This window comes from Dipteris shenzhenensis, chromosome 19 (assembly GCF_047967505.1).
Source record: "Dipteris shenzhenensis isolate YYH24624 ecotype China chromosome 19, Dip_SZ_1.0, whole genome shotgun sequence".
In the NCBI taxonomy this organism is placed as follows: domain Eukaryota; kingdom Viridiplantae; phylum Streptophyta; class Polypodiopsida; order Gleicheniales; family Dipteridaceae; genus Dipteris; species Dipteris shenzhenensis.
In genome coordinates, this window is record NC_141614.1 from 22,679,609 (window position 1) to 22,751,409 (window position 71,801).

Consider the following 71,801-nt stretch of genomic DNA (forward strand, 5'->3'; position numbering starts at 1 on the left):
CCCTTGAGCAACTCCAAGAAATGGCCACCCAAGTTGAGAATGCATGTCTTGTGTTTGAGCGAGAGTCATTGTCATGGAGTGCAACCGCTGTGGCAAGCACCTCTAGGGATGAGCTCACTCAAGTCAAGAAAGAAATGAAAAAGCTTCGCCAACAAAGAGAAAAAGGTGAAGAAGTGGCTCAACCCAAGAAGGAAATGGAAGAACTCTGCCAAAGGTCCAAAGGTGACGAAGTAGCATAGCTTAAGAGAGACCTAGAAGAACTCAAGAAGGCCCATAATGTTGCAACTAGGTGCTCATCTTGCACCTCATCGGGTCATTTGGATCCAAAATCCCCAACAAGAAGTATTGCTCTTTTTGTGAACACCATGGACACGATATCAATGATTGTTTCTACCTCAAGGGAATGCAAAAGATGCCAAGGGGGCTAGCAAATGGGAGTGTGCCCTTTGTGGAGGACTACATGGTAAATGCATCACTCTTCTATGACTTCTTCATTTCTTCCATCATCCGCCCCTCTCTAAACTTCAAATTCAGTCCTTGCTACACCAACATACCTACACAATGCATTCCCCTATTGTCAACAAACTGTGCCACCAATCTATGCTACTTGACTAGCACCATAATCGCTCTATACTTCCCCCCAACCCCCTCATTTCCCCCGTGCATGTGTTCCACTTCCTAATTATGTCCCCACTCTTACCCCGAAATGTATGCTACTACAACTTCTACCCCTCCTCGTAAGCCTTTCAACAATAGACCTATTAATATCTGTTTTTGATATGGTGAGTATGGAAACTAGCAGAGTAGATGCCCAATTCCTAAAGGATCTCCACCATGTAGAAATTGCCTCGACTCAAAGGATAACTACACAAAAGATTGCCCAAAGCTATGGAACTAATCAGCCACCCAGTCCCTCCTTGGCAATCAAAGAACATCCAACCCCTCTTCCAATTTTATAAGAGTGATAGAAGGTGTCCCTAAATCCCCTTTAGTGGCAGCAGTCACTAGGAGCAAAGCTAGAGTGCAAGCTAGAGTGCATAAAGAATCTAGCCCTTCATCTCCTACATCCTCAACCCTCCAAGAGACTGTCCAACAGCCAATGGTGGAGCATACTTTCTTGCAAGGAGCCAAATATTTGGGATCCCAAGAGTTTGGGGAATTTCTTTGCTTCCGAATCTTTCTTCCTCCCTCCCACATGTCACCCCCCGCATGGTGGCCCCAATTTTGAGGGCTTTGGCAAGGAACCATATCAAGGGCACCAATATTGATAGCTTAAGCTTCCCTTCCTAGGGTTTAAGTGTATGTCTTTTCTTCGTTATAAAACTCTTATTCACATGTAAAAAAAGAGAACAAAGAATCAAGTTTGTAACCAGACTCTTGTAGTCTTGTCCCAGATGGATCTTTCCTCTCCTTCCATCAGCTTTTATGTACACTCCATCTTCACCTTCTTGCACACAACCAATTACTCCATCCACCTACACTACGTCTAGTCTTGCATGCAGTCAAAGCTTTCCATCAACTCTTGCAAATGTTCCAGCAAATACTATAGTTTTTGTCCAGAAGCTCTCTTCTATCAACACTCCCAGGTTGGAGGTCTACTCTTACTATGCAAGACGTCGTGCACTACTTCAATGTAGACAATGCTAGGTTAACTCTTGATATGCTCAATGGACTAGTCTTATTTAGTAAAATTCATGTAGTGCGCTACTTCAATGTGGACAATGCTGGATTCACTCTTGATATGCTCGATGGACAAGTCTTGATATGCTCGATGGACTAGTCTTGTCTAGTAAAGATTCTAGGGTTAGGCCTTATGTCCTGGAAGAGGTTGTGTGTATGCATCATGTACTAAAAAAATCTTTGCCTAATGCGAGGTTATGTTTGAACACCCACAATTCTTTGATCATCCTTCCAACATTTCTTTGGTTCTTTGTGATAAGTAGACATGATTTGATATCTCTTCTCCCTGATTTGGATGCTTGGCCTTGTAAAAAGATTTACTTATTTGTGTTGGTGATTGAAACCCAATTGTGTAGGTCCTTGAATTACAGGGATTAAATGATGGCACATCTTAGTCACTTTTGACATTTTCAGGACCAGATAGCTCAAAATCTGAAAGCAAATTTACCTAAAATCCACTACCAGAAGGTTTTGTTGACCAGTTGAGCTAAAAAACCATTTGGGCAATCAATGCTTCTCCTCATCACTTGTTCGTAAGCAAGAATTTTTCCAGCAATGTAGTTCATCAAGTGGGTTTTGGGGGGTTTTGTGTAGACACATAAAATCAGCAAGCAGTTTGTATGTTTCAGACACAAATGAGAATTGATAAAATGCTTTTTTGGGTGTAGATGAACAATCTGGTGTGCTAGCTTGGATACAAAAATACTCATAAGGATCATGCTCATGATAGAAATACATACATTAAATCTACAAATTCCCATCTCAGACACTATTGGTTGCCAATGTTTGAAGTCGCAAGTTTGAGGCTTGTTCAAAAATGATAGCTTGATAGGAGTAGTGCAAGGCATTGGGCTTAGGATTGAGCAGATGTATGGCAGTTTAGTGAAGATATTCTTATCCTTCAATTACTAGGGAAGACAAACTTGTCGAGTAGTAAGGGTGTGGAATATCAAGGGCATAAAAAAATACATTTCTTCCAAGTGTGAGCTTTTGTTCAATGTGTGTGAATTGATTAACAAATCTTGTCTAAATCTTGCCACTTATGGAATTTACCTTGCACCTTTTGAAGATTCCAGTCAAGACGTTGCTTCATAGTACTTCGAACTCCCATGGGATAGCCAAGATACCGAAAGACACTGCCAAATGGAATGCAATGGAAATCATACAAAGCAAGCCAATCAGGTACACTGTCCCAATGCAAATATAGAACTGTGGGCTTGCTCGTATTAATTCGAGAATCCGACACATAAGAAAACTATGAACATCCAGCTAGCAGGGCATCCAAATTCTCCCTTTCAGCCACCAAAATGTGTGTATTATCATCAGCGAACAACTGTGAAGAGAAACAAGTACCCTACAGAAGAGGAAGTCCTCTGATAGATCCCTGTGACAGGTGATAATCCAGCATCCTAAGCAGCAGATCTGTTATAATTGCAAAAAGAAGGGGGGCAAAGGGACACGCTTGGTGAACAAAGCATTTAAGAGGAAAGGAGTCATACAAATAACCATTGATAAAAACGGTAGTCGAAGTATTAGAGAAGAGGATTTCTGTTAACCTGTAAAAGCCGCCCCCAAACCCCATCCTTTGCATGACCTTGAGAATAAGTGCCCAATTAACCTGATCATAGGCCTTTTCAAGATCCAAATTCAGCAACATGAATCTTTGATTGTGAGTGAAGGCAAAATCAATTGAACTATTGTCTTGTTCACCACTCCCAATAGGCACAAAAATTATTTCTGTGAGGCTTTACAGAGTGGGGTTTCTTTGAATTGATAAGCTTGATCAAATTCCTCTGGATACGTCTTAATACTGGCTCTTTTAATTATTCCTAGAATGGGCTATGGCCTTTTTGTTGATATACACACACACATAGCTTTCATTTGTTTTGAGTTTGGGAGTCCAATCTTGAGAATCTATTTTGAATGACTCGAAGCCAAAGGTTGAATTCATAACTTGCTCCATCTATAGTCTAAAGCATATTTCTTTCAATAAAATTTTAAGAAAGTAAGAATCAATAGGTTCAATAATGCAACATCCATATATTGTATGCTTTCCCATAAAAATATATCCTAATCTTTGAATTCTCATTTCTAGTACATGTCAGCACTATCCTTTAGGTAGAATTTTCAAAAAACTAGAGGGTTTATGAGGCTGTTTGGCGGGAAAGGGGAGTCAGTTTTGGGTATGTAGATGTTTTGGAGGAAATAGTTTTTTGGGGCATAACCGATTCCCCCGTCTTCCACATCTTGGATATTCTTAGGATGAACTCTTGTGCAACTCAAGTTGGAAGACGGGGTGCCAAATGGGGCCTAAATGCAATTCCCCCCGTCTTCCACAGAATCAATTGATATCTTTCTGTGACACAATCGGTGGCCCTCCATGTCCCCTTTCTCCCCCTTAAGAATCGCATCGCGCTGGAGACTGCTCGTGCTCCAGCGTATTTGCACGAAGAATGCGAGGAAAGGATTTTGCATCTTGACATAAAGCCCGAGAACATCCTGTTGGACGATCAATTCCGAGCAAAGGTGTCAGATTTTGGGCTGTCACGAAGCATGGGAAGAGAACAGAGTCGGTTGGTGACAAACATGTGGGGAACACCTGGCTATCTAGCGCCGTAACTGCTGTCATCGGGAATAGACAGGAAAGCCGATGTCACGCCTCAACTCCACTACGACTCACTAGTCTAGACGGTTAGTATGTTCTTGACCAAGCACTGATGTTCATACGATGAAATATAGGACAATTTGTATGTCCCTTAATAACTCAACACAATTGCTAAGGGTGGACGGAATGCTAGTATCATGTTTCTGCTAGTACCCGTCACTGTCGTATAGGCAAATAATGGTATTTTGCGTCCTGTAAGTTCTCCCTCTGTTTCATAGCATCTCACTATTAAGCGATGATATTGGGACCATTAACTTGAATAAAATTTCTCATATTATGGTATTTAGAGTCTGTTCACGTTTGTCTAGTAGCGCAATGACAACTAGCAAGTAAATTGTGGTAGGTCTACAAATTTGACAATTACTCGTTTTGAGTCATCATTCACCAGAGTACCTTCACACACCTTTGGGAAAGTAAAACTGTGTTTAGAACGAGATAAGAGCCAAGTGTTATCTTTCTTTTCCCTTGTGCCTTTTTCTTTGGAATGTGAAAGGGTGCCTTTTTTTTGCTTTGTGGGTGCTGTAGAAATAACCAGATGATTCTAAGGGTTCTTTCATAGAAACTACTGTACAAATAATGTAGTTCCCTGTCCCTAGTGTGTTCTTTGAGTAGCAAGGGTTAATGGCCTCATAGCATTCTCTTCCCTCAACTTGCCTTATATTTTCATGGCGGTGCTTTAGTTCAAAGCCCAAGCTTTACAGTAATTCCCCAAAAGTAGCAGCCGAGGCTAAGTGTCACGATCTGTGACGTATTCCTTTCTCTATATCTAGACTTATGGATGGTTTGATGAATGGACACTTGTGGAAGGGTATGCCCTTTCGACGGGACACTTCCTTTGAGGCACAACCCTTCACAAGAGACATTCTATGGAAGAGACACTTCTATTGTAATGTACCCTCTCATCCACACCCTTCACAAGGGGTACACACCTCTTCATGCACATACACTTTGGAGTACACACCTTTTCATGTGTGACTCTTCACTCTCTATATAAGAGAGGCCCAGTTGTATGGATGACACACGACAGCTTCACTACAGACACCCAAGCAGTACAATTATTCCTTGTTCTCTGCTATTTCAGTCTCCTTTTTGTTCCTTAGCACGTTTCTAAATATAGTAAATCTAGGATTTCTTACAGTGGTATCAGAGCAAATTTCGCTCCTGCCTGTAGGAAATGCCCCCCCACCTTCTAGCGCCTATTTGATACATCTCTTTCCGCTAGAAGGATATCCGTGCACATTGTGCATGGAAGAGATGGAGAGAATGAGCGTAAAAATTTTTAGCGCCAATCTTGCTTAAAGTCATCAATGGCCTCTCCATCTCCCACACATCATGAGTTGATGTGAATGGACACGATAAAAATCGTGTCTTTTCATATGCTTGGGTTGTCCCAAAACCAAGGGACGCACCTTTTCCACCATCGGACACACCTTTTGATGAAGAGTTTTGACTCCTCACCCAAGGGACACACCCCATCATGGAAAAAAGGACACACCTCTTCATGTGGGGACACCCTTTTTAAAAACAAGGACACACCCCTTCATGAAAAGGTACACCTATTCCAAGGGTCACACCCCTTTGAATAGGCACACCTTTTGGCACTAAGCACCTCATAAAAAGGGTACCTAGAGGGGCTAAAAAGGAAAACCTAGCCCCATACCTTAGGTCTTACCTTAGACTACCACGGGTTAATTAAACCCATACTTTAATTTTTGGCAACCACCCAACCTAGGCAGCCACAAACGAAAAAGGACGATCCATTTGACGCCCGTACGGATTGCTGTCACGCAGGCTCGCCTCCCTTGACCGTACGGATTTTGGTCACGCAAGATCCGCCATGTCTCCACGCCATATGCAGCCCCCCCCGCCCCCCCCCCCCTCGGGGGGGTTTGCTGCCCTGGTTTCCTGCCAGCCCTGCAGCGCTAGATCAGCGCCAGATTCCCTGCCCAGGCTGCCGCGAATCAGCCCTTGGTAGCCAGCAGCCTGTTTCGCCATACGCAGCCTGACCCCCCTTTTTCGTCACCTTACTTGCCTTTGACCAGCAGCGGTTCAGCCCCTCTATCACGATGCAGACAGCCTGTGACAAGCGCCGAGTTGCTGCCTTCCAATCCTGTCCAGCCAGGCCGAGCTCTGCTCCTCGCACCCCACAGGCATTGTTTCTCTGAAATCAACGCAGGAAATCTGCCTTTTCTGCACCTAGCCTCTGCCAACACCCCTGCCTATTTCGAAAGTCTACCCGGCACCTATTTTTGGTTCACAAATCCACGTGGATTTGCAAGGACAGCAGTATGAAACTCCGGCAGCGACCTGCAGGCCTTTTCTACGCAGCAACTTGGCAGATTAAATCAATGCCAAGTGGATTCTTTCCATTCTACTTCTAAGGATTCTCTTTCATATTGTCATTTGACGCTTATTATCAAATTACAGCAAATGAAAGACGCTTCCTTAAAGCATGGAAACCCCTGGTAATTCACCCGTCATGGAAACCCCTGGTAATTCACCCGTCCCTTCAAGGATACCTCAGGCATCATCTACCACACAATATCATGTTCAGATTGCACAACCAGCCCATTTCGGAGCTTTGGCATCGTGGGTCTTCTGTGTCACATGCCCTCCTAGTGATTTGGACCACATCCTATACCTTCTGCGTGAGGCACCTCAGTTACGTTACTTCTCAGCACAGTCTAGGTTGTGTTCCATGAGACACGTAGATACCTAGAACCCGATATTCCTCACGAGTTTGCTGTCCATCTTTGGAGAGACTTTTACCCCTCAGCTTCAGCATCTCCAGGGTACTCTCCACCTCCTTCAGCTCCCAGATATCCTCCTATACAGGTTGTACCTTCCCCAAGACAGTATTTACACTCTGAAGGCACTCCTTCTCTTGGATATCCTCCACTTCCGACAGCAGCTTCTTATCCCTTCTTAGATCCGTGGACTTTGCAACCTACTCTTGTACTCTCACGAGCGGTAACACCCATTTCGGCATCACCAGTGTTACCTCAGACAAGACCTCCTTTACCAGATTTCCACGGGTGGTTCCATCTTGCCTCGCCTGCCCCCTCCGACATGAGCAACCTCAGGGAGCAGCCCGAATCTTCTTCAAGGAATGGTACAAACTAGAGCGCAGGTTCATGCTTTTCTCACAGGGACCTCAGATATGTTGCAACGCTCGCTTGCAGCCTCTCCGGAGATAAGCGACCCAAGTCCAAAAAAGACCCCTGAAGTCAACATACAAGGCGAAACACTACTGCAACTTCAAATTTCCCAGCTTCAGGACAGTATCTCCAACTTGGTCTAGAAAGTCCAACAACTCCAAGATTCTCGCAGTACCACACATACAGAGGATGACATGATGCAACCAGACGACTATGCGGATTCATTCCCACCAGAGGTAGAAAACACTGAACTCCGTGCCCTCTACCGTTTACTCCAAGCTTCCAAAACTAAAAGACTTGATGTTAAACTTCCGGAAGCCTACATTGGTCAACGCAATCGCCGAACAGTTGACCAATGGCTTGCAAAATTGCGCATGTACTTTGATACTGTTGACCTCAGTGAAGGCAAAAAGATTGCCTTGGCAGCCTCCCTCCTTAAGGGTATAGCTTTTCTATGGTGGCAAAGACGCTTAAAGGACGGTAAAAGTGTATTAACCTGGGAACGTTTTGAACACGTGCTCCGTAAGCAGTTCATACTTGCCAATGCGGACTTCCAAGCACGTTCAAAACTCCGACAGTTGGAGCAAACAGGCTCCCTGTCTTCCTACATTTCTCAGTTCACCACATTGGTGTTGGAGATTGATGATGATGGCCTTCATGCTTTCATATCAGGCCTAAATCCCTCGTTACGCATTGATGTCCTTAAAGCAAACATCACCACCACAGCTGTCGCTATTGCTTACGCAGAGCGCACAACAGATTTTCAAAACACAGGGAAGCAGAGTGCTAATCGAACACAGAACTCTACTATGGCTAAAGGTGCTTGCCCTTTAAGATAACCCCAGGTTTAGAAAAAACTCTACTATGGCTAAAGGTGCTTGCCCTTTAAGATAACCCCAGCGACAATCTCAAGATCCCCAAAAGTCTCAGAAATCGTATCCTGGATTCTAACAGAAGCACTCCTCTAAGGATTGCGCCTCTTCTTCTTCACAAAGTCATCACCGTCATCCCGAAAATAAAGGTGCGGCCACTGACAAGAAGAACAACTCTAGCACAAAAGGACTTTGTACCATTTGTACAGGCGACCATAGATGGTTCGATTGTCCCAAGCGACCAAAGCAAAATTCCAATATGGAACCTAGCACTTCCCAAACAGAAGATGCTACCCTAGCACAAGACAAGAAAGGCAAAGCTGTTCGAATGGCAAATACCATCCACCTGAGCCTTGCCAGCAACCCCGAACCTCTTCAGCCGCTTCCAGTTCCAACTGAAAGATTGTCCAAAATGGCTCACTTTGTTGCTTGCAAAAGCAGTGCATAGGCTCCGGACATCGCCAAACTCTTCATACAACACATCTTCCGACACCATGGATTGCCCAAGAATATCATATCCGATAGAGATCCTAAGTTTACCAGTCACTTTTGGATTTCACTGTTCGAATCTTTGGGAACAACTCTACTATTCAGTTCAGCCTACCACCCAGAATTAGATGGCCAGACTGAAAGAGTCAACCAAGTTCTGGAGTGATCCCTTCACGGTATGTGTGTGACCAAGTGAGCACAGGGGAAAAACACACTGGCCTCTCACTTTCATTAGACCAACTTATGTGAGTTCAAATGAAGCGTAAAGAGAGCCTCAAATACTACAATCCCTTTTGACACTCAATCCTACCCCCTTTGAATAGTTAACACTCCATTATGTTCCATTTGAATCTCACATTTGCAAGGCCTAATTGACTCTTTGAGCATTGAAAGGGTCTGATTAATTTAGGCTCCATTTGAATCTCAGATAAGATGGCCTATTAAAATGGAGTCTAAACTATTCGGATTCCTTTTGATACTTAAAGAGTCGCTGAGGTGCTTCACGCACTGCTATGGAGATGTTTCATGCATTTGATGTAACTGAGCTACTTAAAGAGTCGAGGAGGTGGCTCACGGATCGCTATGGAGATGCATTTCATGTTATAAACTACTTAAAGAGTTGAGGAGGTGCTTCACGTAATGCTATGGAGATGTGTCATGCATTTAGAATTTGGGGATTTGATGTAACAAGCTACTCATTGGTCCCTTCGATCTTTTTGGACTTCTGCACAGCCTAGCAGCTTGGGAAGAGTATCTACCACTCCTTGAGTTTGCTTATAATAACTCTTTCTATAGTGCCATCAGTATGACTCCATTCCAAGCAGCTTTATGGACACACTCCGATTGTACCAACGAATTTGTACTTCAACATCGAGTGGCCCTAGTTGATCAACTGGTTTAAGAAATGCAAGACATTCTACTCCAAGTCAGGAATCATATGCGAAAAGCACAAGAGCGGTATCAACGGTCTGCCAACAAACATAGATGTCACGTGGAATTTGACATTGGTGACATGGTGCTATTATTTGTAGCCCCACATCGCTATAAGACGGTTAAGTCTGTGTTTCCTAAGTTGCGACCAAGATACTATGGACCTTCCGGATCATCAAGAAAACTTCATCTTTAAGTTACAAATTGGAATTACCACCATCATGGGGTAAAATCCATCCGACATTTCATATTTCTTGGCTAAAGACGTACATTCCAGGTGATGAAGCAGTTCCTCCTGCAGGTGATTATGTCCCAGAAATCAAAGACGATTATGTTCTCCTTATTCCTGAGCGTATTCTGGACCATCGACAACGAGAGACTCGACATCGACTTATCACAGAATTCCTTGTTCTTTGGTGAGATTTGGACGACTCCGACGCTACTTGGCAATCTGATGAAGACTTACAGCAATACCTTGACATTTTACAGCAGTATTTTCAGAATTTACCGTGATATTTTCTACACCAGTTCATTATCTCCACCAGGGTCTTATTTTGAGTGGGAGGGGATGTCATGATCTGTGACGTATTCCTTTCTCTATATCTAGACTTATGGATGGTTTGATGAATGGACACTTGTGGAAGGGTATGCCCTTTCGACGGAACACTTCCTATGAGGCACAACCCTTCACAAGAGACATTCTATGGAAGAGACACTTCTATTGTAATGTACCCTCTCATCAAGGGTCACACCCTTCACAAGGGGTACACACCTCTTCATGCACACACTTTGGAGTACACACCTTTTCATGTGTGACTCTTCACTCTCTATATAAGAGAGGCCCAATTGTATGGATGACACACAACAACTACACTACAGACACCCAAGCAATACAAATTATTCCTTGTTCTTTGCTATTTTAGTCTCCTTTTTGTTCCTTAGCACATTTCTAAATATAGTAAATCTAGGATTTCTTACACTAAGTGTTATGCAAGAGCAACATGGCATAAAAGAATTTTTGATTGACATATTGGATGCTCATGTACAGCATCCCCTCAGCACTCTTCCAGATCAAGACAACTTGGAAATATTAAACGCTTAATAGTACCCTTTCGAAGTAGAGGGAGACTAGGTGTCTGCGACCAACTGTGCAGGTGGAGCAAGCTTCCCAAGACATAGGCTGGGTGGAAAAGGATCATAAAAAGGATTTGGGTCAGATTGTCCAAGCTTATCTAGATTGTCCAAGCTGTTTTAGGTCAGATTGTCCAAGCTTATCCACCTTGGAGATTTGAAGACTGTATTTATCTTTTGCTAAAGAAAGGGTGGGATTAGTCGCTGGTAGTTTGTCAGAGTCAAACAAAAATGATGTGATTGATATCATCGAAAGAGCTCCTGCGAGCCCTCTCCCTCCCTCCCGCAGCCTCTACCTCCCCTTGCTCACTCTCGCCTTGGCCGCCCTCACCCCCTCGCCTCTCCGCCCTCGACCCTCGCCGCCCCTCGTCTCACCCCCCCACCTCCCGTCTCACCCCCTCGCTGCGCCCTCCGCCCCCCCTACCTCGCCCCTCCGTCTCACCTCTCCCCCTCGCTACGCCCTCCCCCGCCCCTCGCTTCGCTCCCCACCCGCCCTCGGCCCTCGCTACGCCCATCCCCCTCGCCTCGTTCTCCACCCGCCCCCCCTCGCCCCTCGCCCCTCGCTGCGCTCTCCACCCACCCCCCCTCGCCCCTTGCCTCGCTCTCCACCTCCCTCTCGCCACGCTCCCCACCCGCCCGCCCGCCCCTCGCCCCTCTCGCCCTTCCGCCCCGTCCCCTCGCCCCTCCCGCCCTTCCGCCCCGCCCCCCTGCCATTCCGCCCCGCCCCGCCCCGCCCCACCTCAGCCGTCCCCCGCCCTCGCCTCTTCACCCCCTCCGCCCTCCATCCTCCGCCCCTACCCCGCTCTCCACCCCCGCCTCCTCCGCCTCCCGGCCTCCCGCCCTCGCTTCCACGGTCATCCCTCCCCCTCACCTTCGACCCCCGCCTCCACTCCCGCCTCCGCCCTCCGACTCCGCCCTCGCCTGCGTCTCCGCTTCCCCCACCCGACTCGCTTCGTCCCATTTCGCCTCACCCTTCTTCATCACACCCAGGTTCCACCCCCCTCATCTATCCTCCCCCCTTTTTTGGGTGGTAGCCTCTTCTTCATCGGAGGTCTCGCAGTTTGTCTTGGCGGTATGGCGGCTCCTTGCCCGGAACCGGAGGCCCAGTCGGACCCTCCCTCTCCAGATGCCTACCGCGTTATCTTGACAGAGCAACAATCGTCTCGGGTACAGGAGGTTGCCAATGACTTTGCCCTTACCTCTGTCTATGGCAGAGTCATTGGACATTCCCCCTCCAGATCAGCCATCAGGGACTGGCTCCAGTCCACTCTCATGCTAGAGGACAGCCACATTGAGGAGGTGGCCCTTATGGGAAGGGGCATCTTCTGGCTTAAACTCTCTACTGCGAAAGCTGCGAGCAACCTGATTGCTGGTTTCTCCACATCTATGGATGGAAAGATCATTATGATAGTCCCTTGGTACCGTGGATTCAGTGCAGCGGATTTTGATGCTCGTTTCCGCATACCTCGCCACCCAGTGACGCTAGTTTTTCCAGGCCTTGTTGTTGAGCTGCGGCCGATTGTCAGGGACTTGGGCTCCCACTTTGGTTGGGTTATGCATGACACTTTCGCCGACGCGGTTACTACGGCAGGAGCCCCTCGAGTCCGTGTGGCTGTGGCGGACCCTGCGTCTCTCCCTGCAGTGATTGAGATCGTGACAGATGCCGGCAGCATTACCCAGAGCATGGTAGTCACAGGACAGCCAGGCCAGTGCCTGAGGTGTCACGGCTTTGGGCACCTAGCTGCTATTTGTCCATGATTCTCCAGTTCCTCTCGGCCCCCCCCGCTCCCTCTCCCTCCGCCCCCTCCCTCCCCCTCCGGACAGCCACGTCAAGAGGAGCAGAGGCAGCCGGAGTCCGGTCCAGAGATAGCTGGTGGTTGGACTGAGGTCAGAAGGAAAAGAGGAAAGAATAAGAAGATTTCCGAAAAAGGCAAGGAGACAGAGGTCACCCAACCTGCAGCAGCGCTTCAGAGACCTGACAGGCAGCCGCCCCAGGGTCCTGGGAGAGCTTCTTCTTCGACGGTAGCCCGCCCTCCATAGCCTCAGGTCCCCCTCTCTTCCGCTCCCCAGTCCCCTTCCACTCAGTCCCAACCCCTTCCACAGGGGCACCCCCCTCTTCTCGACTCGTAGCATCAGCCCCCGCCTCTTTCTCTTCAGTCTCCTCCTCTTCCTTCTCAGCCCCAGTCCCAGGTGCAGCCCCATTTCCCCCCCCCCCCCCCCCCGCCTCTCTCAGCTCTCCTGCAATGTCAGCTGTACCGATGGTTCCTCAGCCGCGGGCAGCCCCCACTCCCCTCCTCCACCCCCCCGCTAGTCGCCTCCGTGGAGTCTGAGTTGCCTACCCCCCAACCACCTCCCCCTTCCCCTCCACAGGCAGGTCACCCTGAATCTACACCACCATTGGAGCAGTCTTCCCTGTCTGCTAGCCCCTCAGTTGCAGACTCTGGTGGGCCTCAGCTTTAGGAGAGAGAGCTTCCTCGCGACTTCTACAGATCTGGCCCCTGGGACTACTTGGATGTGGTCGACCTTGGGACCTTCCTTGCTTGTCTCGACATCAGTATCTTCCTGCTCCGTAAAGGGGCGGATGGGAAGATCGCAGCCTTGGCCCCGAGGGATGGCCCTAGCTTTGCTTTCACATTTCTCAGCGACGGCACCGAGACTTGGATAGACGACTTGGTCTGGGAGGCTCTCAGAGAGCAGACGCACGCTCAGATTTGCTCCTGGATAGGTCTGTCCGGTGGACAGCTTCTCGAGACTCAGTGGTCCGAGGGTGACGTGCGCCTGCGGTGGCGTTGCGCCGCCAAACGCTTCAGACTGATTGTGATCCTCAGGCCCCCTCTGTCGTGGCCCCTCCCCCAGGATGTCAGAGCCTGGACCCCTCAGAAACTCCGAGCCTTCTACGGGATGACTACTTCAGAGATCTCGAGTTGGCTCGAGAAAGCGTTTGTTCATGGCACTAAAGGCCTTACGCCTTTGCTAAAGGTTGAAGAACGGGCAGGATGACCCCGCCTCCCCCTCCAAACCCTCTCATAAGCGTCAGTGCCTCCATTCCGAAATGTCAGCTTCTTCATCGACATCTGCCGCGAGCAGATAGTTGTTCGCAGCCTACCAGTCCTCACCATGAGCCTACACCTTGCCTCCTGGAATGTGAACGGGTTTCATTCTTCTGGCACCCGTGGTCCTAGGAAGCTCATCTTGAGACAGGAACTTTAGCCAGCAGTAATTGGTCGCTTGGATATACTTCTGCTCCAGGAGCACAAGCTTTCTGTGGCTCATTCCCGTAGCTGCGGGAAGATTCTCCCTGGACGCTCTCACACTTATTGGGATCCCTCGATCGGCGCACAGGGGAGGAGTGGCGGTGTCTGTACTTCCATGTGCGAGCAGTTAGCCCAGGGAGTTTTTGGTCATGGTACGTTGATCCCAGGCCGTGCCCTTTGGGTAGGCCTAGAGTTGGAGGGTTCCAAAATAGGGATCCTCGACATCTATGCTCCCACAGACCTTCGATGCAGAGCCACCTTCTGGAGGACACTTACAAGGATTCTCCCAGACATGGATTCCTGGATTGTTGGAGGTGACTTCAACAATCTGGAGACCTTGGAGGACCAGCAGGGCAGAGGACCAGAGTTTACAGGTATGGCTCAGGCAGAGCAGTCCGCTTGGGACTCCTTTATCTTTGCGACAATAGGTAGGGACAGTTGGAGAGACCCGCCCTTCCGCCGTTGGCACGGGAGCTTGGACTTCTCGTGGGGCTTTTGCAGGGAAGGAGGCAGACTCCTGGAGAGACTGGATAGATTTTATGTCAGTGATTGGGCCATCAGCAGAGGCGGTCAGGCGGGTATAGTGCCATGGACGACACTTTCCGACCACGCGCCTATGCTCTTATCATTAGATTCGGCAGCTCAGTCCCTTCCTCCCCGTTCGTGCCGGATCCCCGACTCCATCTTCTTGAGGGAGGACGTGCGCAGTAGTATCGGTAGCCTTTGGGACAGAGATTGGGGCGAGTGCGTGGATCTGGTTGATTCGGTGGCGCAGGCTTTGCAGGAGTCTAGCCAGATTTGCCAGCTCGCAGCCCTTCAGGTTCGACAGGAGTGGTGGGGCAGAGAGAGAGCTCTTCGTAGGGACCTTGCTTCCATTCAGCGACTCCAACAGGCAGCCCCGGGCTCGGAGGAGCTTCGGATCCAGGCCCTTCGAGCCAGAGCCCTTCTTGAGGAGACTCTCCAGCGTCGTTCATAGTTTTCCTATCACGCCTCCCTCTCATTCTGGGCTCGGAAGGGCGATCGGATGTGCAGGGAGTTCTTCAGGATGCATGGCCAGAGAGCAGTAGGTGATCAGCTACGGAGTCTGAGGACAGCGGAGGGGCACATCGTTACTGATCCGGGTGAGGTCTTGGGGTTGTCTACTGACTTCTACAGGACCCTTTTTCAGCAGGAGCAGCTTGCCCCTCGCACTCGACGTTCCCGCGAGGAGGTGTGGAGGCATATTCCAGCCCTGGTTCAGCCCAGCATGCAGGCGTCGTTGTTGGCACCGTTCACTACTGACGAGATGTTGGAGGCCTTGATGGCCATCGATGGGCAGAAATGCCCTGGCGAGGATGGGCTATCTCGCGCTTTCTTCACCTCCTTCTGGGATCAGATCCATCAGCCTCTCCTAGCAGCCCTCCAGAGGATTTTCAGCAGCGGATATATGCCAGAGAGCCTCTCCTCAGGACTGATTTGCCTCATCCCGAAGGGAGGAGATCGACAGGAGATCCGTCAGTGGCACCCGATCACTCTTCTCTCCACTGCCTACAAAATCCTTGCCAAGATGATCAGCGCCAGAGTTCGGCCTCTACTTCCTGACCTCATTCATGACACTCAAACAGGCTTTGTCCAGGATCGCAGTATCCTGGATAATGTCTTCACTTTCTCAGAGGCGGCGGAGTGGGCTCAGCATAGCGGGTCACATTTAGCCATCCTACTTCTCGACTTTGAGAAGGCCTACGATCGAGTGGACTGGTCCTTCCTGGAGGGTACTCTGGAGCGACTAGGGTTCCCAACAGGATGGATACAGGGTATTTCAGCGTTATACAGGACGGCTTCCAGCAGGGTCATCATCGGCGGCAGGATGGGAGAGCGATTCCGTTTGGAGAGATCAGTGCGTCAGGGTTGCCCCCTTGCTCCTTACCTGTTTCTCTTCTTCGTCGAGGCCATGACATACTACCTTCGGGTGAGGTCGATCAGGATCCGGGGTGTTCGCCTTCCCATCAGGGAGGACACGGAGCTCCTGGATTCGGAGTATGCAGATGACACAGCACTGTATGTTCAGGATGATGAGATGATGCTGGAGAGGGTGAGGCTGGCCCTAGAGGTCTTCTGTTCGACAGCAGGTGCGAAAATCAACTGGAACAAATCAGTTGGTTTTCTCACAAATCCCGGGGCATGCTCACAATGGGGGAGGTTTTTGGGTTTCAGGTGGATCCCACGGGGACAGACAGCTAGATATCTGGGCTTTCAGGTCGGCCTGGATATCACACCAGCTCAGCAGTTTCTCCCGGTGCTAGATTCCATTCGACGAAAGCTGGCTTTCTGGAGCACTGCTAAGCTCTCTCTCGCAGGTCGTGCTCTTGTAGTCAACCAGGTTCTCCTAGCCACGGCATGGTATGTGGCTTCTTGTTGGTGTTTCTCGAGATCCAGCGTGGCACAGCTTAGGAGGTTGGTCCGGAACTTCCTGTGGTCTAGGGGGGATGGTCTCAGAGATACTAGAGCCAGGGTTGCCTGGCAGACAGTCATTCTTCCGCAGGCTGAGGGTGGCCTGGGGGTCATCGATCCTGAGCTTCAGAGTCAGGCCCTACTGGGCAAGTTAGTTATCCGCGGTTTGACCCCCGGGGGGCAAACGTGGAAGATGTTACTTCAGCAAGGGGTCGGTTCTTGTGTCTCGCGCCGAGGTGGAGAGTGGCTACCATCCCTCAGGTGGATCTTCACTTCTGCCCCGCTCACTTAGTCCCGCTCCCCACTCGTTCGTAGCCTTCTCGTGGTTTGGAGGCGGCTTCGCCTCAGTCTCATTCAGTCCCCTCCTAGCTGTCAGGAGGAGATCGATTGCCAGCCGCTCATCTGGAACGACCAGGTCAGAGATGCCGAGGGCCTTCAGCTGGGGGAGAGATCACACATCAGGTGGGACGGCTGGATGCGGGGGCCAGCCCGGTCCCTTCGAGTTTGGAGAGACACGTACAGACACTTGGATACCGCTGCTCTAGCAGTCGCAGCTGGAGGTGCCCGTGGAGCTCAGGTGAGACGCTCGGAGATAGAGGGAGCGATTCCAGCCGGTTGGTTGGTTCCACCCGAGATTCAAACCCTTATGCTTGGTGATGACCGTTGGTTGGGACAGTTCACCCCCCGTGGCATCCCATTGGTGGTTGCAGGTCGGATGGACGACACTTCGGTTTCCTTTTTCGCGGTTACGGGGGACGGCCGACTCAGGAGAGAGGATGTGCTCATCGACCCACTACTCCCATGGCAGAGGGTTCGGGTCGTAGGCCTCGTGGGGAAGGTTTGGCGGACCCCTAGTATAGAGCAGGATCAGATGCAGTTATGGCGACTCTGGCTCTAGGAGGGGCGGGCCTTGTCAGAGCTTGATTGGGACCCAGGAGAGTGGAGATGGCCAGAGATTGTGACAGGTCAGGGGCCGACCTCTTTCTTCGCCCACAGCACGACATTGGGCAGGAGAGTTCTCGGGAGGATGCAAAGCCGCCCGCCCGCCCACCCAACGGCCCAGTTGGTATGCTCAGGGTATCTCCAGGCTTTTTTTGCAGGCCTTCTGGGAGGCCTTGTGGGAGAGCTGGCGGCCGCGGAAGATCTCCTACTTCCTTTGGCTTCTCGCCCATAAAGGTCTTCCAGTGGGGAGCTGGTTGCGACAGGTGGGTCACGATGGACGCTGCCAGATCTGTCATGAGGACGAGGAGTCACCAAAACACTGCCTGTGGAGCTGCACTCGCGCCCAAGAAGTGTGGAGGTGGACCTTTGGGATCCTTACTCGTGCAGCACCGGAGCTAGGTATGATCACTTGGGACGCGTTCTGCTGGTGCAGCACCGCACCTGGCTTCCATCACTTGTTCGAGGCATGTTCGCAGGACCCCACATTCCTTATCACACAGGGGACGTGGGGGCCGCTCGAGAGCATTCCGCCACACCTGGCAGAGGCTGACACAGGTTCTCAAGAGAGGCAGCCAGTCTGGGAGATTATTAGCAGCATCACAGGATGGCACATGTGGACCTCGCGCTACGTGCAGATCCTCGGTGGCACCTCCCTTTCGACTGCCCAAGTCATGACTGACATCTGGAGTGAGATTATACACACCCTCAGAGGCCAATGGGACCAGATACAGGGTGACTCCCAGGCTGGCCGGGAGAAGCGGAGACGTTTCCTCCGTGATTGGGACACACAGGGCCTCTTCTTCGAGCATACTTCGCAGGGCCTTCAGTGGCGCTATTCACCACCTCTTTGGCTGTTCATTCACACTCGCCTGATCCCTCCGTGAGAGAGAGCTTTACTTTTTGTTTCCTTTTTGGGCTGCATCCGATTTGTGAACGCAGTCCCGTCAGTTGCAAAGCTGACCTCATGTATCTTGTTTTCGAAGTAATATAATCAGCACTGTTTTTTCGGCAAAAAAAAAAGAGTCAAACAAAATGGTAGCTTGTTGGTCGATCCTAGAAGCTAAGGAGAAATCGATGCAAAACTTGGGTACTTCGGAAATACAATTTGCACTCAATGCCAAGTATATGATAGCTGAGCTTGCCTTCTTCCCTAGTGGGGACTTAAATTTCAGCAATCCCATGAAGGAAAAGCAGGTTGAACCTAACACTGTAGTGTCCATCATGTACCCTTTTGATGATGGAAGACCACCCGTAAGTGTGATTCCTCTTTGTTGTGCACCTATTTCCCAAGAATATATTTTTTATGATTGGTTGTTATCACTATCATTATAGCTATTTTGTACTGTTGCAGTTGCTAACTGAGTTTGACTGGGAAGTGGATGAACTTGAGGTATATCTAAGATGTCAGAGTTTGTTTTCGAGAGAATTTTGGTTTAAAAGAATCTTCTCAAGAAAGAAAAAAATGAGAGTGCTTTTCTACTTCTGTGAAATCTTCATCAGGGTAGCTTAACTGAGAGGAAATCCAAAGCAGATGAAATGTATGCACCGTTGAGTCTTGATTTGGAGACTTGCAATGACTAATTGTTGCCCAGCCATTTGGTGATATGTCTTGATTGGCCTTCGCAGGAGTTCTCTGAATCTTTGGTGAAAGACGAAGCCCTTCCTTTAGAAGAGAATGACAAGTTTAAAGTATAGCTTCTATTGAATATTACATAGATGACTTTTCGTGTGAATGATGCACAATCTTTACTGATGCTCGTTATACATCATTGTTTAAGGTTGTTGGATTCTGATTTTTGATAACTGCTTTCTTTAAGGTGTTTTTTAAGCAGACCATCTCTGATGAAGAGAAGCAGCAAAGACAGGTTTGATAAACTGCCTGATACCAGAAAAACTCTTGCACATATTTGTACTTGTTACTGTTTTATTGAGGATGGAGGGTAGACCATGGGATGAGTAGATTTAGTACTTGGGTTATCTGTGACGTTTCCAGACCTAATTAACTTTGGATTGTATAATAGGATTTTCAAATTGGAACCCGTGATAGGATAAGTGGGTTTGTTTAATGCGATAAGTATATTCAACATATTTGGTGACTTGCAGGCAAAGGAAGACAGGCGGAAAGAGATTGAATAGATGAGTCCAGAGACAAAAGCTTCTTATGAAAACATGCGCTTCTACAAATTCTACCCTGTTCGTAGTCCAAGAACACCAGATATTTCCAATCTAAAGGTTTTACTTTCTCTCTCTCTCTCTCTCTCATTTTCAGAATTTCTCTGCTGTGTTGTATTCTTACGTTTGCTACAATATCTCATCTGTTTAAATGGAATTCACAGGTCCCATTTATCAATCGGTATTATGGTAAAGCATCAGAGGTGCTTTAGCAGGATATTTTATCATCCTGCATCTGAGGATTTTCTCTTCCTGTTTTGTCCATCTCCATAAATTCGTGGCGGCTTCAAGGTTACAAATCAACCATCTGGGGCAGTCTTACATAGGAGCAAAGCAAGCTTACATATGTATGTACAGCCATTCTTTTGATCAAGGGTAAAGCTTGAGGAAGTCTATTATGTTCTGACATGCTTGGACTCAAAAAATTAGGTCAATGTGATCATGGGTTTTAAATGTCATTTCTTTGTATTTGTAGTTTTCCATCATTGCCAATGGTTCTTCAGCTCAATGGTCCCAAGATGGAAGTATCATAATTGTTGTGAAGTAACATCTTAATAACAATTGAGCTTGTCGAGGCAGTTTTGATCTTTCAGGATGTACCTGATGAATTCCAACAGTCTTTCATGGGAATGCTTTTCTTTCATGGAGCTTAGAGCAACATCTGTGCTCCTCTCAGGCTCAAATGGAGATTAGATGGACGCTGTTTGGATGGAGCACACGGAGGTTCAGTGCCACTTGATCAGGGAGTGTAATAGGACAAGCAGGACGTGTGGGTGTACAGCTCGAGTGTTTTTTCCAAGGGAGCAGCTGTAGGATATCTTGGCCATGAGGGTGTGGGTCTACTGGTGGTCATTGACTGGGGGTGTCATGACAGAAGGGTCCATGCCCTAGGTGTGAGTCTGCAAAGGGGGAGCGCAACAAGGCTTGACACCCTTGGATGCTCCTTGGATTTATTTTGAAGACTGATGCAGATGCCACACGGGCATTGCATGCAGCCGCATGGTTGTCTACCTAAGGGCTACCTATGGTCTGTCATATGGGCAACAAGCATGACTGCCATATGTGGCAAATGAATGCCCAGCCATGGAAGGCTGATGGCTTGGCTCATGGAGGTTTATGGGCTGGAGAAGTCCTATCTGGAAGACTTGGACAAGGGCCAGATTTGACTCCCTAGGGGCTGGTTTACTGCAGGAAGAGGGTCAGCCAGCTTGTTGGCTCTGCAGCAGGTTTGCTTGGGTGAATAAGGGCTAGGTTAGTCCTAGATCTGGGTCAGCAAAGCCAACCTTAGTCATCTTTCTCTAGTGAATGGTCAGCAAAAAAGGTTTAGGAGAGGATAGACTACCCCTCCCTCACCTATAACTAGGAGCCACTTTGGCTCATTGCCTCACCCATCCATCAAAGCTTGCCTTAGGCAAACGAATGAGAGTGAGTTTGCAGCAATGATAGCAGCAGGTATTTTCACTCGGTTTGCTCAGTTTATGAAGCCATCTGGGGTTATAAGTAGGCCAAGACGGAGCTTGTGACAATGTTGTCCTTGACCAGTCCACACCTTTGTGGAGCATGGTCATGCATTTTGGTTTGCCTATCTTGCTTTGGATATTCTCTGGTCTATATTATGTACTTGTGTGCACAAGTCTGCGAAGTCAGCAAACTCCACATACCACTAGAAAGGGTGCCCACTGCCTGCCTTGCTGCGGAAGAAATTATCCCTAAAATTTGCAGTCCGAGTCAATGCAGCAGTAGACTGATCCAGTCAGTCCAGCAACCCTCCAGTCGGTCTATTAAGGGTGCAAGGGAGCCTATGAAAGGCCATCCCCTTGGCCATTTCTTCACATCCATCTTCTTGGGCCTTCAGTGGGTCGCCTAGATGAGTATCCAGGACTCCCAATAGTAGACCAGTAGGGTAGCCTTGGATCCATAGGGATCATCTAGTGAGGATTTCTCCATATAGTCTCTTTCCATTACAATTTTGTAGTGAGGGTTTCAGTCCTTCATACAGTTTTGTAGTAAGGGTTTCATATAGTTGTATTCAGCCCTTTGGGCATTCATTCATTTAGTTATATATTCCTCTTCACAAGCCTGCTGTATTCTCTTCCTCTAATTCTCTGACTCACATCCACAGCATCACTTGTGTATTGAGTGCATCATTCTCATAGTTCAGTTAGTAGTGAGCAGGAGAGAGAGTTAGTTTACCTGCCAATACACGAGTACCTCGAATTGTTGGTCTCTTGTACTTTGTCATTGAGTCGTCCACCAGGTGCAAATCTAATTTGAACATCCATCTTGAGTTCTATCTTGTGTGTTGATATCTTCTCAGTCGCTCTTTCACATAGCATCTTATAGATGCTTCATTCTTAGAGCATATCAATTTTGTTGGTTATTTCTGAAGGGTCTCAAATTCCCAATCAGCCCTCTGTTTCCTATCAAATTTTATGGGTCAAGGCCCCACATTTGAGCATCCCTATGAGAAGGACAAGGAGTTGACACCTTGGAATTTAGGGTATTCATATGATTTGCATGATATTCATATGATCTGCCATATGGCAGCAAGTATTGCTACCATATCAGCAGATGCATGCCAATTCATGGGGGAGAACACATGCCCTTGGTGGGATGTAAAGATCTTGAGGGAGCACATGCACATAAAGTATTAGAAGAGAGAACGGTAGCATCTACCATCAATATGTTGACTTAGAATGGAAGATTTTGTCTTCATCTTCTTTGTCTCTCTCAATTCCTCCTATACAACCTTCAACCTCTAGTACATAGCCTTCTTTTAACATAGATTCTTCTCCTAACCAACAAGGTCAAGAACATAAAATTATTTTTGCCCATTATTTTGGAAATTCTTTGAAAATGTGGACTACAGGGATTGGTACCTGGTGTTGATGCAACTGCGGGGACCACCAACAAGCTGCTATTGTACTCTTTTGCTAACAGGACGTTGTGATTTTGGTGATAAGAAAACTGGAGTGGGCCTTTGCATGGTACTAGGTTTTGGTGACACTTTTAAGCTTGTCTCTACTTCAATCACCATGGCAAAAGCAATATTTTTAACAATTGTCCTCAAATCAGTCCGGCATTTCTAGGATGTTAGTTGCTTGTAGAGTGCTAGTTGTTGGCCTCTACCAGGATTTTGCTCATAAAGTGCCTCAAACTTGTGCTTGTGATCCTTAATCGATTTTGGCCATGTGGGGAGCACACCTTAGATCATACCTGGCAGGTTAGAAACTCTTGGGAGGGTTGAAACAGTACGGAACAAATGTGATGACATAAATAGCAGAGAGTGAGTGAATTCGGTGCTGAAGTGAGGAGCTAGGTGAGAGAACACGAGGTGTAGCTTGGAGAGGGCGGAGAGGATTACAGGAGAGAAGCGATTGTAGGAGAGAAGCTAAGCGATGGGCTGAGGCAGAGCTTCAATTGAACCCAGGTACGGTCGGGCTGAGCAGAGGGGCTGAGCAGAGACCAGGAGGGCGCCATAGGCTGGAGCAGTTCACAGCCAAGGGGTGAGTCGTGGGGTGCGTCATGGGTTGGGGCTGGTCGCAATCAAGGCTGAGCTAATTCGAGGGGGGCTGGAAGCTATAAAAAGCACCACCCCTCCAACTTAGGAGGGTGGGCCTTTTAGAAAGCTGAGCTCTCTAGAAGCTTTGCCCACCCATTCTAAAGCATAGCGCAGCGGCAGCTCCTCCCCTTCTCGTGACTTGTGCACAAGTCTCTACCCCTCCACACCCCTCTTTTCGATTTCACTCTCTGGTACCACCTGCTGCAGATATCCATACGGCACAGCCAGGAGCTGGGTTCAGTGATCGATAGCTTCAGCCAGCCCCTTTTCCTTTCGTCCAGCCAGCCCTCTTTCTTTCGTCACCTCTATTTCGTCAACTTATCTCTCTGTTTCAGTCTCCCAGTTTTGAGACCACCTGTTACTTTTTTTCTCTCAGCCTACTTTCTTCATCAGATCTAATTTCAGTTATGGCTGATTCTGTAGACCTTGGGCTCGTTATGGGTGATCAAGATATGAACTACCATGATGAGGATGACCAAGGCCTCTACGATGATTTGATTACGAAGACTGCCTTCAGTGAATTCACCACTGCTCTGGATGAAAAGTTTGAGCAGGTTAACACGAATCAAACGGGGTTGACACAGCAACTCAAGGGATTCAGACTACACTCACACTTTTGACTAGCACTGTTCAAGCGCTCATGCATGTGGATGCTTCAGTTCCGGAATATCACTCCAGATCCTTTTCCTAGAGATCAGAAGTCTCGTGCCAACGAGGAGGTTGTTGACACTTGGTTGCACAAGTGGCAAGTACACTTCCAGTTTCACCCTTACCTAGATGATAAGAAAATACAGCTTGCAGTAGGGTATATGTTAGGAAAGGCTTTATTGTGGTGGAAGGAACTCTGACCCAAACCTGCAACATGGATAGAATTCGAAGGGGTCTTCAAGAAAGTTTCTGAAGGAGGAAGATTATGATATCGTAGGCAAGCTCAAAGCCCTTGATATGTCCAAGCTGAATCTGATTTTTGAGGTTTATCTTCAGAGGTTTCGAGATTTGCAGACCAGAGCTACAAAGATGGATCAACCAGAATTGCCGACAGGAGTGGGAAGAACAAGAGGAAGTTCTTCCAGTCTACCCTTGGTACCGGGGAGTCGAAGTCTATAGACAACGCCTCTAAGAAGAATTCGACTCAAACGAAGAATGGTTGTGCCCGTTTCCTTTGTACATTGAAGTTAAAGAAAGGACGTTTCATATGAGAGGAGTGGGGCCACACTAGGAATGATTGACCTAAAGAACCAGATGCAAGCGTCAAGACCGAAGCTCCATGCGAGTCTAGGTACAAAAGATAAGGGAGCTAATTAAGTTTCGATGACATGTATTTCTCTAAATGTCATTACTTATCCACTTTCTTGTAATTTCACCTTTAATAATTCGTTATTTGGTTCCCATGATCTTTTTTGCGATTATGGAGAAGTTAGGGACCAAAGAGTTCACATTCTCTTTGATCGGGGGAGCTCTCACAATTTTACTAACTACAAACTAGGCTTTTGAAACATTGAAGTTAACTATTAAGGAAGCACCCATTCTTGCATTACCCGATCTTACGCGGCCTTATGTTTTAGAGGTCGATGCGAGTGATTTTGTGATTGGGGTAACTTTATTCCAAGAGGGCAGACCTGTAGCTTTTGAGAGAAACAAGCTAGACGACACCCAATATCGTTGGTCCATACTAAAAAAAGAACTCTATGTTGTGTATTCTTTGAAGGTTTGGACACTACTTGTATGGTTCCAAGTTTCTTGTATTGATGGGTATGTACAAAGATTCTAAATTTAGGTAAGTTGTGACAACATCCTCGAGCAATATGCAAGTATTCTTTTTAATATATTATAATAATTTTCATTCAAATAATTAATTATATCAATTTAAGTAACTTCTAACTTTATGTCATTTTGCATGTCAGGTATACGAATTTAACCAAGAGGATCAAGAGACAATTTTGATGAAGTACTTTGGTACTCGAAGTGAGCTTGATGCATATAAGCTTCTCAAAGCAAACTTTAATACTTTGAGAAGAGATATAGGCAATAATGTCAGGAAAAATATGGAGTATAATTTGAAACTTATGAGAAGATCTAGTATCTTGGCTATTAAAGAAACAAAAAGTAGTTGTAAAGAAGATTGGACAGTAGGGATTATCTTTGAATGACATTCATCTAGGAGTTGAATAGCATTACTAATTTTTATTACGATTTACTTAACTTGGAATGCAATACAAATATTTCTTTTCGTACTCTTGTTTTTAGTTGTTGTTAGTATATAGTGAAATTTTATTACAACAAAAAAATTGTATTAATAAATATAAGAATTGTATTAATTGTGTGAAATTTTATTTAAAAGCAATGAATGACTTTACTACATAGTGAATCTTATTAATATAGTGAAAAATTTTGGCTAAATATCTATATAAAATAGTCATTCTATTGTTTTATTATATAGAGATTTTTTTTAAAATATGGTGAATTTCTATGGGAACCAATTCTCTACATAGAAAAAATTTTGCTTCTATATAGTGAAATTGTATCTATATAGTAAAATTCTCATAAGGATATTGTGATTGTTTTTTTCATATAGTGAAATTTTCTCCATATAGTAACATTCTCTTAAGAAATCCTTATGTAGAGAAAAAAATTCTTAGTATAGTGAAATATTCTCTAGGTAAACTATATAGAGACACTCTCACTTTCTCTTGTTTGGACTTTTACTAGATATGTGTTTCTTTCTAGTAAATCCTTTTTTTTTTGCTATATAGAGATTGGTCTAAAGTTCATTTTGTGTGTGTGTGTGAGAGAGAGAGAGAGAGAGAGAGAGAGAGATCCTTAATAAATAACTTAAATGAATAGATACTACAATCATGGATAATGTTGCTCGCCATTTGGCAAATGTTTGGGTTGAAAGGATATCAAAAATTTTAGGAAAATATTGTAAGAGAACTAGAAGAGGATCCAGATTTAATCAAGATAAAGACACTTTCTTCTTTGATAGCCCACTCATCATCATCATCAGGATATGAAAATAACCAATGACATACTATGGAAGGCTATCATTGTTAACATCAACTTAATAATTTGAAGAATAATGATATATCAAGTATTTAACATTCCATACTTTCTTTATTTGTATTATTATTTGGATTGATTTCAATATCTTGACATTATCTTTGTGTGACTTATTTTTCTTATATTTTATATTACTTTTTAAAAGAAAAATTTTCAAGTTCATGATGAAGAAGTTACATCACCGGTAACCAAAAAAGGAAGAATATTAAAGGATGATGCAATGATAGAAAGAGAAAGATATCTTAGAAGGGCATCTAGAGAGGCCAAGAAAGCAAAATTTATTGAGCTTGGACATCGTATTAAGGTGGATGTAAATGAGGAACAAGTTCCTAGTGCCATATAGTTTTGCCATTTCCACATCAAAATGGCAAAAATATATGGCACTTTTGGTTGCCATTTTGCATGTGGAAATGGCAATATTATATGGCACTTTTGGTTACCATTTCATACAAAAAAATGGCAAAATATATGGCGCTTTTGGTTGCCATTTAAGACATAAAATGTCAAAAATATATGGTACTTTTGGTTGCTATTTTGCATGTGGAAATGGCAAAACTATATGGCACTTTTAGTTGCTATTTAATACGTAAAAATGGCAAAATATATGGCACTTTCGATTGCCATTTTAGACACAAAAATGATAGAAATATATGGCACTCTTGGTTGCCATTTTGTATGTGGAAATGGCAAAACTATATGGCAGTTTTAGTTGCCATTTCATATGTAAAAATGGCAAAATATATGGCACTTTTGGTTGCCATTTTAGACACAAAAATGGCAGAAATATATGGCACTCTTGGTTGCCATTTTGTATGTGGAAATGGCAAAACTGTATGGCAGTTTTAGTTGCCATTTCATACATAAAAATGACAAAATATATGGCACTTTTGGTTGCCATTATGGACATAGAAATGGCAAAAATATATGGCACTTTTGGTTTCCATTTCCAAAAAATGGCACATGTGCAAATAGCGACAAGAAAGTGCCATTTAATAATGTAGAAATGTCACTTTTGGGCTACCATTTCTACCTAGTTTTGTAATGGTGAGGTAGCAATTGTAAATGGGTGAAGGAGCGTGACAAAATCTCTATAAAAGGAGCCCTCCTCTCCCTTGTTCATCATCTCTTCCATCATTAGGCCTCATGTTGCTGTAGCTCTAGTCTGCTCAAGCCTCTTCCATGAGCCTTCTCTCCCTCTTGGATATTCTCTTATGTAGACTCTTGAGTCCATCTCTCTCTAGTTTATTCTCTCTCTATGAGTAGTCTTGGAGCTTCCACTCCCTCTTAGTGTTTTGAGCTAATTGTAAGGGTATCTATGAAGGAGGTGCAATGTTTCCCCGGAACCTGCCCATCCGACCCAATCAGCCCCTTCAAACTCCTCGATATATATCAGTTCATGTCATGTTGAGCCGCAAGATCTTCTTTCAACAACGTATCGCTCTTCTCTTTGGCGCAGACTGGCTTGCTGAGATTATGGCCTCTGCTGATCCTTTCCTTCTCCCTATGCTTGAGTACAACATTACTTGGGATGTTACCATCTTCATTCTCATCTAAGGGAGGAAAGTATGGTGTGGTTTCTTGGTATAAAAGCTTCTTTTTAATGTCCCTTTCCCAATGATAAATATCTCAATCACTCAATTCGAAAGTAGTAGGAAGTGAAGAGGTGCGTGAAGTTTATTACCCCCAACTTCATGTCATAGTGACATCCCCCTTTTATTAAGGGTGAATCCCCTTAGGATGGATGAGGTCTAGGATTAATCCCAATTCATAAGGAGGTGCTAGGGAAAAGGGCTTTAGTGAAAGGGTCTTATAGGACACATGGCGCCAAATGAGCAAGCCAAGTGACAAGCACTAGACATGGGGGAGGTTTCTAGAGAGATCTCCGCTTGATAATAATCTAGATAGAGGGAAATCAAGGTAAGGACTTCACGGTGTTGAGGGGAGCGTTGAGGGGAGCACTAGAAACCGATGGCTAGGTGGGTAATTAATCAAGAGCTCTCTACTTCATTTGGTGTAACAAAAACCTTTTGAACATTTCATGGAGAGCATTGCTTCAAGTCATCCCACCACCATGATATGTGCTTTTAAAATATGCACGTCATGCTCCATAATGCAACTTTTCCATACCTTGTGTGCTCTAAAAATTCAAAGAACCATAATTTTTAATAAACCATGGAGTGTGAGTATAAGGAATGTGCTGCATTCAACATAAAAACACTTGAGCTTAAGATAAAACAAGAAAAATCACATACAATAAATTCAATCAATGGGATTGAGCAGACCATGGGTAATGTGTGTTTCATCCCATCCATCTACCAAGGCTTGAGTAAACTTGGTGACAGCATCCCTAAAAACTACACATCATTTTCAGCCATGGAAGATTGTCATAAAATTTTTGCTAGCTTGTATAGTGCTCTCCAAACACAGGACCTCATATTTTGGACATTAGGATTAGCTTCTAAATTTGTGGTGCACTCATACGCAATGGGAAGCAAGCCTAGGTCTTCTTCTGCAACTATGTATATGTATATATCTCTCTCTTTCTTTCCCACATGAAGAAGAAGGGGAGGGGTTTAAGGATGAGATGATGAACTTAGCAATACCTATGTTGATATTGCAACCAAGCAATCCTTAGTGTAACATATTTCTACCAAGTACCTGAGGGTGATTGCAACATAAAACCACCCACCCAAATTGCTATATTTTGGCTTGTGGCAGGTGGGGTTATGTGCACCCTGCCATGAGCATGGTGAACAATGCTTGCATTACATGGCAATGTCGCAAGTTCCAATCACATTAGCTTGTAGGTGCAATAAAATTTGCCCAAGCTCTTCAGGGGCAGCAAAAATCATGTGCCTAGTAAGGGTGCTCCATGTGGCTATACGCCATTACTTTAGTGTGTAACCAACCTCCAGCATTGGACTACATTTGCAGCTTGGGGCAGGCAAGGTTCCTGAATGGAGACAACAGAGGAGGAGGTAAAGCCAGAGGCCCCGCCATGACTATGCATGGACCTCAAGCTATGGCAATGTGGAAGCAAAAGCTCCCTAGCCTAGGTCTTCGTCTGCAAACCTCTCTCTTGACAGGTTCTTGTGTAGCTACCATGATGCTTGATGCCAAATTGCTTGTAGACGTCAAGAGGGGAAAGCATATATTGGTGCTAATGCTTGAATGTTGGTCCATTTGGTAGCATCTTGTATGGGTTGTCATCCCATCATCAAGCAACCCTTTGTAAGTGTCTTGGATCCAACTTTATCAAAAGAATTAAGGCTTTTGTTAAGGTACCTGCAAGAATTACAAAAAAATTGTGAGGCACAATGTGATTGTCTATGAAAACATTCATCATTAAAGAACCAACAACCTATAAAGGCACCTCCTATGCATTGAAGTTTAGAATCATAGACTTCAAGGCATACCTGGCCAATATCTTTTAATGTTTCCCAATAGATGAGGTTGGTGCTTGATCAACCATCTGCTAAGGCATGTATTTGGCACGTTGCACCTACTGATGGTAGATCTAACATAAGTTGAGATGGAGTTATGTGTGCCTCCTTAGTATCATTAAAAAATCAATGGTAGGTTCAATTTCATTAGGTAGTACCACTATTATGGCGTAAAAAGGGGTCATGGCTATCATTGTCCAAGTGCATAACCTGAGTTCCTTTAGCAGTTGGAGGATTTATTATGGCCAAAGTATGAATCGAAATTAGTGTCTTCTAACTCGGGTGAAGGAGCACACCAAGAGTCTTCAAGGCTCTTCCCATTGCCTTCTTCCTTATAAGGTTTGAACACATTTGCTGATGTTGACCTATTGGCGGTGCCAAATTCAGCTATGAATAGATTTCCAGACATAGGGTGAGCCTCCCAAGTTTGGAGATTGACCCTTGTATCACGCTTGTCCTTACATAAATATATTATGATCGAGCTCCAGTCATGGACCAATCCTACAATACACATGAAAGGTCTACTGAATATGATGTCATAACCATTCAGTTGGTTGGGGATGTCTATTACGACAAACCACACTTGGTAGGTTAGACCAAAGGTCTTAATCTTGATGTCCCGTAGAACTCCTATCGATTGGGATCTTGTTGGGATGTTGCTCCATTAGCCAATTTGGTGATGAGGTTTGTGCTATCAATCTTAGGTTGTTCCACGTGGCTCCTCCATCCCAGATTGCAGTCATGCTCTTACCTTGGTGGGAGATGGAAAGTACTGCAGTAGTGTCGTCACTTTCAAAGTATTGGGCCAATTTGTTGACAGGTACCTTGGGAAAGTATTGGGGGTCGTTTGGGGGTTGGGCAATCTCAGGGTTAGTAGTCGTAGTAGCAAGAAGAGCCTTTTAACTGTAACTAAAGATAGGATTCACACAAATGTTGAATGAGACCTCATACACTCTGGAAATAGCAACCCAAACCTCTTGTTCCTTATGAACAATACATCTGATACAACGACTTCATCAGACTCTCCGCAGGAAACAACTTCCCATTACGCTTCAATACCTGAAGAAAGAAGACCGTAGCATGCTATTCAACTCCCTCAGATCAAGTTTATTGATAGGAACACTACAATCCATGCCCTTACTTTGTCTGCTCAACTCAATCCAACTCCCACGCTTGAATGGCTCCTTTCACTTCAACAAATAACACATTAACATAAGTATCATGCAGCTTATCCTCCACCACTAGCCTCATAGAATTCTTTATACTTAACATTGATGCCCCAGGCTAGATGTCTTTTTCCTATCTCAGATTTGCCACCCTCTTAGCCGCTTTGTGGAATCTGGATTGAGTCAATAACACGATCCCAATGCTCACTAGGGTCAAAAAGATCCATCATAGCCTCCTTCCACCGTCAACATATGATGACAGCTTAGGGCTACACCTCTCCAGACTATCCATGATTCTTACAACCGCCAATCGTTCCACTCACCTTCACCTCAGGATCCTCAATAGACATCTCCTCAACTTTTACTGCTTGCTCTAAAATTTCCATTTTTCAATGTTAGGCCAGTGGGGGAAATACTCCAATTCAATGTAAAATCAGTAACTTTTGTCATATAACTCGACTCAGGAGGATTCGAAAGCAAACATTTTTTCAAAAATACATAGAAAATTCACATTCTAAAAAACAACAATCCACAACTTGACATTTCACATTAACAGAAATTTAATTACATTGTTGTCATATATCTTAAGGTATGAAGACTAACAATTAACCTATTTCACCTAACCTATCTTGACATAACCTAACGATCTTAACCATAAACCTGACTAGTACCCTGGCTTGACCTAAGTTGGCACCATCAAGCAAGGACAAAGTGAGCAAGGTTGTGCTAGCAGGGGCACGAAGGCAAGACAGCTGCGAGGATCTGGCGAGGGCCACGGATGGGAGTAGAAGCTCACGGAAGTAGAGGGGAGGCAAGTAGAGGCCAACAAGGGGAGGCAGGTAGAAGCTCATAGAAGTAGAGGGGAGATGAGACAGAGGAAGCAACAAGAGATGAGTGCTGGGCATCTGTGCCAACTGGAGGAGGAAGTGGCGGCTAGAGAGGGGAGGGGGCTAGAGAGGAAGGGAGGAGTTCCACCAGCAAGAGAAAGGGAGGGACCAAAGAGGAAGAGCGGGGCCACCACCAAAGAGGAAGGGAGAAGCCAGAGAGTGCAAAAGGAGAGGAATGTTGGGGATGAGAGCAAGAGAGAGAGAGAGAGAGAGAGAGAGAGAGAGAGAGAGAGAGAGAGAGAGGAAAGGAGAGGACAGTTGAGGATGGGGGAGAAAGGGACTAGAGAGAAAGGAAGGGAGAGATTTTTTCAGAAAGGGAGGGACCTACGAGGAAGGTCGAGGATGAGACCAAAGAGGCCAGAGAGGGGAGGATGCTGGCAAGGGACAGAAGGAAAGGGAATAGATTCGAGAAACACGTTGAGGTGATTAAGGGGCGAGGGGCTTAGTTTATCATTTTTGCCTCTTACAAGTTAGTTTAATCGACTAATTTTTACAAAAGGTGTGTGTTGAGAAACCATGCTCAACATCATGTGATCATATGTGCATAGCACTAACCCAATAGAGTGCTATAAAGTAGGTGTTAGATGCTTTAACCCTAAGCCTAAAGGGTTTGTATATATTCTATATTTTCAACTAAATCTAGTGTATAGTTAGTCATTTGTGGTGTGCTCTCTAGTTGTGCCCTCTCTCCTCATCTCCACTCTCCTCCTCTCCCCTCTTCATATTGTCATGGTATCAGAGCTCCCTTGTCTTCCGTTGAGGCATCGAGATCAGCGTGTGAGATTGGTTGAGAGATTGAGTGTTTCCATTCTAAAATTCCATTGATGAAAGATATCCCTTTGAAAAAATTTTCGTTCCTCTCTTAGATATTTCTATCATTCCTTCATTGAGAGAGAGAAGTGAGATATTCATTGTGAGGATGAGGTTCTTTTGTGAGAGAGAGATTAGTTTCTAGTGTGTCTCAAAGAAATCTGAGAGAGAAAGAGAGAAAGATTTTGTGTCTTCGAGAGAACCTATAGCTAAGACTTCTACAAGAGAGTTGAGCTACAAAACTACAGCAACCTCAACCTACCAGTCATTTGGCATAGGTTTCTCCTCAGTAGTCCATGTGGTGGGCGACAGATCAATGGGCATAGGGACAAAATGTGCTAGCTTCAAGAGCGTGTTGAGCGCCTCATCCGCAAGGTCGACAGGAGAGTCGGAGGAAATGGACTTGCGATGGGTGTATGTGGAGAATATCAATTTGCAAAAACTCAATGTGATTAAAATGACTCAATATTCAAAAATATCTAACATCTAAAATTCAGCACTGAGAACTATCTTTTTTTTTTAATAAGGAAAAAAAAGATAGTAATTTGCAAGTACAAGATACAGCATGAGAACATATTTTAATTTATCTCATCATCTCCAAAATCCATATACAAAATTGATATCTATGATTAAAATATATGACATTCAACTTATACGAGAACTACACTCTCCATAACTGAGGATCCACTAAAAAGGTTGCTCAAAAACCAAGAACATCATATAATTGCTTGGCCTAAGGAGCATTAGAGGTTGGACATCCACTTCTAACCTATGACTTTAGACAAGTGTGGCTATATAGCGATGTTTAAAGAGCGTTGCTATATAGCGACACTATTAGACTTGTGAATGGTCGTTATATAGCAACACTGAGATACTTTCCTATAGCAACATTTTACAGAGAGTGTTTTTCCCATACCGACCTTAAAAGATAGTTTTTCCCAATGACAATTTTTTTTTCCTTTTCATACATGTTTGATCCTTTGAGAGAATAAAAGTACAAGAGGTGACATTCATTGATGATGCAACTAGGAAAGTGTGGGCTTATGCTATAGCTTGGAAGAGCGACGTGTTCCATGTATTTCAAAACTGGTTGGCTTTGGCTGAAAATCAGTCAGGTAGAACACTTAAATGCCTACGGACTGATAATGGTGGAGAGTATATCTCATGACTTTTAGCATTTCTGTGATACACATGGGATTAAGAGGGAGCTCACGTCCCCTCGTACTCTAGAGCAAAATCTAGTTGCAAAACAGACCTTGTCTTCTTCTTACTTTGTAGGCCCTTGCATTTCCTTAGGTATGTGTCCTTCTCTTCGGATCCACATTTGCATGATCTCAATAGAATCCTCTAAAATCCCATGATCAGACTTATATTCATCTAAGGGATAGATGTCGACACCATCTTGGGTACTAGGGACAAGATGTGCTCCGAGGAGTGTGCCAACATCAATAGGAGGTCCAAAAATTTTGCAGTATTGCAGGTATAGCTGTTTCAAATATACTATTAGGGCTTGTTTGGTTGCGGCCATTGGAGAGAAAGATGTACCTATGAAAATGCAAGACAATGTCACAAAATTTGAGAACTTTTCATTTCAATGTTAAGCACAAGAGAAAGACTTAGGAAATGGGGATTATAGAAACACATTATAGAAATGGACATTCAAACAAAGAAGTACAACAATTTTAATTCAAACAAAGAATTAAAATTTTAAATTCAATCTCAAAGGAAAACTTAAGACACTTTTGCCAAGTAAAAAAACTAAAACAACAAATACATAAAAAAGACAAACAAACCCACAATCACAATTCAAACAAGACCCACAATCACAACTAATACAAGAGACCTAAAGGCTAAGACTCTCAACAAGCAAACAAACCCACAAACACAACTCACAAAAGAGATCTTAGGCACACAACAAAGAGACCCTTGAACTCCCACGTACAAAAACAAATCCATTTTGATTCAAACCTTCCACATTGCTTTTGCAACCTCAAAGGGTCTTCCTACTTTACTTTTCCTTCTTTGATCTCTTCTGCTCAACTAGAGAGCCAAGCATGAGATACACAAAAATGGCATGTAGCCAACTTAAATAGAAGGATGAAAGAATGTATTTAGACTAATACATATTTATTCGTACGAATAGTTATTTGTACAAATAAAATTATTTGCACGAATACATTTGAATGATGTGTTGATTTATGAAAATAATGTGATGTGTCAGCATTTTTTTGCTCGATTTATTCTCCCCATCAAATCATTCATCCAATTTTCCCATATTTTTTGAATCATGAATTTAAAATTTTCTACTTAGACCTGCAAATGGTGTTGAGAAAGTTCTTTCCTATTTGAAATTCATGAGTAACTTGAAAGATTGATGTCCGTGAAGGATGAGTTTTAAATGTGTAGAACATCAAGTTGTCAATGCATGTTTTTGAACCAATTTAATGTTGTTGAAACGTACCCACACAATGAACGGTTTTCTCTCCATGTCAAAATCCATGAAAATGGCATTTGCCCTATTCACTAGGCCATCTTCAATGTCCAGATTTCTTGAACAAAGTTTGACTATCATGCCAAGCTTAAGTCTTAGCTCTGCATGGAGCCTCATGTACTCTTGGAGTCCATGGGTAGGTTGATTGTCTTGCTACATGTCTTGTGCCTAACGACTGTTGCTTTAAGGAAGTGTGGTTGAGAGGTCAACATGTGGCAAATTTCTACCTTGTGTTTGTCTTTTGTTGTATTTGTGTAGTAGAGGTGTGGGGTTTCATGTTTTCTTAGTGATGTATGATGATATAGGGTGTTCAAGTAGTTGAGATCCATTAGTGTTTGCATGCCAATTCAAATGCGATTGAAAATCTCTAAGAAATTGTGGTCATTTTGGTGCATTAGCTTCTTAATCTTATAGTACATTACGTGGTCCTTCCAAATGGACAGTAGTAGTTTGTGATTATGCCTATACCCTAAGTGAGACAGTCATATGTACCTCATCGGTGAGCTCCCCCCTCCACCCACGACGGCGGCCTGACGGCCTGCTACCCGCTGCTCTTGGTTGCTCTGCTACTGCCTATTGCCCCTCCTTGTTGCCCTTCAGCCTTGCTTCACCCTCACCCCTGCTCCGCCCTACCTTCTCTGCTCTTCCCCCACCCCGCCCTGCCTTCTCCTTGCTTTGCCTTGCTCCTTCGCCCCCAGCCACTCCCCCCACCCCTTGCTGCTCCTCCACCCCTGCTCTACCCTTCCTTCTCCCTGCCTTCTTGCCTCCCAGCCTCCTTCCCCTTCTGCCTCACATCTCCTCCCGACCTCCTATCTCTCCCGCCATCATGCCCCCTCGTGCCATTCCACCTCCCCCCTCCATCTTTCTCCTTTGCTTCCCCCGCCTCTCTCGCCCTCTTCTCCGCCCCTCTTCCTCCCCCCGCAAGCGCACCTTCCTTCCACTCCTTCCTCCTTCTCCTCTCCTCCCTTCTACCTTCCCTTCTGCCCTCTCCACCTCTCTCCTCTCCCTCTTCGCCTCAATGCCCTTCTTCCTCTCCCCCCTTTTTCTCTTCTGCCTCCTTGTAGCGGGAGCATTTGTGCTTGTTAAGGTGAAAGAAAATCTTGGTGGCGACCCTTGGTCTGGCCAGAGGGGCTCTATGGCAGCACCCTTGACTCCCACAACCGTTAAGGTTCTTCTTTCCCCATTTGATAAGCAACAAGTGCAACATGCATATCAGTCCCTCCAGGACAAGGCGCTTGTGGGCAAAATTATGGGCCTCACACCTACACAGAGACAGATGTGAGAGTGGATCCAGGCGAGCTTGACATTAGAGGCCGACCACATCCATGAGGTCACCATCTATGGAAGAGGCATTTTCCTCATCCAATTGAGCTCCCCCGATACCGCCTCAACACTCGTGGAGCAGAGCCCCATCCTCCTTGGCTTGCATCTAGTTTACCTCTTTCCTTGGTACCATGGGTTTACAGTGGAGGACACAGACACAACACACCATGTTCTATGTTTTTCAATTATGCTCTGCTTCCTAGGGCTCCCCAAGGAGTATCGAGCCATCCTCCTCTCCATTCTCGGGCATTTGGCACTATGCTTGAGTCCTCGCCAGAGTCGGCCACCACAGTTCTAGCAGATGATGGAGTCCCTAGGATCAAAGTGGTGGTTGAGAGCCCAGAATCTCTCCCAGAGTTGATCCTCCTAGACACCCTTGAAGGGGGCATGCTTTCGCCACAGCACGTGGAGATTTTCAGGCTACCAGGCTAGTGTCTTTGGTGTAGACAAATGGGTCACCTCGCCAGAGATGCCCCCGAGAGCCTCCCCCCCCTCCCCTGTAGAGCAGGTAGAACCAGCAGACTAGAGTCCCACGCCCCCTTAGACAGGATCAACAGGAGTCTCAAACCCCCTGGGTGACCCCTTCAGAAGGGGACTAGACCTAGGTTAAAAAGAAAAAGAAACCAAGCAAACAGGCTCGCAAGCGCCACAAGCATAGGGCCAAATGCAGAGAGAGAGAGAAGGTTGTTCGCAAGGCACATGAAGAGGAGCAGTAGTTGTAGCAGGAGCCCTTGTGTGGGGATACACCTCCCTCAGCAGAAGGGGCCACCGCCTAGCCATATGTTCCTCACATGGTAGAGGTTCAACGTCCGCATCCACCCTCACATTAGAAGCAAACCCCAAGAGCTCCTGTTGTGGCGATGGCAGACGATAGTCAGACAACGGTTGAGGAGGAGTGGACCTAGAGCCCTGGCGAGCTGATCAGTAGGAAGAGCCTATGATCACCCCCTTTCCCCCACCTCCTTCCCCCCTCCATATCCCTCCCCCCTTTCCCCTCCACTCCCCCCCCCTTGGTTCCCCCCGCCCCCTCCTCCCCCTCGTCGCCCCTGTTGTGATCACTCTCACCACCCACCCCCTTCCCTCCACCCCCCCATCTCCCACCCCCGCTGCCCCCTGTCCACCTCCATAGCAGGTTCCTCAACCTTGCCCCCCTCCCAAGATTTGACACCCCTGCTAGTAGGCAAGGGTAAGACGACATCCCCTTTTTCTCCCTCATTGCAGTATTAGGCCCATCCAGGGAGGGAGCCACAGGGACGGGGCTCGGTCCTCTAGGTCAACCGCCCCCCACCTCCAGCCCAGGCACCCCTTATCGTGAGACTTCTTGATGTTGGGACCCTGGAATTACTTGGAGATCCTGGATCCTATCCTTTACCGCTGGAGGGAACGCTTATGATCCTGCAGTCACGGAAGGGGGGTTTGATCAGCACAGTGGGCTCTCAGACACACCCCATTTGGAGATTCTAGTTTGCCTCCATAGGGTTGGAGAAGTGGACCCCAAAGGTGTTTGATGGTATCACAGGAGGCCAAATTGCACGCATGATGGACAAGTGGATGGGAGCACAGGGACTGGATCTTTGGTACGCCCATGGTACGGAGGTGAATTTCCAGCTGAGCTTCATGCGAGAGGAGCCGATGTGTGGTTTGGTGATAGGAGTTATCAGATTGCCGCTTGAGGCAATAGTGGATCATGCATACTACTGGCCCGTCCAGAAGTGTGCAGAGTGGTTCAGGGTGGAAGTCTCCTTCATGATGAAGTGGGCACGAAAGATCAGCATTGAGCCGGTATCCACCCTAGTACATCGTCGCACAGACATGGACTATTCTCCCTCCAAACCCCTGGCAAAGTCACTTAAGGCAGTCTTTCTAGAATAGGCACCCACTCACAGGAGAGCCTTGTTCTCTGCACCCCCCTAGGGCCTCATGAGCTAGACCATAGTGAGTTGGAACATGCACAGGCTCCATGACCGTGCTTGTAGTCAGTCGTTGCAGTACCTGATACTCTGTCAAGAGCTGCAAAGGGCCATGGTAGGGCGGACAAAGGACATTCTTTTGATCCAAGAGCACTTGCTGCCCTAGTAGGCAGCCTAGGCTTCAGCCCCAAGTGAGCTCAGTTCTGCAGCAACTCTGGCCCTACTTTGCCTCCTGGATGTAGGCCCAAAGATCAGACTTTTGCTGCTCCTATGTTTGTTGACTTACTGGATGATGAAATGAGGCAAGTGCCTCTCCTTTTATAGGCCCCAAGGCCTGCTGCAAAAAACCATCCAGCCTACCCTAGTCTGGCCGACCAGACTGTGGCTAGTCTAGCCCTTTAAGGGCTCTAAAACCAGGGCCCTTTGGCCCACACTTCTAGGGCCTTTGGCCCTCCAATCTAGGCAAGGGCCCAACCCTATATAACCCTACCTGGCCAACCTGTGTGGGCTATAAATATGCCGCCCCAGCGTCAGTCCCTTGCAGCCACCTGGCTTCTACCGTGTAGGCTCTGGAGGCCTACTTCACCTGCTCACTGAGAGGGATCCTGAGATGGATGGGAGTCTTGATGGGATTCATTGGTAGATGATCAAAGTGGTGGGATGTTCGGGGAAGGAGTGGCACATTGACCCTCCCAGTATTTTAGAGCAGGATGCCCCAGATGGCACCTCTAGCTATGGGAGGGTAGACCCTTGAGGGAGATCCAGTGGGATCCTGGAGAGTGGTTCTGACCCTCCAGAGGCAGCCTTGCTGAGCAGGTGGATGAGATGCCCTTCTTTTCCTATACCACACAGAATGGCAGGAGGCTTTAGATGGACTCTCCGAGGTGGACCCCCTTGAGGGAGTGGCATTGGGTGACCCAGAGAGTGCCCCGTGATGTCCGTTCCCAGGTTTTGGACATGGTTATGGTCTAGTTTGCGGCTGAGGAAGATACCCTACTTCTTTTGGGTGGCTGCCCATGGAAGCTTGCCCATCGGACCGTAATTGGAGCAGATGCAAGTGGAGGGGCAATGCCATTGTTCCTCGGGTGGTTTCCCGGAGATGTAGTGGAATTCAAAGTTATTGCCTTGAATGCCATTAGTTTGTTCAATACGGCTATATTAAGTCCATACCTAGTGAGTGCTCATGGTTAAAGAAAGGTAAGTAGAGCAGACATAATTCTCTTTATTGTCTCTAGGTCCTTATTCTTACTGTAGTTGTTGGAACGAATTATTCTTTCATGTTTTTGTTTTTGTGTGGTGTTTTTGTTTCCTCCATATTCACTAACAAATGATACCAGAAAAACTTGCTGCATGCTTGCCTTTCCTTTGTAAGTACTTTCTGACAACATTTGGGAAGAAGATAGCATTGCTTCCAGGGTCTAACTTCTCTAAGTCTCCTCTTTGTTTCAGCAACAAGGACCTCTCATCAGTAGGGCTAGTGTTAATGTAGGAGAATTCCCTAGTACTTGAAGTTAGGGGTAGTGATAGGCATAAGTACATAGCTTGCTGAGAACTTTTATGCAGTGTGTTAAGTATTGCATTGCCAACTTTGTGTATGTGCTCATTGGCAGGCGCATTTGATTGCATGGACTCGGTGAATGCTTTTTGAACGGCTTTAGTAGTTACTTTATCTACCTTGGTCATGTATGATGTGTAGTGTGATGCTACTCCATGTGGATTTGTTAGCTTCCATAACTTGGATATTGTAGGGCTGAAGTTGTTAGTGAAGACATTCTCGTATATTGTTGGCCTGAAGTTGTTAGTAAAGACATCCTTTGGTTCACACTTTAGAAACATTGTAGGTTGGCTAATACTTGAATGCAATGTGAGAATGTATTGTTCTTCACTAACCTTAAGTTGTGATTGTAGGTACTCATCAAATGTTAGTTGAAGCATTGATGGGTTTCCTAAAAGTGTGGTGATACATTTCATTTGTTCTTTCCATGCACTGTGGATGCCTTCTCTATTTAGGGGAGTTAAAAGCTTGGTTGTGTGTATGGGTGGACGAGGGAATCCAAAGTGACAAATTTTCCTTGTTCGTTTGCATGCTTTCTTATGCTTATGGGATTGACTGTCAGGGTTAGGGAGGTCAAGCTTTGATATGTCACATGTCATATGTATTTATCACAAATTCTTCTATCTTCATATTTGCCGAGGTACCATATGTAGGTGACCCTTGGATCCAAAGCAACCGGTGGTCATGTTGGCTACCACAATTTTGAAATTCAGTGACGAAGAAGAGGTCCATGACCTTCCCTATGATGGTTGAATCTTGTTTCAGCAAACCATTTAATGGCTTGGAATTTATGCACATAGTATTTAGCTGATGTTAGCGGGTCTTTGCAAATCAAGTTGTGTATTTTCATAGAAGGAGTAGAATGGCCATTGTCTTTTGATTCATTACAAACAATATCCAAGTATTCAAGCAAAGATTTCCATAATCTTTCGATTATTGGAAAAGTAATGAAGAAAGTTGGGGCCCCTAGCTATCGCACCATGCCAAGCAGATGTTTTTGCAGTTTCACTTTGTAGTCTGATGATGTTTGCATGGAAGCAAAGTCACGATAACCAATGCTGGAATGAAAAAGACGTTCTATGTCTATGTTCTCTAGTGCATCTTTTGCTTTTAATGTGCATCCTTGCAACTGTGATTTACGCATGTGCACCCAAGTTGAGGATAGAACTTGATGGACCAATACTTTTATTGTTTTGAAGAAAAGGTTTTCAATGGATAGTGCAAAGCCTTGATCATTGTTTGTGAGTTCCCATTAGGAAATCTCTTGGTATGAAGTACAATCCGGTATATTGTACATGTGTGGCATAGAAGAGCTTAGAGAATGCAAGCTCTTCACAATGTTTGTCCTTGAAGATGATTAAAGGTGAAAAGCCTTTCGAAGGAGCGACAACTATTATTTTGCCTTCGAAGTCAATGACTTGCTGGCTGGTATATATCCCATGTACTACGCGTGTTGATTTCAAAGTCCTCATTCTCATTGTTCAAACAAAGGAGAAATTTGCATTGGAATAGTTGTGTCATCAAATTGTGTGGAAGCCAATACTACCAACGAAGCAAATATGAAAAGCTTTGTATGCATATATAGCTGTTTGGCAAATCAATTTGAACGAGCAATGTAAACATTCAGAAAGCTTAGTTAAACAACTATATAATAATGATCTTGATCTTGAGATATTGGTTGCCACTATCCCAATTTCTTTGGCACAAGCAGCTTCATTATTCCAATCAATGTCAACATTGTGAATGACATTCCAAGGGAAACTGCTCGAATTTGCATTTGCTTGAATGCATTGAGTAAGGATTTCTAACAATGGAGAGTATGAGTGTGAAGGAATAAGTTCAATCAAGCATTTTATGATATCTATATTTGGAGGGTGCCTTTGTAGAAAGCTCAAGTTTAGCACATTTAGCAAGGTCAAATGCATTAAGATTGTCAAGATTTGTTTTCCAAAACAGATGCCCATGTCTTTGCAAGTTATAAAGATGAACAAAATAAATGTGAAATTTGCTCAAAGAAGCCCAAGGAATCATGTCCCCGAAAAAATATTTTTATATCCATAGGAAGGCATTACAAATTGTATCAAGTATCTACTTCAAAAGCTATAACATGGCCAGAGCTATTCATAGTGAAAGTGCCACTATACTTAATGCAATGAAGCACCAAGCACACACGGAGAACACTTTCACTATGAAGCTCCAAGAAAGGGGCCTCCAATGATAGAATGCTATCCACATGGGAGCCACATGACTGAACACCAACCTTTTCACCTATGGGTAGCACTATCTTCCTTGTCAAGCTAGGAGTTTGCAAAATGGGTTACACATAGTCGCAACAACTGTAGCAAAAAGGATGGCAATGGTCTCGGCTCACACGTGTGCTGGTGCAAACTCCGTACTCAACGAGCTGCAAATTAAGGTTTGTGAACTCCAATCCACTCACCTACAAAACACTATGCACAAAACATTGGTAATAACAATTTCATATCCAACTTTGGAGGCATAACTTTAGGAATTACCATACGACCATATCCAAGACTCCCCACTTGGGTGACAAATACTTATGTGAGCTCTTCTTCCATCTGGAGTGTTCACCAAGATTGTGAAGTCAAACATGCACAAGGTATTTCTTATGGACACGTAGGAGACATTCTTCAACGTATACATCACAATGCCCTCCTCATTGTACTCTTGGACTAGGTGCGCAAAGAGCATCTTACACTCGTTCACAAAAGTGAGCAACAAATTTGAAAGGCTTAACGCACGTTATGAAAGCAAACAAAATACTTGGAATTGCAAAAACTTCATCTATTGAAATTCTTCGCCGCTGCTGCACTATCTTTGTTTCTAGCGCCGTTCACAATAATCAGTTGATCTGCCACTTCCCCATTCAGACCTACAATTTTTGGTGACATAAGGCCACATAAGTTGCAAGTTTGTGGTCATTCAATAGAGTGATAGTGCCCTCGAATGGTTCACCTTTGAGTACACTTGTCGAGGCATCAAGGTGAATATAATATCGACAAGGATCTCCTTCCCGGTATTCCTCTTGAGCACTCTAGGCCCTTCTATCCTATAGAAGGAATCTACTTGCAACTTATCTTTGAATTGATCCACATAGGAATGAGGCAATAAATGTGACAGTATCACAATTGTGCCTATCAGTAAAATCAACCCTCAAGACAACCGGATAGCCAACATCTTTGGCCTTGTATCTCCCATACTTAACTAAGTGTTTCCCCTCGGATGCAAACCTATGGCTCATGCGATTCGTGAGCTACCATATTTATAATACTGGAAGCGAGTTGGGGTCTTCTAGGACATGGCTATCTGTAGGGACTATGGCTTGGAAGTTTTCATCCTCATCTACCATGGGTAATTTTTTCCCACCTTCTTCACTTGGTAACAAAGACGAGTTGACCTCATCTTCGCCACTTTTTATTGGCGTTGGACACTTTGCTTGCTGCAAAAACAGTTGTGAACCTTGTGTAAGTTGTTTAATCTTTAGTACACTTGTGTTGCACTTACCATAACGAAATTACACAATTTTCTCATGTTATTGCCCTCTAAAAAATTTAACATTTTGTTTTATTGTTCATAGTATTGCAAGTCATCTTCTCTTCCATGGAGTTCATGTTATTTTAAAAGATAAATGGCAATGTACTTCAAATAATGAAACATTTTTAATAAGCCACTGCAAAACACAACACCCACATGACAAAATAAAAGTGAACAAATTGCATTTCAATCCAACCGAGTTAAAGAACATCCTTGGTTTCAAACAAACGAACCATGGAAGATAATGAGTAATCCTAAATGAAATGAAAAAGGTGCAATGTAAAAACAATGACAATGCAAAACCCTCAAACCTTGAATCAAAAATATACGATGAGGCAAAGAGGGATGTTCTGATGGGAGGCCAAAGAGGGAATTTTCCCCCAAATCTCTAGTAAGGCACCTTCCCGGCGGGCATGCCAAAACCCTCACACCTTGAATCAAAATATACGATGAGCCAAAGAGGGATTTTCTGAGGGCAGGCAAATCGCCAGTAAGGCCTCCCCGCCAAAATGTGCGTGTGTTCCCGGGGAAGGCGTGTGTGTGGCGAGGGAAGTGGGAAAGAAAAGAGGAGAAAGGAAGTCTCTCGAAGGCAAAAATATCCAAGTGGGAAATGAGAATACAACAAAGGGGGGGCATCTAGGGTTTAAGGAGAAAGAACCTTGGAGATGTGTTAATAACAAAGAAGGCTCTACTAGGGTTTAAGAAAAAATAGATATTTTCATCTTATCTTCATCCTCCTCTTCTTCTTGTTCGTCTGTGTGATTTTTCTAAGCTTTCCAAGCTTTCTGTCGCCATAGCCAGCAGATCCACAGAGCTCGCTTAGCTCAGCTATGGCTGCCTCTGGCTTCGCCTCCTCTTCCCTCATCACCCTCCGCCCCCCCTCCGAGCTTTGCTTCTCCCGTTCCTCCTCTTGCCTCTCCTCCTTCTCCTCCCTCTCCTCCCCTTCCCGCCCCTCCCTCTCCCTCGACCTCTCCCCTTGCTCCTCCCGCTTCATCAGCCTCCTCTCCGTCTCCTCCCCCCGTAGCGTCAAACGTAACGCCATCCTCGCCCTCGACCCCGACTTCTATAAAATCCCCTACGTCGAGGGCGTCCCCGTCGGTAAACGCCTCAAGCTCTGGAACCTCCCCCCTAACCTCGACCAGAAGGAGTTCCTGGAGTGGTTCGACGGCATCAACATCACGGTGGAGTCGCTGGAGCTGACTGACGATCCGGACCTGAATGCGCAGGGTGTGGGAGGGTTTATCGAGTTCGGGACCAAGCAAGAAGCTTGTATGGCGATTGTGCGGCGAGATGGGCACAAGTACAAGGGTCGCTGCATCCGGATGGATTTCGTAGAGAAGCGGCCGCACGAAAGAGAGATTGGGGGCAGGAGAAACCGGCCGAGTTATCAGAGCAGAAACTATTCGAGCAGCAACTATTCTTCAGGCAGTCTTGTTCAGGATTTTGAGCCTCGCACAAGCTCGCGCCCGAGCTATGGAACCAGCTCCGGAAGAATCAGCCCGGGAAGCTCTTATGGAACCAGCGCCCCGCCTGCTCCGAGCTCAACAAGCACCGTCGAAGCTCGCCCTGCTCCGGTGAGTACCCCAAGCTACAGTCCCTCTAGCTATGTCACTTCCGAAGCTCCCCCAAACTCAGGACCAGCGCCCGTCAGCAGTCCCCCCTCCTCACCAAGTTATGGAACTGGACCTGCCAGCAGCCCTCCCAGCTATGGTAGTCAACCATCTCCTCCTAGCTACGGATCAGCGCCTTCTAGTGGTCCCTCTAGCTATGACAGCTCCCCACCCCCTTCAAGCTATCGCAGTACCCAATCCCCCTCAAGCTATGGCAATACCCAATCTTCTCCAAGCTATGGCAGCCCACAAGCTTCCCCCAGCTATGCAGCGCCGCCGGCAAGCAGTCCCTCTAGCTATGGCAACACACAGTCTTCCCCAGCTTACGGAGCAGGGCCTGCAAGTAGTCCCTCTAGCTTTGGGACCACACAATCTCCCCCTCCTTCGAGCTACGCACCAACACCGTCCAGCAGTCCCCCTAGCTATGGGAGCACCCCAAGCTATGGCAGTACGCAATCTCCTCCAAGCTACGGAACAGGGCCTGCCAGCAGTTATGGAAGCAGCCAGTCTTCTCCAAGCTACGGCAGTACACAATCTACTTCCAATTATGGAACGGGGCCTTCGAGCAGTACATCAAGCTATGGCAGCAGCCAAGCTCCTCCAAGCTATGGAACAAGGTCTACTAGCAGTCCCCCGGCCTATGGCAATCCTGGAACTGCCCCAAGCTATGGAACAAGGTCTACTAGCAGCCCCCCGGCCTATGGCAATCCTGGAACTGCCCCAAGCTATGGAACAGGGCGTGTCAGCGATCCACCCAGCTATGGAACAGGGCCTGTCAGCGATCCACCCAGCTATGGCAGTTCGGAATCAACCTCAAATTATGGATATGGATCAAAATCTGTCAGCAGCCCCTCCAGTTATGGAAGTCCTGAGTCTCCTCCAAGCTATGCAAGCAATCCTCCCAGCTATGGTAATCCCGTGGGATCTCCTCCAAGCTACGCAAACAATCTCCCCAGCTTTGTCAGTCCCATTGAGCCTCCTCCAGAGTATGTGGAGCCTCCAGGCTATGAGAATCCCGAATCTTCTCCAAATTATGGTTTCGGATCAAGGCCTGAATCAAGTTTTGGATATGCGTCGAGGCCTCCTCCCAGCTACAACAAAATATTCATAGGCAACTTGGCGTGGACGGTGGATGATGGTAGCCTTGAAAGGATATTCAGTGGCTTTGGGACTGTTCAGGAAGCCAGAGTCATGCGTGATCGGGATACTGGCAGATCTAGAGGCTTCGGATTTGTGGTAATGTCCACGCCCGACGAGATGCAGGCAGCCATTTCAGCTTTGGATGGCACAATGGTGGAGGGACGATCGGTAAAGGTTAATGTTGCTTCTTCACGGTTTTAGATCAGCTAGTGTTGAGGGGTATTCCCACTGTTGGAGCCAACTTATTGGGAGTGCTAGTTCTATGTTGGTGTTCTTATTTACCAAGACAAGGCAGTTTCTAACACTTAATTTTTTGCCCTTTTTGCACTGTTTTAAACTTTTTGTTTGTAATTGAAATTGACTCCCTGCCAGGTTAAGAATTTCCAGGCCCCTGTTACAATTTTACATGATTCTTGATGCAATGTAAATGATGTACTAATCTTAAGTGGGTGCGAGAAATGTCTGATTTTGTACTCTCATCACTTCATATTTTATATTCCTTAGCGTTGTGTAATCTTTTTCATCTTTTGGGGGCTTGGTTTAGACCAAGCATTGTAGGTCAACTGAATGAAATCCTGGTTTGGATGGTCTTTGTGTTTCTTGGTTCATTAGTTTCAAAGTTTTACCCTGCATATGTATGCATTAATGATCTCAGTCGTGAGTCATTATTTGTAGTCATATCAGTAACTCCTATTGTGCATGATGTTGACGTCACACACGGGGAAAATCAGAGCCTAGATCATCTGAATTCCTAGTTCTGTACTGGTCTTCTTATTAAACTTGACAAGGAAGATTCTTAAACTTAGGGTTGTTGTTGCAGATGTTAGTAGAGGTCGTAGAGTGATTGTATCATTTGTACGCTCTTCACTCCATATTTTATTGCCGTTTGCCTCCTACAAAGTGCATCAATTTTACTTAATCCCACGGGTGTGGGATGAGAGTGTTAGATGATTCTTCACGTTTAGATGTCTTGGTTTCTCATCCGGGGACTGCAAGGACTTTCATCTACACAGTGTATTAGCTTTGCTATATTCTAGACAAGTGTAGGTGCTACATTGTTTTTAGATGTTATCTGGTCCTAGTCAGTTGATATTTTCCTCTTCTCGTTTCCATGCTGGGGTTGGTTGGTTTGGCTTTTAGGAGTGGGTTTGATGTCTCTCTCTCTCTCTCTCTCTCTCTCTCTCTCTCTCTCTCTCTCTCTCTCTTTCCTCACTTTTCCCTCTTGTCTCCTTTCCTCCTTTCTCCTCTGAATTCTTTTGAAGCCCATATGGGTCTCAGTTATTTCTTGAGTAACAGGGAAAACATCTACTGTAATCCTCACCACCTAGCTTTGTTTCATGTCTCCTCTAAGCTCCCTTATGTACTTTCTCTCTGCTCCTCTATCTCTGTTTTTTAAATCCCAAGAAAATTAGTCTGCTAGACCAGATATTGTCTTATGATGGATAAGCACTTGTGGTTTTAAAAAAATAAAATAAAGATGAGGGTGGGTTTAATGGGTTACAGCCAAGTGCTTGTACTGATGCTATAAGAAAGTAGTATGTTGCTGTAGGCCTCAAAAGTCTTATGTTTATCGGTTGTTGTAGATTATATATGCTGGGTTGTATGTGACAAGTTCAGTTTGGCAGCAGTATCGAGTTGAAGTTGCCTTGTTAGTTTTGTACCCCATATTGATTTGAGACTGGTAGCTTGCAATGTACAAAATTCAATTTTAATTTTTGAGATTGGATATATTCTAGTTTTACGAGTTCAGTTTGGCAGCAGTATCGAGCTGAAGTTGCCTCGTTAGTTTTGTACCCCTTGATTTGAGACTGGTAGCTTGCAATGTACAAAATTCAAATTTAATTTTTAAGATTGGATATATGCTAGTTTTGAGTCATTCTCCTAATAGTTCACAGAAAATAAAATCAATTATCTAAGCACTTTCTGCGCTCGCGCCAAGCATTACCATATGTTAATTACAACAATTAGGGCTCGCACACTTCCTCTCTGATCCCCCGCCTCTCACTCCTGCCGTCCCCCTCTTTGGTGTCCATTTTGTCTTGATAGCGCTCGCGCCAAGCATTACCATATGTTAATTACAACAATTAGGGCTCGCACACTTCCTCTCTGATCCCCCGCCTCTCACTCCTGCCGTCCCCCTCTTTGGTGTCCATTTTGTCTTGATACAAGATTAAAGATTTGTTTTCTCCCGTCGAATGAAGAGAGTAGAGTTCACGGAGGGTAATGTGAAGATCAACTCAATGTGGATCTTAAAATAGTGGGTACATCTTGTTCAAAAATCTGTAATGGGCAATGTAAAGTCCCGATGGACATGAAACCAAAGTCAATATTTTTATAATTTTCGTGTAGAAAAATGCTATGTCAGTATGTCCCCCTTGACATTGAAAAATGGGCAATTTCTAAAATTTCTGAAACCAATGTAAATCATCTTACTACATATTAAGGAGAGAAATACCATAAAATACCATACTTGCAAGGTGTAGGGGATTTGGAGGTTGGGAAAGACAAGGAGGGAGCTTCGGTGAGGTTTCGAAAGAGGTGGTGGTTCGGAGGGAGTTGAAGGAGTGGAGGTTGCCATGTGTCACATTGGAAGTGTGGAGGAGCTACGTAGATTGTTGGCACTAGATTGATGGGGCGTAGTGTTGGTGATGTGGCACACCAGATTGATGGCAACCCAAACTGACAGTGGCGAACTTGCAATTGCCAAGGCTATTGGTGGCGAGGGCCTCGAAAGCGAGATGGTGACGTGGCTTGTTAGCATCAGATTATTGTGGAGCAAGCAGTGCCTCATGGCGCAAGACTCGGACTGCCACATGGCGTTAAGTACTATGATCTAGCTCAACGATCACATGCTAGTTGCCATCGCTAGACGGGGTTAGAGCGTTGACACAACAATTGGTCGTGCGGCACACACACACACACACACTCTTATATATAATTATAATATTGTTTATAAATAAAAAAGTATATATATATATATTGAGAGAGAGAGAGAGAGAGAGAGAGAGAGAGAGAGAGAAATTGCCAAGGCTGTTGGCAGTGAGGGCCTCGGAAGCGAGATGGTGATGTGGCTTGTTTGCATCAGACTATTGTGGAGCAAGCAGAGTCACGGGATTGTTCGTAAGGTCGTTTGGAGCTTTTCGATTGCTGGCTGTTGGTCGACGGTTTGTGGTGTTGTAGAGGCGGTTGGACGTTGTGCCACTATGTTGGCTGAGTAGGAGGTCTTAGAAGCTTTCGTGAGCAAAGGTTGATGATGGTGTAGTTGGAGAGCTCGGAGCTGCTATTAGCCGACTTGGAACGGCTGGTTGGAGAGGTCACATGATGCCTTGTCGTTTAAAGCCTTGGCTGCCAGTGGAGGTCAATGCAGCGTGATAGAGCCGCGGCAGAAGAGGCTACTTCATAGAGGCTTGTTGGAGTCGTTTGGGCCGTCGAGCCATGGTAGGTCGAGGTTGCTGTAGTTTTGTAGCTCGACTCTCTTGTAGAAGTCTTAGCTATAGGTTCTCTCGAAGACACGAAGTCTTTCTCTCTTTCTCTCTCGGATTTCTTTGAGACACACTAGAAACTAATCTCTCTCACACAACAGAACCTCGTCCTCACAATGAATATCTCACTTCTCTCTCTCAATGAAGGAATGATGGAAATATCTAAGAGATGAACGAAAAAATTGTCAAAGGGATATCTTTCATCAATGGAATGAAAGAATGGAAACACTCAATCTCTCAATCAATCTCACACGCTGATCTCGATGCCTCAACGGAAGGCAAGGGAGCTCTGATACCATGACAATATGAAGAGGGGAGAGGAGGAGAGTGGAGATGAGGAGAGAGGGCACAGCTAGAGCGCACACCACAAATGACTAACTATACACTAGATTTAGTTAAAAATATAGAATATATACAAACCCTTTTAGGCTTAGGGTTAAAGCATCTAATCCTTACTTTATAGCACTCTATTGGGTTAGTGCTATGCACATATGATCACATGATGTTGAGCATGGTTTCTCAACACACAGCATGTCGATTAAGCTAACTTGTAAGAGGCAAAAATGATAAACTAAGCCCCTCGTCCCTTAATTACCTCAACGTGTTTCTCGGATCTATTCCCTTTCCTTCTGTCCCTTGCCAGCACCCTCCCCTCTCTGGCCTCTTCGGTCTCATCCTCGACCTTCCTCGTTGGTCCCTCCCTTTCTCAAAAATTCTCTCCCTTCCTTTCTCTCTAGTCCCTTTCTCCCCCATCCTCGACCGTCCTCTCCTTTCCTCTCTCTCTCTCTCTCTCTCTCTCTCTCTCTCTCTCTCTTTCTCTCTCTCTCTCTCTCTCTCTCTCTCTTGCTCTCATCCCCAATATTCCTCTCCTTTTGCAGTCTCTGGCTTCTCCCTTCCTCTTTGGTGGCGGCCCCGCTCTTCCTCTCTGGTCCCTCCCTTTCTCTTGCTGGTGGAACCCCTCCCTTCCTCTATGGCCCCTTCCTCTCCCTCACTGATGATGCTCCCTCCCCTCTCTGGCCGTGCTTCCTCCTCCCGTTGGCACAGACGCCCAGCCCTCATCTCTTGTTGCTTCCTCTGTCTCATCTCCCCTCTACTTCTATGAGCTTCTGCCTGCCTCTCCTTGTTGGCCTCTACTTGCCTCCCCTCTACTTCCGTGAGCTTCTGCTCCCGCGTCCGTGGCCCTTGCCCAATCCTTGTAGCTCTCTTGCCTTCGCGCCCCTGCTGGCACAACCCCGCTCACTTTGCCCTTGCTCGATGGTGGCAGCTTAGGTCAAGCCAAGGTACTAGTCAAGTTTATGGTTAAGATCGGTTAGGTTATGTCAAGATAGGTTAGGTGAAATAGGTTAATTGTTAGTCTTCATACCTTAAGATATATGACAACAATGTAATTAAATTTATGTTAATGTGAAATGTCAAGTTGTGGATTGTTGATGTTTTTTAGAATGTGAATTTTCTATGCATTTTTGAAAAAATGTTTGCTTTCGAATCCTCCTGAGTCGAGTTATATGACAAAAGTTACTGATTTTACATTGAATTGGAGTATTTTCCCCCATTGGCCTGACATTGAAAAATGGAAATTTTAGAGCAAGCAATAAAAGTTGAGGAGATGTCTATTGAGGATCCTAAGGTGAAGGTGAGTGGAATGATTGGGGGTTGTAAGAATCATGGATAGTCTGGAGAGGTGCAGCCCTAAGCTGTCATCATATGTTGACGGTGGAAGGAGGCTATGATGGATCTTTTTGACCCTAGTGAGCATTGGGATCATGCTATTAACTCAATCCAGATTCCACAAAGCGGCTAAGGGCGTGGCAAATCTGAGATAGGAAAAAGACGTCTAGCCTGAGGCATCAATGTTAAGTATAAAGAATTCTCTAAGGCTAGCGGTGGAGGATAAGCCAATGATACTTATGTTAGTGTGTTATTTGTTGAAGTGAAAGGAGCCGTTCAAGCATGTGAGTTGGATTGAGTTGAGTAGGCAGAGTAAGGGCATGGATTGCAGTGTTCCTATCGAAAAACTTGATGTGAGGGAGTTGAATAGCATGCTACAGGTCTTCTTTCTTCAGGTATTGAAGCTTAATGGGAAGTTGTTTCCTGCGGAGAGTCTGATGAAGTCGTTGTATCAGACGTATTGTTCGTAAGGAACAAGAGGTTTGGGTTGCTATTTCCAGAGTGTCTGAGGTCTCATTCAATATTTGTGTGAATCCTATCTTTAGTTATAGTTAAAAGGCTCTTCTTGCTACTATGACTCCCTGAGATTGTCCAACCCCCAATACTTTCCCAAGGTACCCGTCAACAAATTGGCCCAATACTTTGAAAGTGACGACACTACTGTAGTACTTTCCATCTCCTACCAAGGTAAGAGCATGACTGCAATCTCGGATGGAGGAGCCATGTGGAACAACCTAAGATTGATAGCACAAACCTCATCACCAAATTGGCTAATGGAGCAACATCCCAACGAGATCCCAATCGGTAGGAGTTCTACGGGACATCAAGATTAAGACCTTTGGTCTAACCTACCAAGTGTGGTTTGTCGTAATAGACGTCCCCAACCAACTGAATGGCTATGACATCATATTCAGTAGACCTTTCATGTGTATTGTAGGAATGGTCCATGACTGGAGCTCGAACATAATATATTTACGTAAGGACAAGTGCGATATAAGGGTCAATCTCCAAACTTGGGAGGCTCACCCTATGTCTAGAAATCTATTCGTAGCTGAATTTGGCACCGCCAATAGCTCAACATCGGTAAATGTGTTCAAACCTTATAAGGAAGAAGGCAATGGGAAGAGCCTTGAAGACTCTTTGTTGGGATATCTCAAGGTGTATGCCTCAGGCACACCTTATGTTTCTATGTGTGAGTGCTAGAGGCACAGTTAGGTGCCCACAAGCACAGTTAGGTGGTGGAAAAGCCACATAGGATGATTGAGTGAATCTAGGAGCAGATTGAGGAGATGATTGTGGAGCTTTGAGGTCATCAGTGATGTCAGTGAGCATGTATGAGGTGCCTACTTAAGGACCTCACTCTTCTTCATTCTACAATGGAAGTAATGCAAGTATTCTGAGTTTGTGTCCACTCTACTCTTTCCTTTCAGTGTTCCAACATGGTATCAGAGCCATTTGATCCCCCTTGAGCCCATTTCTGCCACATCATCATCTTCTTCTTCATCTTCTTCTTCTCCATTTTCCTCTTTCTTCCCAAAATCTTTGAGAGCTTGGTTCTCCACCTACAAATGACCATTGCCCAAACCCTCTGAGCTGGAAACTCCTCTAGTATGGGCGAACTTCCACCTGCAAGCAATTGAAGAAAAAACGTCTGTGGTGGCTGCCATTCTCCAAACAGCGAATTTCTTCTGTTGCTCAATACTCCCTGCTTGCTCCGCGATTGCCTGAGCCCTCTTAGGAGTAGATAGGCGACCTCAAGACGAAGATTTTGAGCCATTTTTCAGGTCATTTGGTTCAGTAACGAGGGAGAAATCGTCAAAACTCAGTTTCAGCCTGTAGCAACTCTCTCGGGCAAAAGTACGCACCATTTCGTCCAACCTTTGTGCTGGACCTTCTCTGGTATATGAGCTTTCTTTTGCTTCAGAAAGCCCTCTTTTCCTTGCTTTGAAGAGTGAGCTACAAGCCCTCCAAGTTCAGCTTTTCAGTTTTGACAGTTTTGGACAAGTTTTTGAAGATGATGCTACATAAAATGCTACTCTAGCATTTCTGGTTTTTTGAAGCTTTCAATAACTTCAGTACAAGTGTGGCTTCAGTTTTGTTTTGAATTACTAGACCTGGTTTTGATTGGAAAGTATTTATTTCACCCACTTCTATGAAGCATGTAAGAAGAAGCATCATTGATTGAAATTTGGTCACAAGACTTTGCTACATTAAATGCTTATATTTTGAAGCATTTCAGTTGTTATTCTAAGCCCTGTAAGAGAGTCTTGACACTGCCCAATACCTGGGTTAGACCCTCTCATGGCTTGCTTATGCAAAATATGTGAAAAGCCAAAACATAAAGCAATGTCTTGTTATGCTACAAAGGATGAAAATGCCAATCTGACTTCCTTGTTGAAGATTGCCAAAAAGGAAGCAACTTCAAAGACAGAAAATGCAAATCTACTTTCAGTTGATGAGCCTCCACAAGATGAGGCATCCTTTGAAGATTATGCATTTTAAATCATCTCTATGTATGCTCCAGATCTCTCTTTTTATGTCAAGGTACTCAGCCTGGATAGTCCTCCAAAATGAATGAAATAAATTATTGTGTTTTGTAAACACCTCTGGTCACCTTATGATGTAGGCCATGTGTATGTTTTGCTCCATGGTACCTCCTGCAGACATTGTGTGCATGTACATGCAGGGGAGATAACCATTGGAAGGTCTGTTTGTATCCCTTTCTGTTTACCTTACACCCAAGGGAACCCTTGCTAGCATGAGAACCTAGCCATAGATTAATCCTTGACCACCATGAGATGGCATGAGAAACTATGAGACTAGATGTATCCTTGACATAGCCTGAGGCATTTCCTTGAGGGGAGGTTTGTTGGGATATCTCAAGGTGTATGCCTCAGGCACACCTTATGTTTCTATGTGTGAGTGCTAGAGGCACAGTTAGGTGCCCACAAGCACAGTTAGGTGGTGGAAAAGCCACATAGGATGATTGAGTGAATCTAGGAGCAGATTGAGGAGATGATTGTGGAGCTTTGAGGTCATCAGTGATGTCAGTGAGCATGTATGAGGTGCCTACTTAAGGACCTCACTCTTCTTCATTCTACAATGGAAGTAATGCAAGTATTCTGAGTTTGTGTCCACTCTACTCTTTCCTTTCAGTGTTCCAACACTCTTGGTGTGCTCCTTCACCCGAGTTAGAAGACTCACTAATTTGGATTCATACTTTGGCCACAATAAATCCTCCAACTGCTAAAGGAACTCAGGTTATGCACTGGACAATGATAAACCTACCCGCCATGACCCCTTTTTACGCCATAATAGTGGTACTACCTAATGAAATTGAACTTGCCATTGATTTTTTAATGATACTAAGGAGGCAGGTATAACTCCATCTCAGCTTATGTTAGATCTACCATCAGTAGGTGCAACATGCCAAATACAGGCCTTAGCAGATAATTGATCAAGCACCAACCTCATCTATTGGGAAATGAAGACCTAGGCTTGCTTCCCATTGCCATAGGTTGAGATCCATACACAGTCATGGCTACCTTCGGTTTTGCCGCCTCCTCCGCTGTCTCCTTTTGGGAGCGGGATGACTAAGATAAAGCCTTGAGTTGCCTCTAGGGCTTGATCTCAGGATCCCACATACACATCGAAATGTTTTAGCTGCTTGGTCTAAACGATATTGGCAACTCTATTGGCAAAGATATCGTTGAGTAAGGTGGTGCCACGGTCATCATCCCCTTATTTTTCATGTGTGTGAGAGAAAGATAGAGACATATACAAATTTGCAGAGGAAGAGCTTTTGCTTTTCATTGCCATAGCTTGAGATCAATGCACAGTCATGGGGCTGTCTTTGGTTTTGTCACCTCTCGCTTCGCAAGCCTTGCAGAAATGCTCCCATGCGGGGTCACCAAGATAAAGCCTTGAGCTAGGGAAAGTTTTTCTTGGTTGTGGTAGGTGTTGCCAAGGTCATGTGATCCTTAAACCCCTCCCCTTCTTCTCCATGTGTGTGTGTGTGTGAGAGAGAGAGAGAGAGAGAGAGAGAGAGAGAGAGAGAGAGAGAGAGACACACACACACACACACACACACACACACATATGCAGATGAAGACCTAGGCTAGAGGCATGCCTGACTGTGTATGGATCTCAAACTATGGTAGATGAAGACCTAGGCTAGAGGCATGCATGACTGTGTATGGAAAAAGCTTGGTGGTTTTTGCCGCGTCTCCTTGTGCAAGCCATGCCAACCCAACAGGGCCCCCAAACGAGGTGACCAAGGGTTGTGCGGTTGCCACCGTGGTCTCTGTGAGAGCGAGCCTTGGCAGGTGACCAAGCACTGAGCGTGGGCTGCCGGCGAGTGACCAAACCGAGGGCAGGGTGCACACCCACAACGGGTAGAGGTGAGAAATATCTTAGGGTAAGGGAGTGCATGGCTGAGATAGATAGGTAGTACGTGCCAAGGGATCATAATCTAATCCTCACAAAACCCTTTCTTCTTTCTTCTTCTGCTTCTTCTTCTTCAAGTGAGCAGATCAATATACAGACAGACTACCATAGCTTGGGATTTACAGACAGTCATGGCTGCCTCTGGTTTTGCGTCTTCCTCCATCGTCTCCCTTCGCGAGCCTTGCCTCTCGCGAGCTTCCCCTTCCCGTTCCTGCTTCCTCTCCCCTTCCCTTCGCTCCCTCTCCTTCGACCCTGCCCCTTCTCCTTCCTCCCGTTTCCTTAGCCTCCTCCATGTCTCCTCCCCCCATCCCGTCAAGCGTCACGCCGTCCTCGCCCTTGACCCTGACTTCTACAAAATCCCCTACGTCGAAGGCGTTCCCGTCGGAAATAAGCTCAAGATCTGGAACATCCCCCCCAATACCAACCGTGACGAGTTTATGGAATGGCTCACCGCCCCCAACCTCAACGTCGACACGCTCGAGTTTACAGACGATCCTGAGCTGAACGCGCAAGGGGTTTTCGGGTTCGTCGAATTCAGCACGAAGCAGGATGCTTGTATGGCGATTGTGGAGCTCGATGGGCGCAAGTATAAGGGTAAGTGTATCAGAATGGACTTTGTGGAGAAGCGCCCTCATGAGAGAGAGATTGGTGGAAGGAGGAATCGGCCGAGTTATCAAAACAGAGATTATTCAAGTAATTCAGGCGGTGGCTTTTCTTCGGGCGTTCAGGACTTCGAACCCCGAACCACCGCATCTCGCCCTAGCTCCTTTGGCAGCGGCCCGGGAGCCAGCCCAAGCTATGAACCCAGGCCATACAATCCTCCCAGCTCGAACCGAATCTTTGTTGGTAACTTGGCATGGACAATGGACGATGCTGGCCTTGAGCGGCTTTTCAGCGCTCATGGAGCCGTGCAGGAAGCTAGAATAATGCGTGATCGTGAAACTGGAAGGTCCCGAGGCTTCGCATTTGTTGTTATGTCAACTCCCGAAGAGATGCAGGCGGCTATATCAGCCTTAGATGGCCAGATGGTGGAGGGACGTTCGTTAAAGGTGAACGTAGCAGCCGCGAGAGTTTAGGGTTTTAGCGGGTCTTGGTCTGTATCGTACTGTCCTTTTCGTACGCCCAAATATGGGACGTTCGTGTGACTTAATGATTTCCCCTTACATTGGCTGTTATGGTTTGCCCACTAGGAAGAGTGAAACCAACCCTGTTATGTTTAAGGTGCTGCAGGGGGAAGGTCAGAATATTAGAGGGACCATTTTTGCATGTCATCAGTCTGGATATTGGTTGTGTTAGTCCTTTTCTTGTAAGCTAGTGCTCTCCATGCAGGAAGTTGTGTTGGTCATTTCCTTGTAAGCTGTGTGCCCTCCATGTAATGCAGATAAGTAGGTAGTGGATAATAGTTATGGCTCATTTTCATGTAATGTACGTGCTGGGTCCTGCGTGCTTTAAGTTGACGTTGTTACTTTTTTGTGATTTGTGGTGTACTTTTCAGAAATTTTAATGGATATTAATGGTCGTTTCTGCTAAGGAAGCTTTGTAGTCTTACCGTTCCTCAATTTGGACCTCCTTCTAAGTTGAATTTTTTATGTGTTCGTGGTTTATGTTATCTTGTACTTCAAAGTTCAGTACATTTTAATAATGAATATGATTTTGGGGTCAGATACTTCTTTTAATAATGAATTAGATTTTGGGGTCTGATACTTGTTTTACGAAGGTGGGTTCTGAACCTCTTTCCCTCATCTTGTATTTGGAAGGACGTCTTGGTTTGGTTTTCAATGAACCTGGTGCTTGTTTTCACAGACAGGATGATGTAACTAGCGAACAAGGGATCAGTTCACATCTCTCCCGCGTGTGGACAGTCTGTTGTTTAACTTGTGGGATTTCAACACCTTTCTTTCTGTGGACCTGCATGCCTTCAACCTATGTGGTGTGTATTACTGGTGGTTGGATCTGCTTACCATGCCAACCACTTGGACAAAGGAGCCATGTGGACTAGTTATGCCTTCAACCTATGTGGTGTGTATTACTGGTGGTTGGATCTGCTTACCATGCCAACCACTTGGACAAAGGAGCCATGTGGACTAGTTATAAAGCTGTAGTCAGCTGGGCTAAGGTAGAATGTGACTCGTTTCTCATTGGTCGTATATATGTTCTTGTGTTGTTGGTGACATGCATATTCTGCCCTGCAGGCAGTGCTCTCCTTACACTTTTTTTTTTCAAGAAGTGTCCAGTTATTTTAGGCCACGTTTCACCACGTCTCATGTGCCCATACTTATTCGTGGCCCTTCCCCTACAAACGCTCAGTGCATGCCACTATGCTTGTGAGTATAAGGCATCCTTGTATCTAATTCCCTTGTAAAAAGCAATGCTTGAGCACAAGCTTGGCCAGAGGACTTTTAGGAGGGAAGGCGCAGGCACAATTCATACATAGACATGGACACAAGCACATCCATGCATGAAAATATAAGTCTTCTTGCATTGTTTTCGAGCAGATGAATGCCATTACCATTCAAAGGTAAGTGCTGGATGTACATCTGTGATTTTACGACATGCATGTGGTGGTATGGAAATGCTGCAGGTCTTTCTCCTTTTAAAGCTTGTCTTGTAATGAAGCAACAGTCTTCAACTGATTGCAGCCATGTTCCTTTCCAGTAGTGCCTGATGAATTCATTGAGTTTTTCAGTTGCCTTTAACTGTGAGTACTTCCATGTTTCCTTGCCTCCAAATGGCACCAGCGACCTCACTTCTTTGCATATAAGAAGCCTGCTCTTTTTGCCTGCACAGAGCTTGAGCAACTCTAAAATTTTCAGAGAGAAGATGCATGGTGATGTCTTCAAGTGGTACTAGTGACCACACTTCTTCACACATAAGACGCCTGCTTTGCCTCAATAGAGTTTTTGGTAATTTAGACTTAACTGAGTCGCATTGATCAGTCTGTCCTTCCATGCCTCTGCAGAATTTGCATTGGTATGATCAAGTACATCTTTCGAGGCCCAAACAAAAATGGCGGTCTGTAGTAGGGATTAGAGACGGGGGATATCGTGCTTTTTGCATGTGTAAATGATGTTGTGGTTCTTAAGAAAGAAAGCTGTTTGTGCCCAAGGTTTTTTGCGAACTGACATTGACAGTAGGTGAGGAATGCTCAAGTCTGGGGATCTTACAATCCCTTTTATTTACTTGTAAGGTCAGCAAATGGTCAGCACAAGGTTAGAAACCTGTTGACTTCAAGAAGGGAAATCAACTCTTGGGGTTTTCTTCCATTTCTGCTGTCGTTAGGAGTTTAAAAGTTTATAGATGCAGTAACTGTGGAAGTCAAACTCTCCTCCTGGCTATTTGTTGTGTTTTCAGAGGACGAGTTTGTGCATGTTCCTGTAGTCATCTAGATATATAATGTAGACTGGTGCACTAGCTTTCTTTTGTGAAATGATTCTGTTAGTTTGGTGTGTCAATTAGAGAATTCGATCTAGGTGACAAAGATGTGGACAAATCTATCTTAGAGTCAATGGACAAAGCATTTCTCTAGTTTGGAATGCTCTTGCGGGAACTTGAGAAAAGCTCGGAGGATCAGGGGAGAACTCACTGAGGGTTGAAATGAGGCACCTCAGTTCGTCTGGGATACTAGCTTGTGAACGAAAAGGATATACTAGCTTGTGAACAGCGTTGTGCCACTGAAGTTGTGTAATTGAGCATTTCTTACTTCCATAAGAGGCTGCTGCTTGTTCAGGCAACCAGCAAAGGGGTGATTATTCAGTAGAACCTGGAAAGGGATGACATCTTTGAAGACTCTGGTATTGATTCAACCAGCATTGATATGACCTAAGAATCTCATCTCATTAAGAATTATGATATTTAATGCCCCCATGCTATACAGCTCCAGTGACTTGTATTTGCATGCATCTTTTGAAAGAATAGGAGAGAATGCATGTGCCATTTTGCACGTTGAAGTGGATCCCAAATTTGTTCGTAGAGAGTGCATGTGCTTCTTGTGCAAATATGCAAATTAACCTGCCCTGCAAAGGATTTGATTGTTAGCTATTCAACCCAAGTTGAAAAGATCCTCAATACTGAACAACGAACCCATCACAATTGCAACTCCCCCATTACACATTCAACAATCCTTTCTTGGATAAAGCCCCTTCACCCTCGTGTGCTCATTGTCATGTCTTTGGTTGCATTTACATGAATTCAGGGACTCCTCTTTGAATCCAAGATTGTGACTTATCTTCCAATCAAATTGTAATGATAGTACTCTTTTGTGAGAGGATTCCTTTGAGTCTGGATGGAGGAGCACTTGCCTCTTCCCAAATTCCTGTAATGTGTTACAAGTTCTCATCTTGTCGGATTTTCTTCTGTTTTCCCATGTCATCTTTATAAAATATGTGGCCCAGGGTAATTGCCCATCCCCATGATGTGTTACGAGTTACCATCTTCTCTCATCATGCATACTCGTAGCGCCAAACAAGGGTCAAGGTCCCAAAGATTCAAAGTTAACACTAAGCCTTGAAAGAGAGGCTCCTTAACAAAATTGGAGCTCCCTCTCCACTTGGCCCTCCCTTCAAGCTGCCAACCATATTGGCCCTCAATCCAACAACAATGGATAGAATGACATGGTGAGCAATGTTAGACTAGGAGCCTGGTCTGTAAATTTGGCAAGCAATTGCATATAACAATATGGCAACGACTTTACTTTACTAATAGAATGACTAGATGGGAGGATGAACAAGAACAAGCGTGGCCTAGCCATTAGATTGACTAGATGGGAGAATGAACAAGAAAAAGCGTGGCCTAGCCATTGTTTTGTCTCGTGGTAGAGGGGTTAGTAAGTTGGTGCTTCAAAATGCAAAGACTTGGCATGGTTTGGACTTGATGCAATTGTGCGATCGGGTGGTAGGTAGCAACGCTCTCAAGATTGGTTTGCTGAGAGGATTTCAAAAGAAGCACCTAGAAATATCAATTTGAGTGGTTGTAGGCCTTGACCATTGCAAGGGCTTGAATTGTCAGTCGGATGTTAAGAAAATCCATGACAATCTTCACCATTTGTACACGAAGCTTCCACATCCACCATCACATATTTTTGGAATGCACATGCAAGATGCAATAAGTGTGCAGGCAGGGAAGGACAATAGAATGTGCAACATTGTGAAGGGGGGCATGCGTTGTATGTATGGATTGATGCCAACAATTGGGAGTCAATTTTAGAGTGATATTAAAGACAAGTAATAAAGCTGTTGGAGGCAGCTTACAATTTGATCAACACCAATGCAATGGCATCATCAAGCAATATTGACATTAGAAACTCTAGGAAAGTTGTTCAACACTTGTTGGGAACATGGAGGTAGACAATTGATTCCTCCCCCCATAAGATGGTAAGGAATACATAAAAAAACCACGAGATCATGCAAAATGCTACAAATATTTCTTAGGATAGTTGAAGATGCCAAGACATCCAACGCCTCTGCATCAATTCATGATGCAAAGTCTAAAATTGTAAAATATCAACATAGTTAGAGCATTATAGAGAATTTTCTTCAAACTTTTTGTTTTGTAAAGATTGATTTTAAAAGATCATATTATCAGCTACAAAATCAAGTTTTCAAATATTTAATGAACAATGTAATAGGATACATGCATGCGCTCAAGCATGAAGAGACTACTCATCAACTTGAGGTAACCTTATTGGGCAAAGGTTACGAGAAGATGGTCCAACGCATTGCAATTCTTAAAACTAGTGGCAATTTGTTTTGTGGAGACTGATAACTAACGACAATTTCTTGTGTTAACTATCTAATTTATCGAGAGAGAGTTTGTACTAAGTCGAACAATCACGAGTCAGATTGAGGACTTTGACAACATTGAAACCAGAAAATAGACAAACGAGTGCACAGAGAAGGAGCGAATGACAAAATGCAAAGGCCACACGTTTGTAAAAAATATGCAAAGCCCATTGAGAGAAGACTAGGATTGAATGCACAAACATGTCCAAGAAATGGTTTATGCAGTAAAGTGACAAGTTATGGCAGTTACTTGGTCATACAATATTTTAGAAAATACCTCCGAGTGTGATTTCAAAATCCTGCAGACTTGCTTGATGATGACTGGTGACTATACCAAAGATTGTTTCTAGGAAAACTTCCGCACCAACTAGGCAGTAATAATCAATGTTTGATATGTGCTAAAAATGAAGACAAAGGTATGCAGCTAGGAGAGAGGAGCACCTGCATCAGGGACAAAGAGGTTGGCATGAAGAAGATCTTGGAACTGCACTAAATTTCAAGCCAAAGATGGACAATTGTGAGAATCAGGAGGATGTAGCAAAGAGTCACCTGCATTGGAGAGCTCAAGATCTAACCATGGGCAGAGAGTGTTGGCTTCTAACTACTAGACTAACACTAGGAGCAAATTGGTTTCATGAAGGCATCCAAATCGACCTGAAGGCTTTGGTGGCAATGCAATCTTTAGGTATTGGATATAAGAATCTGAGTAGTCATCCACAGTCTTGATCCTGAAGAAGCCCATGAACAAGTCCCAAGACTAGCCATGTGTAAGGGTCTCGGTAGGAAGGACACATGTGCAGAGTAGAAGCAATGTGTGCTTTAGACTAGAAGCAACAAAGAAGAATTGCCCATGAGATAGAGGCTCTCCACTGATGTCTTTGGTATCTACATTTTGGCATCTAAATCTACAAAAAGCTTCGCCTTTGTTATATTTACAAGTTCCCTTCATGTCATAACAAGCATCAAATCAGTCGTTAAGCTTCGCCTTTGTTATATTTACAAGTTCCCTTCATGAGTTGCAATGGGCAGCGACACCATCTAGTGCAGCATTGCTGACAAGCGTACTAACAAATAGGCTCTAGCACTTCCTCTTGAAATCACATTTAGCTTTAGCTTACCATCTTTTCCTGCCGCTCCAGAGTCTAGATACCTCATAGGGTTAAACGTGGATTCCCTCACCCTAGGTTCAGAGGGTTGGTCACCTACAGTCATGTCGTTGCTCGTTGTAGCATAGGTGTTCACAAGTGTAGCATAGGTCCTCGGGTCGTGTTTCGGTGAGAGGTGTAGGATAAAGCGTGGAAAGTAGATCTCATGCACGTGTGAATGAGAAAGAGGGCTTGATTATAACGATTGATGGAGGCTCTCACCTCCACGGGAGTTAAAGGGTTTCGAAGGGGGTTTCAGGGTTTGAAAGGGGGACAGGGTTGAGAGAACTAACTAGGAGTTCCAGGGTTCAGAGGGGGTTACAGGGTTTAGGAGGAGTTGAAGGTTAAGGAGTGGAGAGCTAGTCTCCTTCGCGGTGTGTGAAGATTTTTGAAACCCCAAACTCAACTTGTACATGTGTACATGAGTGATGTTCCATATTGTGGTAAAGTCATGGGAGCACTCATTGACTCAGTGTGGGCATCATGGATGTGTGGTTATATGTGGCAATCAAGCTTTAGGCTTTGCTGGAAGGTTATGTGAAAGGGTGTGCTTTGAGACTGAGGTTGGAATATGTGCTTTAAGTGCCTTGGTGTATGAAATTGTGGGAATCCTTGGGAGTGGTAAAAAAGAAACATGAGGTGACGTGGCTAATTTTAAGAAAAGCATGCATGCATGCTACATAAATGAGGAAAGGATGCTTCTAGTCGACGAGCTGCACATAGATGAAGGTGACATTCCAGAAGGAGATTGTGGGCACTTGGAGGATCATCGCGCAAAAAGGACCTGCTGGAGAGTTCTAGGGGGGCTGGGCAATCACACAGGAGGGTGTGGCAAGGAGGAGGAGAGCCTGGGGAGAAGGTGTGTGCTCCATGAGGAGAAGAGGAGCTGTGAGACAACAATGATCACAAAAAGGAGGTGTGGGAGAACGTCAGGTGCTAGGGGACGCAGCTATGGCATCGCTACTGTGTGGCCGAGGAAACTTTGGAGACATGGGGAGGTCGAAGATGGCATAGAGGAAGGCATACTGAGGACTTGGAGAGGAGATAGAGTCTGGGAGCTTGAGTTACTGGAGGTGACTCGATTGCAAGAACTCCATGAGCGAAGAGAGGTGGTTGCGGGTTCTGTGAGCTGGGGGTCGTGATTGCTCAGACCAAGAGACAAATGAATAGAAGGGGAGGAGTCAGTGAGCGGAGATGGCGAAGGGAAGTGAGTAGGAACCACAGGAAGAAAGGCTCGCAGTGGATGGAAGGTCTTGGGAGAAGGGAGTTCGGTGAACAGGAAGACTACGGGAAGTGTTTTGGCTTCGGGGAGGTCTCTGGGGGTTCAGAGGTCACAAATATATGAAGGAGGGGAGGCTGGTTGCTACAAGACATAGCTGTGGTGTCATTACTACGCAGGCTTGGAGAACTATGGACGATGAAAGGCCAAAGACTCTCGGTGTTGCGTGAGGAGAGAAGTTGCAAGACAACAGGATCGAGGTGATGGGCGATTGGTTTCTGGAGGTGGAGGACGGCGCACAGAGAGAAGACACCTAGGAGCTTCGAGAGCTCTAGAGCAAGGGAGAGGTTGTAGGGATGGAAGTGATTGCACAGAGGGAAGGAGTTCGTGAGCTCGCAGGGGGTGATAAGGGAACTCTGGGTGAACATGAGGTGATGGGCTGTGCTTTGGTAGGGAGCTTCTGGAATCGAAGAAGCTTGCATGGATAGCTATTTGTAGCTACGTGTGCCATTAGTAGGAGAAGCCTTGGGAGAAGTTCAAAGAACCCGAGATTCTGCTGGAGAGGTCGACGGTGGCCTAGGTGGGAGTTTTTTTGCTGGCAGGAGCTTATGGAGTCCATGAGCCTGTGATGACGGGAATTCTGCTTGGTGGCCATCTTCACGTTAAGGGGATAGGAGGAAATACATAGGCTTACTGAAAGTGTCGATTGTTGCTATGAGATCAAGAGCTACTTGGTTGCCGGTGGAATTGTTTTGATGGGCGCTGTGAGCAAGAAAGAAGCCGCAATACTGGGTATTATTGCATGAAGAGGAGATGTGGCCAGTGTATGAGTTGTATTAGAAGGTGTGTAGAGAGAAGGATGTTGAATGAATGCTTTTTTCCTTGTGATGGTGTTCACTTGCTTTAAATGTGGATGAGGGTGGCTGTGAAGGCGGATTAGGCTCTACTGCTTTTGTCCATCCAGCGGATTTGAGGGTTAAGGGTTGAGGAGGAGGGAAGGAGGAAGAGGAAGGAGGTGGAGGAGGAGGAAGGAGGAGGAGGAGGAGGGAGGAGGAGGAGAAGGGAGGAGGAGGAAGGAGGAGGAAGACCGAGGAAGGAGAAGAGAAGGAGGGAGGAGGAGGAGAAGGGAGGAGGGAGGAGGAGGAGAAGGAGGGAGGAGGAGGAGGAGGGGGGAGGAGTAGATGGAGGAGAAGGATGAGGGAGGAGGAGGAGGAGGAGGGAGGGAGGAAGGAGGAGGAGGGAGTACAAGGGTAGAGAGTGCAAGGGTAAGGGCATGCTAGAACATGATAGTGTAAGAGAGCATGGACATAATGGAGATCAATCGCATGAACATAATAATGAGCTTGAACACTAAACCCCAAAGAGTCGGAGCTTCATTCCATTGAGAGATATTTATACATGTTGGTCACTACACAATCCGTAGGTACTTTCATGGTGGGACCTCTTTTGTAGGAGACCTTTCGGACAGGAGTCCCTCCAGTTTTGGGGGGGACCTTTTGGGTCCCTACACAAGGTGGGGGGACTTCTCTACACAAAATTTTAGGTTTCTACACAAAGTGGAGGGACCTCCAAAAGTGTAGGCTTTTAGTCTTTCTCTCTCTAGATTTCGTATTTTTCTCCACTTTTGGGGGGGACCTTTTGGGTCCCTACACAAAGTGGAGGGACTTTTTGGGTCTCTACACAAAGTGGAGGGACCTCCGAAAGTGTAGGGTTTTAGTCTTTCTCTCTCTAGATTTAGTATTTTTCTCTCTAGACCCTGATTTTGCAAGTATGATTGGATCTTTTCTGGAGAGGATTTTGGCTATCCTCATCCTTTAAGATTTATCATACCATATTTCAAGCTTAAGATATTACAAGTGGAGCTTTGCCGCTACTCTACACACACAATGCTCTCATAGTTGTTGTCCTAGACAGCACTTCTGGCCCTTGTTGCCACAAGATTAACAAATCCCCTGGACCGACTTGATTACCTGTCCTCGGGTTATGGTTGGGTCTGCAGACGATGTTGTGATGCAATTGTCTATACCCAATGAGTATGGTAGAGATGGCGGCAGTGATGGAGCGAGCTTCTTTTAGATCTTTTCCTTTTAATCCACGATCACCGTAGATTGCTTGCTCAGTTTTTAAGAAGCCAGTGCCAACCATTTCTTCAAACAAACATACATAATGCCCTTGAAGAGATGTGGCCCTTTAAAAGAGGCAACTTGTTGTTTGAGCATCTATATGTTGATTTGGATTGAAGATGAGGTTGGGCAAATCATCGTTAATGGTGAGGGACACCTCTAGGATGACTACTAAGGCTTCACTGTATCTTGCACTTTCCTTGAGTGTTTTGTCATAACTTCTTTGCATAATTGATGCATGTTTGTCCAAGGCTCTGATGAGTGTTTCCTGGCTTGTCCATTTGATTTTAGAGTTTCTATTGAGTAATGGCTAATTATGAGGAGCATCTACATTATCTGGATCATGATGATTGGCATCCCACTGATAGCGACGGGGCACCTCATCAAATGTGGGATCCATGCGAAAGGAAGATGGAGCCTGCATTTCAAAGAGGTACTTTTCATTGAGTAGCTTCTACACCAAGCAGCAGGCTGTGGCTCCAATTTCATACTAATCTCTAGAGTGATTTGTGCTTGGCGAATACTTTTTGAAATTCCGGAGAGGTCCCATCCTCCTCTTAACTGCATGTTTGGGTATTGCCTCCAAGAATCACCAATGGGATTACCAGGCATGGGAATCCTATCTGTGTCTTGTTGCAACTCCTGTGTGGGTATGCGAATTGGATTATCCAATTCTTGAAGCTCATTGATGGAATCATTAATGGTGTCTTCCTTTGAAAACTCAAGGAGATTGGAGGAACATGTGGTCTTGGGGAAGAGGAAGAGATTATAGGGGAAAATCTTGAGGTCGAAGCAAGTAGTGAGTTTGAGAAGGTAGAAGTAGGAATGCTTGTGGAAAGTGGAGGGAGAGCAGGGCAAATTGATTTAGCAACTTGATAATCCTCAAGGGATGGATTGTCAAGTGTTGGAAAAAAGTTAGGTGTAACTGGATGACAGGAATTAGATTCTTGGATTAGGCGATAGTGTTGAGAGGCATGGGCAAAGAGGCATGGCAAGGAATATGGATTAGTGTGGATTTCTGAAAAGGCATGGAGAATAGTATTAGAGTTAGGGAGGGATGTGAGTAGATCAGAATAGAGAGTGGCAAGATAGGGTAGATTAGATTGAAGGTAGACCACATATTCCTCTGGTAGATCCTTGTTGCTTCTAGTAGGCATTGATAGCTTTAATTTTGGATTTTTCTAGGAGTTATATCCCATGGAAGTTACTGGTGATTGTTGCAATATAGGTAGGAGTCCGCCGGCTACTACCCGAAGAGGAGGGCTTCCCATCAAGCATTCATATAGTAGTATTGCATCAACTTTTAACCGTATGAGACTTCAATGTATTGAGAGATAGAACAAATTCTTCTCATCTTCATCCATATGTTGGCATAGATCTCAGAGAGTCTTGGTGCTTACTCGTCTGGTCCAATCAAGACTAGCTATTGCATGTAACATTTTGATTTGCAAGTGTTTCCAGAGTATGCGTATTCTTCCTTCAAGGTGATCCTCTTGCTAGAGGATTACAACAAGCTCTTGGTATAATGTAGTGATGCCTTGTGGCAGAATATCTTGTGCTGACCCCTCCACATCATTATCAGCTTGACCTAGTAGTTGAATTTCCAACTTAGAAATTATTGCCTTTTAATTTTGCCATTCCATGCACTTGTCTTTATACTTACCCACTGTGGAGGTGTATGCAAGATTTAGACTATTGAATTGTTGAGCTGCTTTTGGATGCCCAGGACATTGATCATTAAGCACACAGAGTTGGAGTATCTCTTGCTCTTGAGTGTCCAGTTCTGCTTTGGTGTGCACAAGTATCTCACTTGATGCTATGCATTCCTTCTCTAGTGCTTGAATTTGATGTTTACCTTCTTTGAGGTTGTTTTGCAACTCTTTGTTTATGTCTAATGTGGCATGGAGTTGATCCTCTTTAAGCAGTAAACTTTCATTTAAGTGCACCAATTCCTTCTTGATATCATCACAAGTGGCTTGCATATGGGAGAGGGATAACTCGACCTTTTCCTTTTGGTTCAAGGCATCAGATAGCTGTAGGTGTTTTTCTTGGAGAGAAACTGTGGCTTGTAGGGCATCCTTTATGCTTTCTGCTAGAGCATTTTGTGTAAGCCTAGACTTGTTGCTGCATTTGTTCTGCCATGCTTTCCTTGAACTTCATAATTTCAGTCTCGGCACTTTGCAACTTGGATTGGAATGATGGGAGCATCTGTCTTTCCATTTCTCTTTCCCGCTCATCTGACGCCATGGTAGCAAATAATTGAGACCATTATTGTAATAACTGTTGGCTATGATGTATTGGACATACAGTTGACTCCCATGTGCCCATGTGGAATGTTGATCTATTTCTTGAGCAACAGTTTGTTGTATGGTGCCACTAGAGGCATTTGGGGGTTGTGACTGTAGAGTCGTGGAGTCGTCAACATTGGTGACTTGTGATTCCTGGAGGGGCATGCTATTTGGCTCTCTTGCAAAGTCATTATGTATCATGTTATCCTCTTCAATTTCCAGCTCGAGTCCTTCTGTTGCGGGAGCAAGACTGAACTGAGTTGCAATATTCTTTGGCAGAGTTCCACATTGTCATTCTCTAGAATCTGTTCAGATTATTGTTTCCCTTCTATGCTATCTGCATTGAGCATAGGTGGAGGGTCTAATTCCCATTCTGGCGATAATATCAATGTTTCAAAGTCCTCTATATCTTGTGTTGAGAGGGGTGTAGAGTCATCCTCTTGCTCTATTGCAAACCCAATTATTATGGCCAATAGATGGGCAACATAGCTTTTGCCATTATGTGTAGTGGATACATAATTGGTTAGTAGCAAGGATATGTGTTGAGCCCAGTCTTGTAGTTTTGCTCTACCAAGGAGTATAAGAGTTTTTACTGACATATAGTTTTTTCTCACTCCTGTATGATTGAAAATGTTAGCCAAAAACTTAGCTGCCTCTTTGCATATAGGATCCAGAATCATATCATGGCATATTCCCCCGCTTTTGACTTTGTGTTAAATGGGAATAAACCTAGAATTTTAGAGAATCTTGCATCCAAATAGTTCTTTGGATATTCTTCTTGAGGTAGATCTCTAAGGGTTTTTCTTTATATGTTAATGTGCCATACTTATCTTTCTCCAACTCTCTGCTTTTATATGATGTTATGAATTGACAAATGTATTCTATCATAGCAGATGTTGGTGAGAAGGATTTTAGCTTCTCAAAAGACTACCTAGTCCCTTTGACTGCAAGAAGTGGTAAGCATTGGGTGACATGGCAAACGTTGAGATTCGTGGCCATATAAACTGTATTGTTCCATTTGTTGCTAGCTCTTTGTTGGTCTGGTCCTCAAGGTGTTCTGCACCTACATCCTGCATAGTCAATTGCTCTCGCTCGATTTCTCCTGCCTTTAGTATCCCTTGGTTCTGTGGCATTTCTTCTTGGCATGTTGAATTTATTTACTCATCAGTATGTAATTCTATTGGGACCATAGCTTCAAGACCGTACACCAATTGAAAAGGTGTATTTTCTATACTGACCTTGAGTGTGGTTCTCTATGCCCATAAGGCTGCATTTAGTTTCTCTGCCCAATCAGAATGCTTTGGTTCTACTACCTTGGTGAGGAAAATACATAGAATTTTGTTGGTGGATTTGGCTTGTCCATTCCCTTGGGAGTAGTAAGGTGTCCATTCCCTTGGGAGTAGTAAGGTGTGCTCTTTCTATGGATCACCATAAAGCTAGACAAGAGTTCTTGGATGACCTCATTGACAAAATGTGTGCCTCTATCTAACACAATTTCAATGGGACATCCAAATCGGGTGATTACATTCTTGTACAAGAACCTTGCTGTGCTTCTGGCATCTGCCTTTCTGACGGCTTTAGCTTCAGCCATTTGGTAAAGTAATCAGTGGCCACAATGATGTAGCGTGCTTGTGTTCCTTTTGTTGTTGGATGGATGGGACCCACAAAATCAATCCCCCATTTTTCAAAGTGTTTTTGTGCAACAACTATTGTTAGGGGATTGAAATCTTTGTGTTATGGTTTAGAAGTTCGTTGGCATACATCACATCTTTTGACATATTCATAGGCATCTGACCAAAGTGTTGGCCACCAGTATCCTGGAGAAGGACTTTTCTTGCCATTGCTTTCCCTTGGGAATGTCCACTTGCAATGCCTTCGTGTGCTTTACTGAGGATTGGCATGATCCCATGTGGCATGACACATCTCCTTAAAACTTGGTCCTTGCCCATCTTGTATAGTTGTCCTGCAATGAGTTGATAGGGTGTAGCTTTTAGAATTAGTTTTCTAGCATCCACGGCTTTTATTTCAGGAGATGGTCTTGCTGCCATTAAGTACCTAATGATGTCTGCACACCAATCAGGCACAACGTCTATTTGAAATAATGAAGCATCTAGTAGGTCATCTTCTATTCCTTTCGGCTCTTCTCTTGTCCTCAATCGTGACATGTCAGTTGCAATCCCATGTTGAGAGACTATGTGTCCCAAGACTACTCTGTATGTGACAAAGAATTGGCATTTTAGAGGATTCAAAGAGATTCCATATTCCCTGTATTTTTTAAGGACTTCTTCAAGGCATTTCAAGTGATCTCCTTTTCTTGAGTGTACGCACAAATCATCAAGGAAGACTTGTAGGAACTTGTTGAGAAATTCCTTGAAGGCGTTGTACATTACCCTTTAAAAGTAGATGGGGCATTGCATAAGCTAAATGGCATGACTCTATATGCAAAAATGACCCATTCTGTGGCAAACACTGTCTTTGCCTGATCTTGAGGTGCAATTTGTACTTGGTTTACCCATTGAACCCATCCAAGAAGCTATACACTTCAAATCTTACTACCCTTTCTAAAACTGTTTCAGTTAATGGTAGGGGATAATGATCTCTGATTGTTGCTGCATTGACGTTCTTGAGATTCACACATATTCTGAGCTGCTTGTTTTTCTTAGGAACAATCACAATTTGTGACACCCAATCGCTATGCTTGATCTCATAAATGAAACCAGCATCCAGTAATTTTTCTAGTTCTTCATAGACATGGGTGCCATACTTGGGATTTGTCCTGTAAGGTTCACATACATTGGGTTTGGATCCTTCCGTTATTGGTATGGTATGTATTGCAACTTTTGGGGAAATCCCTTTCATTTCTTTGTAGGACCAAGCCATGCAATCTCTATATTCCATTAGCAATGTTTTCAATTCATTTTCTTCTTCTAGAGTGAACTGTTCACCGATGTACACATAATTTTCTTCTTCACCATCCAAGGCAAGATTCAGTTTCCTTGTCTTGACTGGTCCTTCATAAACTGGGGTATCCTCAATATTCTCTATTTCTTTGGGCTTTGATTCCCTGGTTGGCTTAGGCATTTTGCTAGGCATTACTATTGTTGCTTCTCCTCTAGTGTAGTTTTTGAGGTAATCAGGAACTTTCCTTAGGCCTGCATGGCGCTTTGAGGTGCTTGCTTGGCTGGTAGCTCCACTAGAGAATATTTGGTCCAATTCACCTGTGTTCCCTTATTGTTCTTTTTTGTTACTACTCACCATTTCACTCTTCATTCTCACATTGGGTTTGAACTTTCTAAGCTTTTTGCTTTTGAGACTAGTGATGGATTTTCAATAGGAGTCGCACTTCCAAGGAGTGGTTCTTCGGCCATACAAACACCTTCAAGCCCTTTAGGTTCCCATTTAAAATTTGGGACTCACG

At 45.0% G+C, this 71,801-nt stretch overlaps 2 protein-coding genes and 1 long non-coding RNA gene across 3 annotated transcripts; all 3 read left to right on the top strand.

The window, feature by feature from the left end:
* Window positions 1-3,942: 3,942 nt before the first annotated feature.
* Window positions 3,943-25,351, top strand: LOC147890241 (uncharacterized). The gene is made up of 4 exons (XR_015542794.1): window positions 3,943-4,371; window positions 19,655-19,783; window positions 19,888-20,070; window positions 25,190-25,351. It is a non-coding gene; the product is annotated as an uncharacterized LOC147890241 (long non-coding RNA).
* Window positions 18,577-19,422, top strand: LOC147890242 (protein HEAT INTOLERANT 4-like). The gene is made up of 4 exons (XM_087391009.1): window positions 18,577-18,802; window positions 18,903-18,941; window positions 19,178-19,240; window positions 19,369-19,422. Exons 1-4 carry the CDS (start codon window positions 18,584-18,586, stop codon window positions 19,420-19,422), a joined length of 375 nt encoding a protein of 124 aa, XP_087247135.1. The 5' UTR covers window positions 18,577-18,583.
* An 18,819-nt stretch (window positions 25,352-44,170) lies between the features above and the next one.
* Window positions 44,171-57,233, top strand: LOC147890243 (uncharacterized). The gene is made up of 2 exons (XM_087390237.1): window positions 44,171-46,433; window positions 55,873-57,233. Exons 1-2 carry the CDS (start codon window positions 44,316-44,318, stop codon window positions 56,905-56,907), a joined length of 3,153 nt encoding a protein of 1,050 aa, XP_087246363.1. The 5' UTR covers window positions 44,171-44,315; the 3' UTR covers window positions 56,908-57,233.
* Window positions 57,234-71,801: the final 14,568 nt, after the last annotated feature.

Coding starts and splice junctions, on each gene's coding strand:
- LOC147890242 (XM_087391009.1), top strand. CDS start 18,584: ATGGTAGCTTGTTGGTCGATCCTAGAAGCTAAGGAGAAATCGATGCAA. Junction 18,803..18,902: donor TTGATGATGGAAGACCACCC/GTAAGTGTGATT, acceptor GTACTGTTGCAG/TTGCTAACTGAGTTTGACTG. Junction 19,241..19,368: donor AAGAGAATGACAAGTTTAAA/GTATAGCTTCTA, acceptor GCTTTCTTTAAG/GTGTTTTTTAAGCAGACCAT.
- LOC147890243 (XM_087390237.1), top strand. CDS start 44,316: ATGGCTGCCTCTGGCTTCGCCTCCTCTTCCCTCATCACCCTCCGCCCC. Junction 46,434..55,872: donor ATGTTGCTTCTTCACGGTTT/TAGATCAGCTAG, acceptor TCCTCACAAAAC/CCTTTCTTCTTTCTTCTTCT.